At 36.8% G+C, this 72089-nt stretch overlaps 1 protein-coding gene across 1 annotated transcript; it reads right to left on the reverse strand.

Annotated features, from left to right (window-relative positions):
* Window positions 1–18767: 18767 nt before the first annotated feature.
* SLITRK1 (SLIT and NTRK like family member 1) lies at window positions 18768–56871 on the reverse strand. The gene has a single exon (XM_080374993.1). It carries the CDS (start codon window positions 23539–23541, stop codon window positions 21463–21465), a length of 2079 nt encoding a protein of 692 aa, XP_080231119.1. The 5' UTR covers window positions 23542–56871; the 3' UTR covers window positions 18768–21462.
* Window positions 56872–72089: the final 15218 nt, after the last annotated feature.

Here is a 72089-nt window from a genome sequence, read left to right on the forward strand (position 1 = left end):
AAGATCCTATAGATGGAATAAGAAAGGAAGTAGAATCTTAGCTGAAACTTGCATATATATTTAAAATCAGTTGGCCAAGACTTTCACTGAAGAGAATTTTGCCTAGGTCTCCAGCCAAGGAGAATCAATAGCTTGTTACTTATCTGCATATTAAAATTTTCAAGATTTTTTAAAATGAGAAGTAAGTCCCTTCATTTCTGAACCCTTTATAATGGTTAATATTATCAGTGTTTTCCTCAAAATTTGACTTTTCTGAGGAACACTGAAGTGATTGCCTCGAGGGCACTGTTTCAGCCTACTCCTTCTATTTTATCATACCTTCCCAGTTTTATATGTGCCTGCTCACCAAATTGAAATTGTGTTTATGTATCAGCTCCATTGTATTAATGAAAATCAATACACTAAGACTCAGTGGAAACCCGTACAAGGTTAGACTGAAAAGAGGCAGAGAAGTTATAAAAAAGTTAAATGCTATACAAATTATAACTATTTTATTGGACAAGTTGTGGTTTCTCTCCCCACTAAGCCTATCTTGCCTTCTACTGCGTATTTATTTCTCCATCTGAGTAAACAGAATATAAAAGATTTGCAGAAAAAATCCCCATGAAATTTCACAGCCCTTTCCTACTAACAGTCACATCTGACCATCTCTCACACTGGTTTATCTATTTTTCTATGTTAGAAATTAGGCTTACTGATAAGTGTTGTAAATACATTAAAAGTTGGAAATAGCAGAGTATTATCACTGTCCAGGAAGATCCATCAGCTTCTAAAAGCTAGAATTTTCATTTTGATGGTATATCCAAAATATGGATTAAAAAATTCATGGCAGAATGTGAAACCAAGCTCTAGAAAAAAACAGCTAAGCATAGCAAGGATTCATCAAATTATAAAATTACTCTGAAAATTAATACAATACAGGTTTCCTATAGAGGGAAAAATGTATTTTTAATAGGAAAAAAAAAAGTCCTTAGTCAATCCATTTCTATTTCTTGTATTTTGCATAATGTTGAATGGAAAAAAGGTACAAGCTTCAGCTAGCTGGAGAAATATTGTGTTATCAGCAGCTACCAATATTTATTCAAAACATTTCAAGTTTCTCCTGTGAACAAAGTTAATTACATTTACAAATATTATGGGCAGCAGCAGAAGAAATGATGGTATCTGAAAAGATTTAAAGCTTCAGATGACACATTTACTGCAAGTGTATAAACTATGCAAGTCAATTGTGTCAAATTACACCTATACTTGCTGAAATATTTGCAGATAGTAGTGGCAGAGTATTAAAAAAAGTTTCAGCTTAGACAAATGCATAAAAATTAGCTGTAATTCATCTGATAAATTAATAACTTATACCAGTTTTTCATGGTGTAAGTGTCCAGGCAACATCGATGTTAGGGCAAATGTTCTGAGGTAAGTGTTCCTGAGTAATACATTGAACGCAAAATGGAATCAAACTACAAATAGACTTGTTGATTTACCTACTAGGAAACAGTTAGTATGACAGTACTTAAACCTAACAGCACAACATCCTGACAATAGAAATACACCTGTACACTTTCTCATGCCATTGTTTTGATGATTTGAAGCTTTATGGCCAAATAATGAGAGCACAACATATTAACTATTGGCTACAGACCAACAAAGCAGCAAAAATATATATGGAGTGAAAAAAACCACCACAATTTTCTCACAATACTTGGTTCATCAAATGATCTCAAAATAGACCTGCCTGTTGAAGCATGTGCATCCAAATTTTCTCATTATTAAATAAATGAAAAACCCCCACAAACTTTTTTACCCAGAAAAAAATATTTTGGTCCTTGGTAAATAATTACTTGTATGGTATTCTTCTTGTGTGGTAGAAAAATAGTATGTAAAGCATTATTTAAGCATCCTCCCAGCAGAGACAGTTTTTAAGCAAAGAAAGATGTTAAGTTACTTATTAAGCGATTCAAATATAAATATAAACCAAAATATTAAAAATTATTTTAATGTGTTGCAGTTTTCAGATAGAAAAAGGTTTGATTAGTCTGAGAAAAGCTCTGCATGGGTTTTCCTGGAAATTAGCATGTTTATAGAAATACCATCCATACTCAACCTTAAGGTTTCCACGGCTTTACCATAGAGCTTTTCAAAGAGGTACGTCTAGTAGCTAGCAAAGCCAGCGCCTGCTCACTTCCACTCACAATCACAACAATCACAACAATACATGTCTATTTACTGTTTTAAAACAATAATTATATCAACATTTTGGTTTATATTATTATTTGGTTAACTTTAATTCAGCTAGCTAACTGTGAAAACATGTAGTGTACCAACACAGATGAACACAGGTAACTTATAAAAAAAACAATTATAAGCCAACTCAATAATAAATACTAGCCCAACACTTGCATTCATTCGTTTTGCTAAGTTTTCAGTTGTGCAGTTACCAGGGTCATGAAGAATGTGCCAGGACAGGACTACTTTTTGCCTACTTATATAACTTAACTCCTCGTTAAAATACTCAGAAAACTCACTTCCTTTTCTTGACAGGTTTTTCTGCCTAATGAAAAATTATGATTGCCTGTATCAGTCAAGATTTCATGGCTGTGGGGTTTGGGTTTGTTTGTTTGTTTTTTCTCATTTCCTCAATGGTAAAGGCAGTGAAATAAAGCACTTGCCTTTAAAATAAGCCCTCATAGATACAAGTTTTCAGTTGTACTGAGGGATTAAAAGCCATGTTCTGCCTGTCTGACATTTACTGCAAGATCAAGGTATTAACTTGTAGATAACCGTAGGAGAATGCACATGAGTATGCTGAGTCCCTGTGCTAAAAACTCCTGAAATGCTTTTTCACTGAGAATGTGAAACATATTTTATTTTTTATTAAGATAATAAAAAGGATTAGTCACATTACAGATTAATTGCCAGCACAATTTATAATCCGTATTATAAAATGAAGCTCTTTGCTTAGCTGAATTCAGAAATCCATCTGAAAATGTAATCATCCCTTATGTTTGCAGGTCTGTAAAATACAAATTAATGCTTTTCTGTGTTAAATATTTTGCTTAGTGGTGAGACGTATGCCATGCTTTGGCCTGAATAAAAAATTTATGGAACAAACATTTTGAATTAGAATGAAAAATCGGATTGTTTACTTGAGACAAAAAAAACTATCAATGTTTTGTGGAAATTTTGAAAAGAATGTTAGATGTTAAATATCTATATGGATTAACTTATCCAAGCTCTAATATTATCACTCTTTTTAAAAATACGTCACTGTTTCAAACATGCAAACTATGAAATAAAATAAAAGTGTGAAATAAAAGTGAAATCCTGAAAACCTGCATTTGATCTAACTTCCCTCTTTCATTTATTCATCACTAGACTGGTACCTTGAGCAAACTGGTTTAAATATTTACAAGTAACAATTCCTGATATACCACCATTCCACCCTTTGTATGCCCATAAGGAAGCGGTAACATCTCTCAAGAGCTGACATGGCATATCAGAACATACCAGCCCATTGCATTGAGTAATGTCTAGTGAACAGCGTTAAGGGAGTAGACTATCCCACTGCACCTACTAATGTCCAGCAGATAAGGGTAGGTAGACAGCCAGACAGACACTGTTTCTGTGAACAATCAGTTCTTGTAGAAACTTTATTCCACATATATCCCTGGTGAATTAATGAGAACTATTCTCTTCTTTCTGTACAAAAATCCCCTGGTTACTTGGGCTACAAATCTTACTTCTTTTGTAAAAGCTCTTCCAAAAATCTGTTACCTTGCTTACATTCTCATAGCCAAACATATAACCAAGCAAGAAATCACTAGATGAAATGTATTTTTTCTTTGTGAAAGCTAAACATTCCTTTGTGATTTTTAATATCATTATTATTAATAATAATTTTTTTTTTTTTTTTAGTCTGTAAAAATATACTGATTATCTGTAGCTGCCTGTCTTCTGGTCTTTGTTTTCAATGATTTAATAAAGCATGTTAGAGACATGATGCATACATAATATTTCTACTTTTCAACATTTTTATTTTTAGTGTTTTATAATAATTTCTCATTAATCATTGATGGTTAATTAATATCCTAATTGATAATAATTATTTCTAGTTTTTTCTATTTGGAATATTCATGATACAACAAAAATATTGTTATGATCTCTTTCCCATTATGCGAGATAGCAATTTATCTGATTAAATTTAGGAACTGAACCTAAACACATAGAATTAAACAATTTTTTTTCCCTGCTTTCAAAAGCAGAAAGAGAAGTAGTGTTGAAGTTTCAAGAGCAACACTCACAGGTGAGTTTACTTTGTTCAAATGCCGAGGAAGTAGAATGTTTAGGTAGTTACGCTTGTCTTTTCCCTCATCTCCCTGAACTCTTACATGGAAAATGTAACTTCTTTGGGATTGTTTCATAAGCCCCCACACAGCAGTGTATGCTATATTTTACCCATACTCCCCTTCACACTAGTGGATCTGTCATATTTCATGATGATCAGGAATGAATGAATGAATGAGAGAGATTTATGCCAGCTCATAGTTCAATAGTTTCTTGAAAGGAGAATTTTCATTCACCTCTTTAGGAAAAGTCTACACCACACAATCTGAAATACCTCACAGTGTACAACTGAAATGCCTGTGAAAGGATTCAGAATAAACACAGAACCTGGATTTCAGGATTTGGACATAAACTGTGTTAAGAACTTTCCTGAAATTTAGACAGATTTTTTTTTTTTCTGTCTGTGATAGTTTCTGAACACATTGAAAATAAATATTATGAGATTCTATATCTCTGCCTGTCTTATACATACCTTTAAATCTATCCCCAAACAGATAAACCAGATTATAAAAGTACTGCTATGTACATTACAAACACATAGAAAACTATGTAAGACATAAACTGTATTACTGTTTAATGTTATTATATATATACTGTATTAATATATAATATACTGTATTGATGTTATGTAAGACATAAACTGAAATATTTCAAATCCAGCTAATGAATAAAAGGGGTCTGGAAATAAAAGCATAGATGTACTTCAACTGAATACAGAAAATACATCAGCTTGAAAAATTATTTAGTGTAACCAATAATTCACTAAGACTATTAGGTAAGATATTAATAAAAGGCAAAACGGTTCCTACAGTCAAAGAAAAATGCAATACCTTACAAATGCTATACAGGTAACTCTTTCAAACCCAAGCACTTAATGCTTCACTTTCAGATGTGTATTTGTGAGTGGACCTTGATATTAAAAAAAATTTAAACCCTACACATATATGTTTCAGTGAGAGTAAAAGTAGCCAGCATTCCCAAAAGAAGAACAAAATATTATTTAAAAATTATATAATTTAAAAAATTCTAAGCTTTTAAATAGCAAATCATAGATTAATCCAGGCTAATTTTAGGCACTTCTGATTTCACCTCTAGTAAAATCAACCTTTGGCAATACCTCTCTTGTTCTTTGTTGACTAGAAATAGCTAGAAATCATTTGATTCTTTGCTTAGGTACCTTTGATAGGTGCAGTAACTTATCTGATATTAACCCAGCACAAGGGTTTAAAAAGATTAGCTAGTCTAAACTGTTTCATTTACACTAACCCTTCACCATGAATTTTAAAACCGCATACATTTCTAAAAGAGATATTTTCTCTAGCTAGCCTGAATGATTTTTTAGATCTCACTCCTTTATTTTGGTTGTTGAACCATAAGCAAGTTGTTCTAGTTAATGCTATTTGGGTTTACATTTTTGTTAAAAGATGTACCTTAAAAGGTTAATAGAAAGACGGATACTGTTACCTGTTTCAAGGCTTTCAAAGGAAAGTTCCTGTTCTATGACCAGTCATAAGACACTAAAGAAGGTACTTGAAATTCATATATAATTTACATTACATGGGGTAAAAATTCCTATGTGCAGTTTACCTGCAAATAAAAGCTGAATTCATGAGAAAGAAAAGACAAATAAGAAGCCATAAGAAGCCAGTAAGTTCTGAAAAAAATCGATTAAGAAACATCCTTGCTAGGAGTCTTAAAATCATAGAGTCATAGAATAGAACGGGTTGAGTCGGAAGGGGCCTTTAAAGGTCATTACTCCAACTGTCCTGACATTGTCAGGGATGTCTTTCATGGAGTTTGCATCAGCCCATTCCTCAGGGTCTCTCTGGATGGCATCCTTTCTTTCAAGAGTATGAACTGCACAACTGATCTTAATGTCATCTGCAAACTAACTGAGGGTGCATTTAATCCCACCGTCTATGTCATTGCTGAAGATAGCAAATAGTATTGTCCCCAGTAAAGACTTTTGAGGGACACAACTTGTTACTGGTTTCCACTTGGACATTGAGCCATTGACTGTAACTCTTAGGACATGGCTGTCCAGCCAATTCCTTATCCATCTAACAGCCTGTCTGTCAAACCTACACCTCTCCAATTTTGTGGCAAGGGTGCTACGAGGGACTGTATCAAAGCCTTTACACAAGTACAGGCAGATGGCAACAGTAGCTCTTCCCTTGGTCATTAAGGCAGTCACTCCATCATAGAAGGCCATTAGGTTGGTCAGGCATGATTTGCCCTTGATAAAGTCATGTTGGCTGTCTCTAACCACCTCCCTGTCTTCCATATGTTTCAACGTAGCTTCCAAAAGATATGCTTAATGATCCTCCCAGGCAAAGAGGTGAGGCTGACAGGTTATTACTTCCCAGGGTCCTCCCTTCCATCCTTTTTAAAAATGGGTGCAATTTTCCCCTTTTTCCAGTCACTGGGGACTTTGCCTGACTGCCATGACTTTTGGAATATGATGGACAGTGACTGGGCAATTAAATCAGCCAGTTTCCTCGGGACCTTGGGATACATCTCATCGGATCCCATGGGCTTGTGTATATTCATATTCTTCAAGTGGTCTTTAGCTGACCTTTTTCTATGATGGGAGGTAATTTTTTCCCCTCAGGTCCTGCCTTGAAGTTCAGGAACTTGAGACAGGAAACTTGAACAAATTGATATTAGTGTCAGCGTGTCCTTCTAATTCAAGTGCTTTAGCATAGGTGTTGGTGACATTTTAGGTGTCCTAGAACATGGTATCTGGTGTCCAGCTTTTGGTCCAGAAATATATGAGGTTCTCATAAGTCCCATGTCACATCTGCCATCACTATACAGATTTCTTAGCTACCTTGAAGTATCTTAAATGGTGCTAGGCACATACATTAGGGCCCTAATTTGCTTACTTTATTCCACACTTCTGACGTCAACATGAACAAGATTTCTTCTGTGTATATAGTTATTCAGTTCTCAAAATAGGCAGAAGTAACTGAGTTTCTGGTGAACGCACCACTTCATTAACCAGAAAACTCAACTATATCAGCTCTGATTCAAAACATAAGTTTTAGTTATTATGTTAATATAATTCAACACTGGGACTTAACAAAAAGCAAAATCTATTGGTCAAAGATTTGCTCATCATCACTGCATTACTTGCACTGAATACATGGAATACATGTGCAATGAATACAGGACTATAGTATTCACATGGCCAGGCAAACTGAGTATTAATTTTTATTAGGTCTCATTTATGTGAATTATTCCATTAATGTAAAATACCATAAATGGACATAAGTCAATTCTACTATTAGAGTCTCACACTCGTTGATTTGAATGTCAGTTTACAGAACTATACATCAAAGTGAAATCGGATGTGGCCAGGTGTGCAATATACTAAAGGCATGTTAACAACTTTCTTACGTAAAGATCAGTAGGAAGGAAACGGTTATGGAAGAAGTTAAATCCCATTCCATGTGTTTGGGAATTTATAGAGTTGTATTTTTTTTATATTTTAAATATGATATCATTTATTTACCTTCCTCTGTTCTATTAACATTATTACAGCTTATTAGTTGAAATTCTGTATTTATTTGAGTTGATTTTCTATTATAAAATATCAAAATATAGATGTGCAGAAGTTAGACTGCTTTTGAAGCAGCTTTGCATATTCAGTGTCTGAAAGCTCAGAAACTGCTCAAACTCTGAATACAAAGCAAAGATCTCCATTTTGTAAAGGAACTCTCAGGATTTACACTAATGCATTATTGTCATAATGTCTGTTGAACTGACAAGGCCAAAGTCTTACTTCACATGTTTGAAGACTTATCTACGTGTTGCAATTGATTTTCCATATGACTATTTCAAAATATTGGGAAACTGTTAAAAATAGAAAACTCAATTTAAAAAGCCTCACCAGGATCTATCCAGTCATTTACAAATAGCTTGTTACACAAATAATATGATAGAATATAAGCTTGACACTTTACTTTGATAAATGGACAAATTCAAGAAAAGTTAATGAACTGAAACTGTTCTACCATTCTGTAGGGAAATTCAATGAAAATTTTAAAAACGCATTGAACCTGATGAGCAAAATAGTGTGATGATGAACATAATAGTCATGTACAATATCTGGTTTGAAGTGTTACATTAACATGAAAAATAATTAAAACTTGCTTACAAAACTGTTTATATGCATAATTTGCAAGGAATCAGAGTCAATTAGGAATGAAAACTTGAGCTGGTTTTGTTTGTCACACACAGTCTGTCTAATGTAGTGAAAAATCCACCATGAAATACCTCATTCTGCTTCCCCCTCCTCAGACTTCTCTTCAAATGAAAATTTTATTTCATTGTAGACTTTGGGGGAGTTGATTTTTTTTTCGAAATAATTTTCTATGGATTATGTATGGTGGTTATGTTGTACAGCTTTGTTCATGGGAGACAAAAAGCAGATGACAACATTTACTTTTAAACCATCACTGATGTTTCTGAAGCTAAGTAACTTAGTCCAATTAGTTTCCATTTATAACTGTTTCATGTAATCTTTTAAATTTGACTGAAGATAACAGGTAATTACTGTAAATCCAAAGATGTTTCTAGTGACTTGAACATAGAAATTGAATTTACCACTTGTTTCTGAACCATGCAAGGGAACTTTGTTATTAGTTTTGACTCCTCTTAACAATTTGTGCTAAAGTCTGCCAAGTTCCCTGCTAATCCTTCTCATATCTTCAACATTACTTTCAGGAGAAATGTTCAAACTTTTCTTCGCTATGGACTTTTGTGTAATAGTATGCAATTTTGTGCAATAAATACCTCATGGATGCATGAAAGGAGGAAAAGAATACTTTCATTATCAGCCATCAGCCTGATTTCTTTGGAATTGATATGACATTTCTGCATATATGAGCTCTTCCTGAAACAGGAAAGTACTTCCATGTGGTTTTTTGGGTTTGTTTTTTTTATTTTATTTTATTTTTTTTTAACAACCCTGGAATATTCAGAGCTAAAAGGCCTATATTCCTCCCCCTTGCCCCCCTCCCCAAGACATAATCCAGAGCAAAGATATCTGTGCTCAATAGGGCCCTTTCCTCATGGAGTTAGGCTCCTTGAAGTGAAGGGGGGGTCCCTTTGGAGTCTGAGAGCTCAGATGTGTTGTGGGGCTGGTGTTTTCCAGATACACTGCCTGTTGAGGCAAGGGGGAAGAGGGAAGGGGGAGAGGCCAGACACCCAAATCCTTACGTCTCCCTTCAGGAAGATCAATGAACTATGCCATTTTACAGCAAAAGAATATATGGTCCAAGTGAAGACTCAAAGTGTGGAATTAATTTGAGGAAATGTAGATGTTTATGGATATAGATATATAGATATATAGGTGTCCTAAAGTCCTGCTAGAGTCAGGGAAAGAAATAAAACTTCTAAAACATGCTTTATCTCTTTCTCAGTATGGATAAGGCTTACTTAGAGATTAAGACTTCCAAACATAGATGTCCAAATGTGAACTAAATATCTAAGTTCCACATACAGTCAATGAAAAACTTGGTCTTGGCCAAGACATAAATGACTGGTAACATTTGAGATGCTGTAGGATATCTCAGGCATCCAGGACACTCACAAGTGTGACACAGGATCTATGAAAGAACTACAGCCTTCTAAAATGCAGCCAGAGGCCAGGTGGGACACCCCAGGAAACCCAAAATAACACTACATTTAAAAGTTGAGTTCCGTGTTAAGCATCTGTTTAAACTGAGCTGAGACACTTTCTGTTCTCTGTTGACTGTACTGACTAGACCTTTGATGACCATAATCAGAGTTTATACACCCAGTTCACACCCATATGACAGTGTTTAGTGTTAGTTTAAGTTTGGTGTCTTAGTCTACAGTTGAACTGTTCCTCACATCCCAAAATGTCACATGAACCTTAATAGTTCCCATTTCTCCCCACTGACTGTGCAGAAAGCCAAAGCTGACTTGCCTAGCAGGAGGCCTCTGCACTGCAGGTGTGAGGAATTCAGCAGAATAAGTATACTGAAATTCAGCTTCAGAACTTAATGATGAAAAAATCTCAGTAGCCATATCTATTAATCTGATGTACATAATCTGTGATCTATATTTTCAGGAACTTTATCCCTTTTGTCATTATCAGTGCATCATATAGAAAGAAGGGAAAAAAAAAAAAAAAAACCAAAAAATTTAGTATCTGGTTTCTTGGCCTTTGCCCTAATACTGTCAATTTGGCTTGTCGGTTAGTGTCAACTGTGGTTATACTGATCTGTGTGTTTTATGGATTCTACCTAGCTTTAGACTCATTCTACAAACTCAGATATTGCATCAAAGTCCACGGCTTTTAACTTTCAATCACTATTGAATTAAATATTAAAGGTACTTTTCTAAGAATGAGTTGGGCTTAGTTATTTTCATTTTTCTGATTTATTTACTTATTTTTTTTAATTGGACCAGTGTTAGTAAATTGGGCCAAATTTTACCCTGTTTATTGGGGGCATTATTACATAAATTATTCTTTGGTTATTTCATAATTAAGCATTCTATAATATGATGAAAGTAAGTTAGCTGATATTCTTTGCCTTATTCTGATCCTATCTGTGTTGCACTGAATTGAGGATGTTCTCCTGAAGCCAAGAGAGGGACACTCTTGGGGGGCAGGGGGGAGACAAGAAATAATCACAAAACTCCTAATTGTTGTTGTTGTTGTTGTTATTTTACTGGAATATTATTCTACTTCCTGATATAATGTAACATGAAATATTAATACACTGTAAAAACTTTACCAAGCAAATATATATCTGTCTGTGTCCTCATGTTACAACAAACATCACCAAAGATAATAATTTCTGTGTATAATCTGTAGTATTTTTTTTTCTTTTAATAGATTGTGATTTGACAAGGAAAAAACATTTAAATACTCTTTGGCTGCCTTCTTATGTGTGTGTATTCTTTTTTTTAATTGAAAGTTCCATCCTGAGGATGTTATTCATAAGTGTGAAACTCATCACTCTTAACTTTAGCAACATAAAAGTTAAATAGCTTAGTTGTGATTTAGCTCACCCAATCTTAGAAGCTGCAATTCAGTTACAGACTGAGATGTCTAAATTCATATTCTCACAATACAGCTGTTACATTTCAGCCAGGGAACACTTAAGATGCCTTAACATAATCATCCATAACACTTAAGGTATGCTAAAGTATCTTGCTGGGACTCCAGCTGCCAGTCTAGAAAAGAAAATGTGTTAAGCCTGTGCAGGTATCTCAGTACCTTAGGACACCTTAAAGACTGTCTAAGCATGCACAATTCAAATGATACTTAAACTCTTTTTAAAATCCAGTCCCGAATGTCTACTGTGAGTTCAAAAAGGATGGGATTATAGCTGAATGCCATTGGTAATAACTACAGAAATTTACATTAACTAATGTAAATGAACTAATTCAAATGAACTAAAATAAATTAACTAAATACTAACACATTCTAGTAGTTCTAATATAAATATTAGCCCACATGACAGACAAAAATAATTCCTGGGTTTTATTGTTTTAAGTAAACAAAAATTCTCATTGACATATTCCTGTCTGCTTGTCCAGTCGGGCAATGTTGGTCAAAGCCAAAGGCAAGGACATCAAAGGTGGTTACAGATATCTACAGGATATCTGAGAAGGAATTGCACAAGCAAGCCCAAGTGAGCAGGAAGTGAGGGGCAGAACACAGCAACAAAAAATCACAACTTTTAAGCCCATTAATAAATATCTGAGGCAAATGCTGAGCCTACAGCAGATATACTGTGCATACTAAGCAAGAAGAAAATTAAATCCCAGGCTCTAAGTCCAAGTACAAATTGTCTCATGTTCCCATTACTGAGGGCTAGTCCCCTCTGTAGCAATTTTGTCTTCAACAAACTAGTGGAGAACTCCAAAAAAGTGCTAGGTTATGATATAAGTTATTCAGTAGGGCTTCTCCATTATGGATTATCTATTATGGATTATAGCTCCAGTGCTTGAGTTCACTCAGGTTCTGTTTTCGTCAATTTAGCAGGATAGCGGATCCCATTCCAGCCGAAGAGGTATGGGCCACTCAATCCAATGCAAAAGATCTATGTCACACAGTCATGTTTTCTAAATTTTCTCTTTCTTCCACTACTGTTTGACAGTTTGGTCCTGTATGAGGGACTGATTCCTCATTAGTCCAGACAAAGCACAGATTTGCAACTGGCTTCCTTCTTTCTGCAGGAATAATTGTTTTTGAATTTAGTAAACCCCAACATTTGGGAAAAAGTTTTAATTCAGTGAAAACTACAGAAACCTATCTGTGCACGGGATTTAGTCTAAGAAAACATATATTCTGATGAAAGTCATGTGTTGAGAACTTCCATTTGCTTTCTGAATCATTCTAGATATTATTAAGGTTCAATTAATACCAGTACTATCAACTCTTCCATAGCAATTATCGTAAATTTAGTACTAAATGTCTTTATCACAAGCTTGTTGTTTCATAATCAGAAATTTATTGCTTTCAAATAACCAACTGCACTGATAAAATCCATGTAAATGAACCTTATTGCAACACTGTTGGACCAGTACTTTGCTAATGGTGTAACAGCAGTAAACAGAACTGATCCTTTAAATGTGCAACCTATTTTTAAACCTTATTAGCAAAATTTGTTCTTCACTTTTATTTCATTCCTAATTTCAGCCATACAATGTAATAGACATGCTCAGGTACAATACAGAATGAGGCTAAGAATCCTTACACTTATTATTCAGATGGAACTTATGAATACTACAAATTTATTCAGAGCACAAATGGGCCTAATTTAATATACAACTCTGCAACTGAGCTAATAAGTTTGGGCAGACAGCAATTTATGAATCTGTAGTAAGAACCCCTTCCTTCTCAGCTTAATTTCAATATTGCCTTATTATAAGGCCCAAGTCAATAATCTAGTCATTATCTTAAATATACCTTCTTATTTAGTTAGTTCCAGAGGACTGTTGTCTTATACTAAAATTTTACTTGGTTAAGATCATCTTTCACTAATAGCAGCATAGTCATAAAAAGACCTTTCAAAAACATGAGTGCTTCCTGTTCCCAATGACACCTTTAACCAATGCCAGTAACATCTTTCACTCTGCCATTCAGACCTGCAGTTCTTCTTCCTGAATAATTTCAGAAAATCTGCAGGGGCTAGCATCTGTATTTAGTGCATTCCTCTTGTTCGTTCTTACAATGATAATATTTTGTTTCTGCATCATGTTCTTACATACAAAAGTATGTATATCTAAAATAAAGCACAAAAAAAGACAAAATTTAAATTAAAAAAAAAAAAAAGCCAGAGAGAGGGAGAAAATATGTTTGCATGTTTCTCTCCTTATAAGATATATGCATCTTAATTTACTATAGGAATGAAGAAAATAGAAAACCTTCTAAACATGAAAGGTATTATCATTATTTTTACTGCTATTAATATTATTATTCTCTGCCACACATAATGTCATAGGGAAGAACACAATTTCTGATAGGTATCTAAGATTATTGCAAAAGTAAAAATGCACTCAAATATTTATAAATTTATTTCTATTTCAGTAGCTTAGAGGTATCCATCGACCTAGCTTTTTGAAGAATGTTTCCAGGAAAGGATCATCTTTTCATTCACACACTTACTTTTCAACTACTACAAACTTCACCACATACCAGAGAAATAGTACTATGCTTACATTTTGAGTAGATCCTCTTTATCAATATTTTTTTACCAACTAAAATAGAGAAAATACCACAACAAAGACACCTGATACAATAGCTTTGATAACCACATTGGCCAGTTTTGACATGTTTGCTTCCCAAACGGTAACAGTGAAAAAAATCTTATACTATTTTCATTCTCTCCATTTGTACCCAATCTAAGTGCTGACATTCTCTATAAAAGTCAGTATTGTTTGCAGAGTGCCCAGTACACAATACTGCCAACTTTGTTGTGCCATATTTATTATGGGCAACTTGATACATCCACTTACAATATGACTAATAGTCTCTGGGGCCTAGCCACATATTTTACATCCTGTGCTTAAATCTTTCCTACCATCTGTCTTTCTTTTAAGATATCTCATGTGAATAAGTTGTTACTGTGTGTCCATAATTAAATTACATTTTTCCCTTTTCAATCCTCCTGTGAAAGACCACTTACAGTTTGGCACTTTCTTTTCATAAAACAGATTTTTTCTGAAACATTCTCTACTGTATTTTCTCATCCATTGCAAGCATTTATCTCTCATTGTGATCATCTTAATGACTTCAATAATGACTACAACCCTGAAGTACTGTATTCCTCATTTATGTTTCAAGCTTGACCCAAGAACTAGCTATTTACTATTATGGTAGCAGCAGTAACTGTCAGGATTTTTTTGTTGTTACATTTTTGTTTCCTGACCCTTCTGTTACTTTATGTTGTTTCTATTACTGTTATTATGTACTATAGCAATTTCTAAAAGCATCAGCTGAAATAGGAGTCCCATACAAAAGCTACCGTTAGGATACAATCGCCCAGTTCAAGAGCTGGCAATTTGAAAAGACAAAAATAAAATCCAAGTTCGGGTGATGTTAGAACAGATGGGAAAAGTGTGTGGGATGCATGTGACCTAATTGATACCCTCTAAAAATTAACAGTCATCCTTTCAAAATTAATTGTCATGTCTCAGCTAACTATCTCTGATATAATTTATTTTGTATAATTTTAAGGGGTTGATTTAGTTCTCATGTGCATTTAATTGTCTGCAGTGCATGTGTATATAACTGAGCTACATTTAGGATTCAACTCCTTTGCCCGTTTATAGACATGCAGTGCCATTTGTGGTATTTTAAAGTATCTTGCCTGAGCACCAGGTGACCATATGTCCTACAAGCCTTGAGTCTTTTTTGTCAGCACCATGCAGATACCAAGGTAATTCAAATTACTTATGTAGAACAAGTGAACCAAGCCACCAGCCTCTCCGTGTAGATCCAGAGTTCAATGCAGTTGTTACCACATGGGTGTCTACTCCTATTTCAGATACCCTAATCTATCCCACCTAGGCTCAAGCTGCCACTTCAGAAATATATGATTGTACCCTAGTCCTTATCTACCAGCCTCATACACATCTCAGATACTCCAGGACACCTCCTAAGGAGCAGCTCATACAAGCCGGTGAAGCTAGGTGAAACAAATACCACCTACACTCTAGGTTACATAGTGATCCAGAAAATGAGTCACATTCCCTAATTTTCTTCCACCAGACTACACTGCTCCTTATTTTCTTCATAGCTGCTCTGCATTATATTTTTCACTGCTCTCCAAAGTTTTCATTGCTGTTCTCCAGCCCATCTTTATTATTTCAATTCTCATTTAAAGGAAAAAAGAACCCTTAACTTCCCGATCTTTTGTTTTCCTCAAGTCACATTTTAATGCACCTCGTTGGCTAAACTTCCCACTTGCAAGAGATTTGCAGATGATTCAGGAATGATAAAGTAACACAAACCAGGCATGAGAACCCATGCTTTAGACATGCTTTAAGATCAAAGCTTGAGGGGTCTGTCTGAACAATCATGACATCAATAAAGGTCATGAATAGCTAAGGGAATTTGTTCCACTGGCTTAGAAGCTATCTAAGATGCATCAATCTTGCTATCTAACAGAGAGAGAGAATGAAGGAAAAGGAGTTCTGATGTCACCAATATTTCTATGGGGCAAATGCTGGAGCACTTTGTGCCATCGATACCGCTAAAACAAAGGCACTTAAAGCAGTCATTCACTTAAAGTCAGCTCAGTGTCTTCTACAATGGGTTGTTTCTGTGCATTCTTTCCTCTGTTATGAATTCTCAGTCTTAGCCTTCAAGTGCTTGATGCAGGAGACTGCTGTTTCCATCAGGGGAATTTCTGCTGACTTTGTTCCTCTCTCGCATAACTGAAGAATGCATTTAAGAAGTATACATAGAAATTGATTGAGAAAATGTAGCTGGTAAATGGAACCATTCAGCATGACAATATGTTAATTGACCTAGTAATTAGTCTTGGAGAACCAATACTGATGGATCTTATTTATGTTTATCCACCTATAAGATATTGTTGGAAAAGTTTCTGAAACACTCAGACTATTATGTGAATATCAGCTTCTGTTACAAGTTAACCTATTGGAGTACTGGTGCTAAACATAATCATAACGAATGCAATGTAATTTAACACAGTACTTGCAATACTTTTTGGTCCACATTTTTCCAGTGCTAATAGTCCTCTGTCTGGGAAAAGCTGACAACATTGAAAAATATTCTTGAGATTTTGATTGGCAGTGTCCATACCCCTAATACATTACACACTTTAAACAGATTATATAAATATCTGGGTGATCTTAGGGCAACTATAGCTTACCAACACAAACCATTAATTCTTCACTTTCTGACTTGTTCCCAAATACCAAAAAAATGTAATAATGTAGCAGCCAGCTTAGAAGTCCTGCTCATTGCCTGGAAATTTCTGTACTATAAATCACAAAGAATTCACACAAATTTGAACTGCACAAACATATGGAATAAGATTCAGCCACAGAAATTGTCCTACTTCATGTATACACCTACAAAAACTTTTCTAAATACAAAAGGATCTACCTGCTGAAGTCCATAATAATCTAAGAATGCTCACTTTCGATCACACATAAATAAAAATGTAGCCAAACCTGCTCTGACTGATCCAAATAGTATAAACAACGATACTAAACTCTTGAACAAAATCCTGCCCTGTTTTGCAACTGAACAAGCCACAGACAAAAATACAAAGAGGTTACCCCTTTACTAAGAGTCACTTGTCTTTGGAAGACTTTCATATTTGGGAGACCTACAAAAGTTCTCATGGGTAATGAGAGTTAGAGATTACTCTGTGGGGCAGGAGGAGCATTTTGCAACTTCTTGCTGCCCTAACTTTCACCTTTATGAGTTTTGCCACCCGGTTAAGGATGTGTGAAATGTTCACCTTTTGTTGTTAATGGCTGTTCTACCCGAATGAAGACCAGTACACAAAGCCTTTTTTCCTCTATCAGATAAGATCTGACCCTGCTTTTGCATTAAAAAAAAAAAAAAAAAAAAAAAAAAAAAAGTTTACATCCTCTTACTCTGCTTGCAGATCTGAAACACTGTATTTTCAATTCAACTGCACTAAAGTCATAAAATAACCTGGCACAACCAATAAATTTAGTAAAGCAATACAGTAACACATTCCTGTGCAGTTTCAACAGCACACTTCTGCTCAAAATGATACATACCACCTGTGGGTGTAAATTTAAAGTTTTATCAGGTTGCTTCTAAAGTTCCATTCAGTCTTCTGCAATGGCATGCAAGAGGCTACCATGCATACAGGCATATATTTCTATGGCAACAGTTTATATTCTAGGCTATTCTTATTTGAAGTTTTTGCAGGAAAAAAAATACAACTTTTTTTTTTTTTTTTTAAAGCAACTAAACAAGTTATCTGTTCCTTTCCTGTCTGTCCTTTCTGAAAAACAGAAATCTCTTTACTATGATGATCAATACAGGATAAGAAATAACTTAATGTGATGTATATGTCTGATGTTACAATATTCTTCTTAAGTTAGCAGGAAAAAATGCACGTTTTGACACAACATTGATATTATATAAGCTTTCAATGTTAGAACTATTATCACAATAGTTAAGCTCTATCAAAATGAATAACATTTAATATTTTTTGTTATTGTTGTTAACACTGCACAGCTAAACATATTTAAGATATTTGCACTACACTTTCCTTCACTACATCCTCAATCATCCCTTTTCTTTCTCTTATCAATCTCTTTGGTTGAATGTATTGTTTTGATAAAAATAACCTTGGAAGTGCTAAACATGCAAATAAGATAAACATTGTAATTAAAAGCCTGGTAATTATTATATCATCTTGGAGAGTTCGGTGATCTATGTGTCTTAAGGGTGAGTGTCTGCAAGATGGAAGAAAGAATCATGTGAATGTTAGAAAATGACATAGAAAGAGAAAGGGTCATTTTTTTATTTTTCCCCAACCTCAGCTTAGAAACAGGTGATAAATGCTTGAACTGACTTGAATTGGATATTTGAACTGACATTTTTATTTAAGTGTGCCAATGAACTAGCACTTTGAGGGAAGGAAATGACCAAAGTTACAAGTTTATGCTACTTCTTAATGATGACATCAAAATGATATATTTAGCATTATATTCTCTGGAATGCATGCATGTCTGATCTGTCAGTGATTTGACATCTGTAATTCACTATATATTTTATCTTTACTTCTCTAACAGTGCTTGTAACATAACTATGATTTTTTAGCATGGGATGTATCCTTAATGCTCTCAGTTCTTCAGTTTCATCTCCACAATACCGTGGAGAAGGCAGCACGACTTAGGTAGTCATCTAGGGGTGCACTGGCTTATTCTTAAATGTTTTGGGGTTGTTTTTTTTTTTTTTTTTTTTTTACTATTCCTAACCTAAAGTTGATGGCCTCCTGAGGACAGAAGTACTGGCTCACATGTAAATGCATTTTTTTTCTTCTGAATCCGGCAGATTGCACAACGCACAATGGCAAACTAGTGCCTCTACTGCCATCACTTTGTTTTACACAGAATGTCCTGGTAGAACAATCAGTCTAACAAAGAAGTGAGGGAGAATAAAGAAGGGCCCTCAAGATAGGACCGGTTGGTATAGTTAATCAGGACATCCCGTTTTCAGAGCTACACAGCCAAACCTCAAGCTATTTTCTAGGAGACTGCAGACCTTTCCACAGTGATAAGGGATTCTGGAGGAATGAGCTATTCCGCATGTTTAATACTTCATGAACACTCAGGATCAGGCTTCTGCCTCGTTTTTGAGAGTGTATCCGTTGCAATGTGTGTGTCAGTATGTCTGTTTTCTCCTCGCATATCCCAAAGGTGGGAACTTTCTATAAAGCAAACGGAATCAGTATTTGAAGTTTAGCAAGTCCCTTACGGTGTTTTATTCTTTAAAAGGATTCTCTGCCTGGAGAAAGCCAGAAGCAACGTGACTGAAATTCTCTATATCTCCACTGGGACTCGAGCTGTGAGCTACAAGTGATTTGCAGGGGCGTTCGCCTTTACAGGTTTTACTGGGTTTAGGGGCACTTTTCTTTACAGGAAGGGGATCCAGTGCGAGCTGCCCTGAAGTCCAACTGCAGCGCTGCGCCGTGTGTTTCTTCAGTGTTTAATATCAAAGGGTGCAGCTACCCAGAGCAGGGATGGGAAAGTCCCCTCGCTAATTAGTTTTCCCACTCGCAGCAGCAGCTGCTGGAGCCCCGCAGCCGGCAGCGGCCCCGCCTCGCCGCCAGCCCGGCAAGCTGCCTGCCGGCCGGGGGTGCTGACCGGTGAAATCCGGCTCCGGCTTAATGAGAGCCAGCGAGGCAGAGTCAATTAAATCAAATTCCCTCTAACATCCCTAATATATCTGCAGTGTGCAGCAGAGGCGGCGGCGGCAGCGAGAGTCACAGTATTAATAAAGGGATTCACTGTCTTAGTATAAAAAATACAATAAAAGAAAAGGAGGCGAGGCAGAGAGAAGGAGGCAGGAAAGTTCTGTGTATTATTTATATTGGGGAAGGGGTGAGACAAGGGTGTTTGTGGCTCTGCGTGTGAATGAATGAGAAAAGGGAGGGAGGAAGGGAGGGAAAGAGAGAGAGAGAGGGAGAGAAACACACACAGAAAGCACTGAAAGGAGGCTCTGTCCCCTAAACCCAAATCACCCACTTGCAAGAACTGATGCTGGAAAAATTGTAAGGACCCGGAGTTGAAAACATTTTCACTTTAATACTGAAAAAATATGCCATTATAAAATCCTCAAATAGAATTAGTAAGTTTCACTTGCTTCCTCAGTTCTGGTTTCCTCAAGTTATAGTAAGATTTACAACAGCACAGAATTTTCTACCATTAAACTTTGCAGCCTAAGCACTAGAGTGACATTAATTGGTCATGCTTAACTGCCTTGGATTTTTTTTTTTTTTTTAATGTTTACACTGTTACCATAATAGAAATCAAGGGTACTAATTTTTACATTCAGATGGAAAGGCAATACTGAATATGTATATTGAAAAAGAGAGAAAAAACAAAAGCCCTCCCCCCAACCCCGAGAAACGAAACACAATCCACCATCAACAAAGCAAAATCTCTCCCAGCAAAGTAATTCCCGCCTCAAAAGCAAAAGAGAAAGGGAAAAAAAAGAAAGAAAGAAAAAAAAAATCCAATGAGAATATTCATGCAACTATGCCTTAAATAAAACCTTTACAATTTTTTTCCACGGTAAAAGTACGATGTCTACTGCCTATTGATCACACAAAAATGGCGAAATGGCACTTTTTATTATTATACTGTATTTCGTATATAGAAGGTTTGATACGAAGGGACTTATCAGGTAAGAGGGATGATGGTGTGAACTAGACGCTGCTTCCAGTCGGGGGCTGGAGCGTCCCTGGGGTGCGTTGTATCCATGCGAGCCATGCAGCACTTTTTTTTTTTTTTTTTTTTTTTTTTTTTTTTTTTTTTTTTTCCCCTGTCCATTTCTCTGTTTCGGAGTCGGAGTCATTTATTTACATTACATTCATGCCTTCGTGCAACTTTCCACTCCTGCTTTGCTGTCAGGAGGAGACCGACACCAGCCTTTCCTCCGCTCTTCCCTCAGCCTTTCCGGCCCTCTGCCCGGCCTCTCGGAGACGGGTCGGTCCACAAGTGAAGAGGGCAAAAAAGCAAAATAAACCCCAACACAACAGAACAAAAGCCCAACACAACCGGGAGCCGTGCTTCGTCCTGCTGCAGCCGCAGCAAGCGGGTCCTCGCTTGTCCGCTGCTGCCCCGGCAGTGCGCGGGGGATGCGCCCACCGCGCTGGCTGCGCGGAGCTGTGGGGAGGCGCCCCCGCTCCGGGCTCCCCCCGCTGCGCCCTGGGCCTCGGTGCTTGCTCTGGGGGTCGTGAGGAGGGGCGTGCGTGCGTGCGTGCGTGTGTTCTGCTTCTCACACAAGGTAGCCGAGGTGCAGAGCGGTCCCCAGGCGCCGTTCGCCGCCCCACCGGCCGCAGCGCGCAGGGCCGGCCCCGGGCGGTGGCCGCCCCCGCCCCACCCGCCGCCTCAGTCCGACAGGGAGTGGGAGCCGCAGTCGTAAACCCTGTGGGCCCCGTCGGCGCTGTAGGGCCCGTTGTGCCAGTAGGACGAGTCGCAGACCGTCTGCAAGGAGTTGATTTCGGATGCAGAGGAGTTGGCATCCCTCCTCTTGGACCGCTTTCTGTTCCTCAGGATGAACACCAGCATGCCAACAACCGTGAATGCAGAGGTCACAAAAACCAGCAGGAGCCCTGGCACCAGCACCGAAATAGAGACCCTGCTGGTCTCCAAGTAGGAGTTGGAGTGAGTACCTGTCTCTGTCAACCCGGTGCTGTTTTTGTTAGTAGAAGTTAATGTGGGCGAGATTTTTAACTGAGGGCAAATCACATCGTTGGAGAGAGACTCGAAATCCTCCTTGAAGAAATCTTCAGGGGACTCGCACCTCAGGTCACTCATAATCACCTTGGGGCGCAGCATCTCTGCCCACTGTTTGAAAGGCACGATAGGGCAAGTACAGTCCCATGGGTTCCCATGCAGGTCAATCTGGGTGATGGAGGTGAGCTGGTCCAACACCCCCGCCACTGGGAGGTACATGAAATAGTTGTTGTGTATGCTCAGCTTGGAGAGTGAGACCCCAGCGAACACGTCTACGGGGAGAGACCTCAGCAGGTTGTTGTTGAGGATGAGGACTCTCAGTTTGGGCATTGCATTGAAGGTGCCAGGCATGATCAACTGGATCCCATTAAACTCCACGTTCAGATACTCCAGGTTTTGCAGCCCAGTGAATTTCTCCCGGGACAGGGTGTCTAAATAGTTGCTATCCATGTAGAGCCATCGGAGTTCAAAGAGGTTCTTGAAGGTGTTGTTCTCAACAGTGGCAATGTTGTTGTTGCCCAGATCAAGTAAATTAAGTTTCCGGTAATCCAGAAAGTGGGATTTCCTGATGGTGTGTATTTTGTTGTCTCTTAGAAACAGCTCCTGTACGTTGGAAGGCTTGGGCTTCAAATCCACCAAGCTGCTCACATTCCTGTCATTGCAATTAACCTTTAAACCCGAGCCAGGGATCTGATCACAGCTGCAGATCTGTGGGCAGGACATGGTAGCAGGGAGCTTGCTCTTCGCACTAACTGTTGACACAGCAGCAGTGGGTCTGGTCTTGATTTGCCAGTTGACAGGAATCTTTGTACCTCCATTTGGAGCAGATCCTGGTGTGGCAGGGTCTTCTTTGCCATGTATTTTAAAGGGGGTTGGAATGGGACCAGGATCGCAGGTTTCTTCTTCGGCAGGGGGAGCAGCTAGGCTAGAATCCACTCTGTTCTTTTTGCACAGCTCTTGCTCTGTGGTCTCATTTAAATCTTTGCCCTGCAACCTAGTGGGAGCCTCACAAATCACTCTGCCGATCAAAGCATTTTTGGGTATGTTTTCCAGCCATTCCTTCAACGACAGCAGATCGCAAGTGCAGTCCCAGGGGTTATCCTCTAGCAGGATTTCAGCAATGCCTGGGATCTGCTCCAGGACCTCCTCATAAGGCAAGGTTTTAAGACGGTTTCCCCGGAGGTCGAGGTGGGTGATCGGCACATACTGAAACACGTTGGGGGGCAAGGTGCTGATGAGATTGTCGTTTAAAATCAGAACCTCTAGCTTGTTTAAGTCCCTAAATGCTCCCGGGTCAATATCCCGCAATAGATTAAAATCTGCCTGAAGGTATTCCAGATCGTCCAGCCCCAGGAAAGTCTGCTTCCTGAAGGATTTGATCTTGTTGTTGTTTATGTGCAAGCGTTTCACCAGCTGCAGCCCAAGGAAAGCCCCAGGAACAATCTCATGCAAACCGTTGTTTTCCATGTGCAAACTGACTGCATTGTAAAAGTTAGCAAACTCATTAGGGAACAGTCGAGTCAGGGAATTGCCATGCAGGAATAAATGGTAAAACTGGGAAGTTGGGGCGGTGAAATGTTGCAGGCTGGTAAATCCCTTTTTCTCACAGTCTACGTGCAAATCCCCTTCTATCTCGTTGCAGGCACAGATCTTCTCTTTGCAAACGTCCCCTGTAACGTTTCCAGCAGCGAAACAAAGAGACGTCTCCAGCAACAGAATCCAAAGCAGCATTTTTAAACCGAGCAATTCATTCCCGATCTCATCACAAAGTAACAGCAACCATCCTTCTCACACGGAAAGCAATTCCAGTTCATTCAATACATTAAATGTCCGAACCGCCACCAAAGGGGGAGAGAAAAAAATATGTGGGGAGGGGGAGCAGGGAGGGTCGGCGGAGCGGGGGGGACACGCTTTCTTTTCTCTTCTCTCCCTCTCTCTCTCCCCCCCCGCCCCCCCCGTACAACTGCAACAGCTCAGATTCCAGTCAATATCCACAAACTATCGAGGCACGTACTGCAAGGCACGCAAAAAAAAAAAAAAAAAAAAAAAAAAAAAAAAAAAAAAAGTAGAAGGAAAAAAAATCCCCCTCCTTGGTCGCCCTCCCTAACGCCTCCCGGGCAGCTAAGTGGAGGTCTGCCGGCCAGGCTGGCTCACCGGCACGGGAACGGTGCTGCTAGCCACCGGCCGCCGCTGCATGTCAGAAAGGCGCGGGCGGGCGGCGCTGCGCTGGCCGCGGAGGCTGCCGCTGTGCGCGGCTCCGCGCCGGACTGACCTTGCCGCGCGGCCGCGGAGCCGCGCTCCTCGCCCGCCGCCCGCCGGGCGCTGTCCAGCGCCTCGGTGCTGAAAGCGCGCCCAGCCTAGGCGCTGCCGGCCGAGCCGCCGGCGCTGCGCGGCGCCTGCCCCCGCTGCGGTGCGCGGCTGCCCATGCCCGCCGCCGGCCCGAGCCTGCCGCGGGGCCGGGGCCGCCCGCCCGCCCGCCCGCGCCGCGCCCTGCCGCCCGCGCTGCCTCCCCTGCTCGCTCGCTCGCTCTTCTTTTTCCTTCCGCTGCTGCCGAGCCGCACGCTCGCACACACTCACATGCACGCAGAGGGAGAGTTGCTAAGAGGCTCAGCTCGTTTCAACCTGGTGCACTCTGAAAGATCTGACACCCTCTGCTGAGCTGCAGTGGCAAAAATCCATCTGCTGAGGGAATGCTGGAGAAAAAAAAAATCAATCCACGTACAGGGCAAGCGTTAAAAACGTTGGCATTAAAAGCTGTCGATCTATTTAGATGCTTTCTCCTAAATGGATTGTTTAATTTATTTCTTTTATTTTAAGATGGAAAGTTTAGCATTCTCCTCCTCCCGACCAGTTCCTTATTGCCCTCGTTCACACACACTCACATCTGTACAAGCAGGCGAGGAAGGTGTGCTTGCCTTATTGAATTTCCCAATGGCTTGAACAGAATTACTGTCAGGGTGTCAAGCGAGTAGCAATTTGAGGTAATTATTCTGCACGCCATTTTTATCGTTGCTTTAAAATGCGTTTCTTCCTCCCCTGCAGTCTATAGTGTTTCATGCCAGATTTGGTCTCTTGCTGGCGTTCTCTATGCAGTGTTGAACTGTGGATTATTGCATTATAAATATATATTTTCTTATAACTTACATGATCACAGAGAAGAAGGGGGGGTAGGGAGGAGGGGATTGCTGCACTGTTAGCGATTCATGCTACCTGTTCCCACAGAGTATAGTGTCTCCCTTAAGGAGGGGAGGGCTGAAACTGACAGTTGTGCATCTTGACGTTCTTATCTGTACATAAAAATCTAGAGATGCACGTATGTACATCCACAGATATTTCTCTAGAGATGCTCCTAATGTCCCCGCTCTGGAAATACAATGTCTGCTTCCCTCGAACTCCCACCCCACCCCCGCCGCCCTTTCCAGCTCTCACCCTTCTGACAAAAGAGATTACACAGCGGAAAAATCGGTGCCTGGCCTTAAAGAAAGGAGCCAAGCATACAAAAGTTTCTGCATCATTTGGACGGGTTTCAGACGCCTACGGGGGAAGAACCAGTTGCACCTCTGGTGGTGCAAGTGGAAACCCGCGTTTCCCCCTGCCTTGTCAAATTGCGCTGAGGGGGAGGTGGAGGAGGAAGAGGAGGAGGAGGTGGAGGAGGAGAAGGAGGAGGTGGAGGAGGCGGTGGGGGAGGAGGAGGAGAAGGAGGAGGAGGAGGGGGGGGAGGAGGCGGGGGAGGGAGAGACAGCCCGGTCGCCGGGTGCCTCCTGCAGCCCAGGGCTGTACCTCTCCCGTTCGGCGCCGCTGGTGAACTTTGCGGCACGATGGCAGGGGGGGGTGTAACGGCAGGAGTGGGCTGGAGGAGGGTTATTTACAGGAAAAGCCAGGGAGCCATATGGAGCCTGCACCCCCTGGTCCCGGCGGCATGCTAATTTGGTCAAAGCTTTTCCGTGGCCGCCTCTTGCAAGTAAATTAGACATCCTGCCGACAATGACCTTATCAAATTAATGTAATTATAACACAGACAAGTTAGAATAGTTACCATAGCCATTTTGGGTCCCCAGGATGAAGACTTGGCCTTTCGGTTCGTTATGGTGTGCAGGGACTACAGAAGGAAGGGGAAGAGAAGGGAGGAAATGGGACAGGAGGAGGAAATGAAACAGACAAAAAGAGAAAAATCCTGGCCCTGAAAATCTGCCCAATAAATACAAATGGGCCAAAAGAGATAAAATACCACTGAGACAGAAAGTACCACAAGACATATATTAGTGGTTTCATTAGGAAAAAAAAAAAAAAAAAAAAAAAAAAAAAGGTAAGGAAACTTGGCGCCACATTGAGGTGCGTTAATTAATTTTTCCCTACAGTTTCTTTGACTTTGTCTTTTGGTGATGTTGGGGGTGGAAGGTGCTAAGCTGGCTGGAAATTTCTGTGGATAAAAAATTCCAGTCTTGAAGTGCAAGGGGAGCCAGAGGCAGGGAAGTCCCCAGGAAACTGAGTGGAGGGAAGAGGGAGAGGCAGGGGAAAGGGCAAGAGTCAGGGTAGGGGCTGCAGTAGAGGATGCACTCATGGGATATCAGCAACAGTGACAAGATCACCATGAGCAAAGTCCTGGGGGATGAAAGGCTGAAAATCTGGAGCCTGGTGAACACTCACCAAGATGTGGGGCAGGAGGACTAAAGAACTTGTTCTCCTCTCACCTTAGAATAAAGCTTCTGAGCATCTTTAACTTCATGTTATTAGAATTGCTCAGGCACCGTAAAAACAATCAGAATGCAACCAGAGGACCTGAACATTATCAAGATATTAAATAAATAAGTACAAATCAAACAACAGGAAGGAGACAATGACCTGTTGTCAGAGCATGAAGGACAAATTTCCTGCTTTTTCCAAGGGATCTTCGGAGAGGTGGGAACTAGTGGAAGCCATCCGGCACCCTAGAATTTCAAAGTGGAAAAATCTTCCAGAAGACGTAAGGATGTTTATGGGTGCTATGTAACTTATGAAAGAGTATTTAGATAAGGAACTCATTGTGTTCAGCTGTATACTTTGGAGCTATATATAGAGATTCATGTCTCATATATATGATATATGTTTTAAAAACAAGCATAATCTATTTTGGTATCTGAAGTTTTGGTTCTGTAAATTGAGTAATACAGGAAAGCTGCATCAGGGTCAGGAAATTATCTATCATTACTCAGCACCATAATCCTAAATTTCTAGATTTCCTCATCTTCTTGAATGAAGTTTGGAAACACGTATCTTAGGAGAAAAGGTCTGCTTCTAAGTGTTTTAAGGAAACACTCCTGGATCAGGTTGGTCAGGATCTTTCTGTCTGAAATGTTTTGCTCTTTTACTTAGAGAGTGGTAAAGTGAGAGATCATGCAGCACTGAAGTGCCAATGAATCTGAGTCTTTAAAGTTCAGAATATGCATCCCAGTTTACAATCCATACACAGGCAGACTAACCAGAGCTCGCATTATCCCCTCAACATTATCCAGAAGATCAGATAGGAGAAAGAGCACCCAAGTCTATTTCCCTTGACTCCTTTCCTTATCTGATGTTTTTTTTACCTTGCCTTTGCTTCTGCAGCTTCTAGAAGCCTAAGACAGTGAGCTTCCTACTTGTATCTTCTGGGTGTAAAGTCTCACAGTTAACCTAACATGAGTATAATGACTTGGGTATCAGAGTTGCCTTTTGAATAGGCATGGTTTTACTCCTAATATGGAAAATGCCTTGAAATAGGAAAAGGTACTTTTACATTTTCCCACCTGTTAATCACCCATCTCCCTGTTGCTATGGCTATGTAAGTAACACCAGTTAAGGGTGTGTTTGTGCTATATCAAAACATGTGAAAAAGCTAGTTACCTTGCCTAACACTGTAGAACTTGCAGAGCAGAACTTAGAGAATCTGCAAAGTTTCTACAGAACAAAAATTTATTACTGTAGATACCCTGCTTTCAATGCTTGTGCTATGTAGTGTAAAAATTGGCTTCATTATTTCTGTGGGAGGTATAATCACAATAAAGACGTCCTACACTGTAGACATGATGCTGTGTGTGGATATACACACACACTCATGTGCATACATATGTGTATAAACATCTTTGTGTGTATGTGCACTAGAAATTATGGTGGAGTCAGCAAATAGAAAAGTTATAAAATCATTATTTTATTTGAAGTTATGGTTTTATTCAGGCTTTGACTGTGCTAGCAGTGGAAGTTACCACAGGTGCCTCTATATGTTGATGCAGCTCCTGCAGACACTATGTTTCCCGAAGTATACAATGACTTTAAACCAGTTCAGATTATCAGGTTTTAAGAAAAGGTAGGAGGGGTTAAATTATTACAAGGATCTCCTCCCAGAATTTTCTGTCTCAGTGTGTTTCACAGGCTGGTCTTAGAACTACTGGACTTCTACCTAAATTGCATTTAGGCCTAACAAGGTTTCCAAAACTAGATACGATATTTTCTTCTTCATTTTCATGAGGGCAGTGACGTGTGAGCATGTTCCAAGTCTCCCTGTGATATGTTCACCAGATGGAGTTCTGCAAAATGAAGCAGTGGCGCATGATGATGATTAAAAAAAAAAAAAAGAAAGAAAGAAAAAAAAAAGAAAGAAAAGAAAGTTAGAGAAGTGGTTTGCATACTTCTATCTAGTGAGTAGGAGACTGACTTGGGATGAGAAAATAAAAATTCTCTATCTTTTGCGGTGTAAGAGCCAGCCCACATGTTCCTCTTTCTTGGCTCATACCCTCAACCACCAGGCTACCAGCCCTCTTGCTGCAGCTGTTCCACTTTACAAGAAAAATAATTCTGAGATCCCTTGAACCAGAGAAAGCCAGTAAGGGAGCATGAGTTACAGCATCCACCAGGGTGTGCAGAGCCCTGGGAGGACTTGTTTGCATTGTGCTTTTGTATGAGACTGAGTTTGACCTAACAGACTTTACACACCAGATGTTTAGACTGTGGAGCCAGTAGCAAATCCCATAGATATTCTTCGCCAGTGTACATATTCATCAGACCTTACAATAATTTTGTGTTGGAAACATTGGTCCAAATAGGTCACAGGGTTAGCCTTAAAAGCTTCAAACACTGTCAGAAAAGTGAATAGGAGTCACAGACGTGGACAGATTTTGCATCCAGCCTGGGTGTAGTCTGCTCTAAAAGGCATGCAGTCATTTCATTTTGAAATTCTGATGATGTGGAAGCAAGAGGTGTATTTAGTGAGTAGGCCAGGCCAAGGTCCTGAACAGAATTTCTTATTTAAACTATACATATCAATCTGAGTTTCTGACCCAGTTTCCACTGTGATTGCTTGCATTGAAATCATTGAAATACCTGAGCAGTTCTTAAGACAGGACTGAGCCCCAGAACTACCATCCTTACTGGTGACAGTATCCAGAATAGCTGTTTGGTGAAGGACTGAAGTCACAAAGACATTTATATTGTATCTTTCTCTCTCTGTTCCTTTCATTTTTTTTTATTTTTTTTTTTTTCATTTCTGCCCCCACCTCTCCCACCCACACCCCACAGCTTATAGTCTCCATCATAGTCTTCTGGAGTGGCCTGCTTTAAAATGAAAAGAGTACTGCAGGAACAGACTTAAGCCCCTTCCAACTTAGCAGTGAATTGACTTTATGTCTCCACTGGGAAAGTATATTCTGCCCACTATGCTGTTGCTTAAAAGGAAAGAAATAAGGAGCTGAGTCACCCATCTCCTTTTATTCTTCTCATCCCAAAACTCATATACACTCATACAGACTCTCCCTCTCCCTCTCCCTCTCCTTCTCCCTCCCTCTCCCTCCCTCCCTCCCTGTTTGCTACAACAGAAGTGGGCTATCTGTTTTCAGGGGAGAATTTAAAGTTGTGGAGCGCAGATGGAGGAAGATGGTTTTGCTGCAGGCCTGACCCCAGAACGTGAACTGAGATTCCACTGCAGCATTTCACTGAAACAGTCTCTGAGCTGCATCTTTGATGCTCTCAGTCCTGATGTAGAGGCCTGATTTCTGCCTTTCCAGGTGCAGTATGTGAGATGGTTAGTTGCCTGACTCAGGGACTGGGCTTTCCTTCCAGGCTTCTCTTCCTAAGTTTGCATTGCAGTGTTCAGCACTGCAGCAATGAAGGACACAGATTTTTTCCTTCTTTTTCTTTCCTTTTTTTTTTTTTTTTTTTTTTTTTTTTTTTTTCATTTGTACTAAAAGACATAAATTTAGGCCAGGGAAAATATTACTGCCACTGTGAAAAATATTTGTTCATTTGGTCAGCTATAGCAAGGAAAATACCAGGAAAATGCTATATCCCTTAATAAGAAGTGACAGCATTTGCACCATATTCTAACCTCAGCACAATTATTTTTTTTAACAGATTCTAGTGTTACCGTTTTAAGTACATGTTACAAAAATTGTGAACATCCTGCAAGACTTGACTTCCATGTACTGTGATTAATATGCAATATAGTACTGCAGTTTTACTAATATGACCTTTTTATAGTTTGATTGCTTGCTAATTTTATTCTTTCCTGAAACATGTCACTTTTCTGACTGGAAACAAAGCAAAAGGTTGAAGTAGCTGGTCACTCTGCAACATATTTAATTGGCTGAGATAGTTTACTAAAGTGTATTCATGCAATTTAACGTTAGTTAAAAATTACTTTCATCCTATTATGAAGACTCGTATGTCATGACAGGAAGAGCATAACTTAAGTAATTCAAAGCACTGTGTCATTTAGACCTACACAAGGCATTAAAAAGTATCTTTCTCAAAAAAAAAAAAAAAAAAGAAAAAAAAGTGTCCAAACTTCAATCTATTGTTTACACAAGTAATCCCACTGAATCACATCAGCTTGAATAATAGATCTATAATGTGTTTTCAATAATTAATTCTTTTCTTAACCATTTTCATGGGACAGTCTCAGAGCAACATAAGGATCATTTACATGGACAAAAGTAGATAAGGGTTTATGTATCTGCTCTAACTATAATGTATTTCTGTTTAATAATGGAGAGGGAAACACTTCTTAGAGCACAGAACACACCACCGAGGCAAAGACCTGCTTCCACCAACAGTTTTCTGAGGTGACTCTGGACAATTTTCTCTTTCCCGTGCCTCAGTTTCCTAGTCTGAGAAAGTGGAAGGAATTATACAGCCCAAAGGTGCTTTGAAATCTGTGATGAACAAACATTGTGACTGAGGTAATCATCACCATTATTCAGAGGTACAATACAAAAAGTCAAATCTTATCTAAGAATAGTAACCAGTTCTTCCTTTTTTAATCAGCCCACCTCAGAGGCTTTTACAATGGAATACGGTATAATTTTATTTGCTCAACAGATTGGAAAACAGAAGCATCGACCTTGGGAAGGTCACATGTCAAGCCGTTGATAGTGCTAGAAATAGACCAAAGTCTCAGAAGGCTCAGCCCTGCCTCCTACCCCAGTATTTTAGAGATGCAGAACTACAGATTTATAGAAATAAGCCTGTTCCAAAAGAAAAGCTAAAGACTTTCTGCCTCCTTTTCCTCCTCTCTCAGACTTGATTTTATGCATCAAAGGTTTCATATGCCAGTCATTTTCTTCCTGGAGGCCTAATGTAGTTATGTGTGTGGCAGCAATACCAAGCCTTGGTTTGCTTATTAATTCACATCTTAATTCACTGTAATTGAATTATTTTAACTGGGAAAAAAGAATGCTTTCTTCCCTCAGTCTTTTCCTGATTCAGACTTCAGACTTCAAAAACAAAGGGATTTCAGAGACAAATACTAAACCATTTGAAACACGAAGTACCTTTCACTTAATAAACATTTCAGAAAAAAAAAAAAAAAAAAAACCTAAAGTCCCTGTTTAACCATGAGAACTGTGAAGAAGTGGTTTTGTTTTCAGGAAGTCTATCAGTTCCTTTTTTCTGTTACAAAACAAAATGAAACCAAAACCAACTAACCTGGTAAAGATGTAAACCAAATTAATAAACTTCAGTACAGTTTAAAATAGAAAACCCAAACAAACCATTTGGGCTGATTAAAATGTGAAATGTTTCATTCTGGTTTTGTTAATTTTGTTTTTTAATGGACACCTAAGCACATTTTGAGATAGAAAATCAGAATGGAATACCGGGAAATCAGAATTTGATATCTTTCACAATTATTTGCTTTAGCTTCTTTTTTTTCCCAAATTGTACATTGTCAAAATTATTTTTCCTTTCTTTTGATTAAATTTAATTGAAATTTTCTGATGGAAAATTTCTGAAAAGCTTTTTGAAGCTATTCATTAAAAAAAGCATCCAGTGGTGTTTGCACATTAAAAGGAGAATTTCTGGGCATCAGCAAACAGTGGGAAGACTGAATAGATGAAACATTATTAACAATAGAATGATACCTTCTTCCTATTTATGCAGTGCCTAGAAAACATACTCTGTGACCAATCCCACATGACTTTTCATTTTTAATTAAATAACATTTTAGAGACATAAGGGAGAAGAGGTTGGTGACCTGATTAATCATTGTGCTACTCGATTTTACATCACAGCATCCCAAATGATTTCAAATATATTTTTCTGATGTAAAGCTAGAGTATTGCAGTGGTGACTCAGGATGTAGTTTGCTGGTTTTTTCTCCGTTGCCAAAGCTGATCTGAGAAATTCCTTATTGCCTTCCCTAGTCTCCAGCCACTAATTTTAACTTCTTGAGGCTTTTTATTTAACCAAGTTCATTTTATCGATCCAGTTCATATTGCAGTCTACAAACAATTTTGTCCTTCCTGAGTTGATGAGAGGATCAAATCAGCATTGCTGTTGAGGTGGCTAAGGAATGATTCCTATACCTAGGGGGGATGGATACATAACTGAAGTCCAGGACTCAGCCCTCACAAAACTCTAGCTTGGATGAATCCAGACCTTATTATCTTTAAATTATTATGTAAAATATACAGAATCTAAAATGTAATTTCACATGAGACTGGCAAATAAGTATGTGTGTGTGTGCAGATATAGCTGTATGTATCTATCGGGGAGTTGGATGTGACTGCGGTGGCAGTATTTAAAAGACAGAAATCAGGCCAGCATCAAAGTACTGTTTTACTAGACTGGCATTCATTAACAGCACACATTTCCAGTGGTAAGTTTTTACACATTATTAATTATAATTACTGCATATTCAAATGGTTGTTAAGAACCATCTCATACATTAGCTGGGTGTATTCAATACCACAGAACCGATGCTGTGTAGTCAGCAGGGATGTCTGCAGTCAGGTTTGAGGATCAATTTTGAGATCTCTTTGATGAGGTAAGCTGTGGCCAAAAAGTCATCTTTATTCCTTTTTTTCTTATGTAGCCATGGCATTTTTAAGATACTTAAAACCTCCCCAAAGAAAGGGTGAATCTCATCTGCTTCCAATACTTATCATCTTATTTCCAGGAGCAGGACTTGTTCATTTTCCCAGGCATGTTTCCTGCCTGTTCTCCATCCACTGTTTGTATCTTGCAGAGTTTATGCCTTGTATGTGGTTTTTATTGTACCTTGTTTGTGCAATTGTATCACAAAAGTCTCCTTTTGCCTCTTCCATTTACATAGTAACTTTACATGTACAGGTAGCTGTGTTCAAGTGCTCAGACATTGTTGCTGGTTATGTCATTAGTAGCATCACAAAATGTACCATCTCACAAAGAGCTATAGTGTTGCTGATTAGTCATTTTAGTGTACATATGTTTAGATTCCAGGCAAACTAATATCAAATATGCCCTCCTCATTCTGTTTTGACTTTATGGGTGCAATAGGCCTCTGCTTTGTCAGCAAGACTTCTATTTAAGCAACAAAAATATTTACTTCATAGGCTACTCCATAAGCTACATAGATATTTAAAATTCATGTGTCATAACTTCTACAGAAGTTACTTGGAAATAGTTGACTTCAGATGTGCTTTTAATAGTTGGCATAAGAGTCAGACCATTGTTTATTAAGATGGCTTGTGTTCTTTATCTCCTTTGGATTTAAGTTCCTTGTTTACTCTCACATACAAGGGCTTCTCTGGCATGTTCCCAGTTGGAGAGGTTGATGAAAATCAGGACAGTTTACCATGGGATTGAAATAATGTTGACTTTTACTGTTTTACCTTCTTTGACATGAATATTTATTTGCATTCTAGAGTTTTAGTATTGATAACTAGAAACAAAATATAATTTCATAAGCTGTAGACCAAGTCTGTATTATATGGTCCTGCATGTGATCTGGGATTTGTGTGCTTGTCTCTCAGACAGATTTGTTTGGTGCACAGAGCTCAGCATTTGCACTACAGAACCACACAACCAACCCTCAGTCGAATTGACAGACATCATAAACACACTATGGTGCACACAGGCAAAGCAGTTTATGTTACCAGAGATTTGATGATTCTGTACGAAAGTACTTCTTCCATTCTTGGACCAAGAGAAATTAAATGGTCTAACCCTCCCGTGAAGGCAGTACAGAATTGCCATAGTCCAAATATACCCCTCCAGCAGTGGGAATGCTACAATTCTTATTTTTATTGTGTCTGCTTGTGAGTAGCACCACTAAACTATAGTAGCACTGCCTTGTCTATGGGTAGAGTAACAGATCGTTAAAGGACTCCAGCGCCACAAGTGGGAAACACCTGGAGAAGGTCACACAAAGTCAGTGCTGAAGAACGCACTTCACTTCTCTCTGACACTCTTACTCATTTTTCTTCCCTGTAACACTCATCATGAAAGTTCAAGTCATTCAGGACTTATGCAATAACTTCTGTACTTTTACTCTAACCATGGAAGGTGAACTACAGGTAAAGTGAAAAAAAACCCCAAAGCAAAAAAGACATCAGCTGAAGATGTAAGGCTTTTTGTTGGAGGACTCAGAGTAACAGTCCCCTTTTTTGGTGGATTTCTCAAAACCTAAAATGATTAAAGAGTAGGTAAAATTTCTCTGCAAAATTGATATTTATTTTTTTTAGGTCACTGCTGGAATATAAAAAAATACTGATTTTTTGATTAAATCATTTTCATTTTTTTCTTAATTAATATGGTTTCTCACCTTTTTGTGTGTGTGAGGAAAGTGGGAAGAGATTAAAAAACATTTTGGGTTTAATTTTGAATGATTTAAAATACCTTGCTGCTTTTAAACGCAGTTTTTGAAAGTGAAACTGAAGCAAGTCTATGATGGAATACTTCAGTAGCCTGGTGACAGCTTTAGCTTTTAGCATCTGGTCTGAGATACCCACCTAGGCATCCTTACAGTCAATGGAGATAAATTAGCCATTCAGCTTGTACTAAAACACACACAAAAAAGCAGAATAGATTGTGTTGGGAAAGCATTACTTATGACACTTCATAATAAAGACCCTTACTGTTTACATTAATTTACACTAAAACTAACTTTTAGATGATTAATTCTAGATGTGGCTAATCCCATTCAAGGGGTTGACTCTGACAACAAGGGGACATTTATAAGAAATAATATTTCATTGAAAAAATATAAACATTTTTTTAAAAATTAAAGTTTGTTTTACTCATTTTTTGAACAGAATGAACTGTTGAAATGATTTAGTTCATTAGCGTATTTCAAGAATATCTAAACAGAATGTTGTCATCTAGATGTAGTCAGATATTCAGTATAAAAACAGAAAATTAATTTTCAAAACAGAATAAGCAGCAGAAAAGTAATCAAGTTATGTCTTCAAAGAATGTTACATTGTTATTTCTTACCTTTCAATATTACAATGAGCTGTTCATTTATTTTCCCTTTTACATCTCTACTAACATATCACAGAGAAATGAGGAGTGAAAGTGCTATGTCGATGGCTGTCATAAAAGCTGAATTTTATTCATTATATATATATCAGTACCTTTATTGTTCTGAATCTTGACTCATTAAAAAAAGCTAGGCTTGGGAAGAAATTGTTCCAATTGTTATAAAAACTCCATGAATTTATGATTTTATGTGAATACTTAGGAATATTTTCTTCCACACACTATTTATTACAAATATCTTGAATATTATCTACTTTGTAAGTTAGCATCATCTTGTTGCTGTCAAGGAAATCAACCTCTTTGAAGATCTCAATGTTATGACAAAGCAACATTTAAATTCAGGCACTCTTCAGAGTCAATAGTAAAATAGTAATGGTTAAACAAAACAAACAAAAAAAAGAAGAAATTATATCTTAATGGCATTGCTGTTGCTAGGAGATTCCAGATACTGTTTATGAGATGAAAGTGCCCCTTTTTTTTTTTCATTAAAAAATTGATTAAGGAATAAATAAACAACTAAAATGTCAACCTTTTAGTAAATATCTGTAGAAGCTTCAAACATATAATCTGATTAAGCAGCAACAACAACAAAAAATCTTGAAAGAAAATTGATCACACAAAGGACAGGGGACAAAAAGTAGGCTGTGCTTGCAGTTGTTCCTTTAACCTGCCAGGCTGCACCTTCCCAGTGCTGCAAACAACCGCCTTAATTAATATTGGTCACTGTGAGAAATGGGACATAGGGTTAGACGGACAATTTGTCCAATATAGTACAATGTTTATTACGGTCTTCTGTTTAGCCTGTGTGTAATTCAGAACTATAATTAATTTAGCTATCACCACCTAGCTCAGTGGATATAATGGGATTTTGTTATAACTTAGAAGCTGTCAAGGTTTCACAAAGAAGCTAAAAGGCAAAACATTGCTCAAGAAGACCTCCATGGCAAGCTTCAAGTTTTTCCACAAAAAGGCTAGAAATTCTCAACTTTTTAAAATGTGTTCTTAAATGTAATATAATAAGATATCACAATGAGATTAATAGTGAAACTATTTTAATGTAAACTTTTATTTTCCAAATGTCCAGTCCAACTTAGTGTTAAAAAATATCAGCCTAATAATTTCAGTTTGGTAAAGGTGTAAAAAACTGAAACCAAAGATCTGTTACAAAACCATGTTAGGTCATCATAGTTACAGACACCTCCACCGCTTACTTACATGAATGTTCCAGAACTTGGAGAATCTTAAAAATAGCCCATAAAAATTAAAAAAAGTTAAAAATTAAATTTTGTTAAAAAATAAAAATTATTATTGTCAGGTGCCTTTGCTCCAAACTTTGGCACTTGCATCTGTTAGAATGAAAAGCAGAGAACAAACAAGCAAGCTTGACTGCTCCTGCAGGTTACAGATAGTTGAGGAAGAGCTGAGAATTTTTATGATTCACTCATACATGCTCATAGCCGTACCATTAAATCAGGGGAAGATATGTGATGTTTATTTTACTGACATTTGTAAAGTGTTTTGTGATCTTTGTATCTAGTTTAGGGCAATAATATGTATTTTAATGATACAGCACATAGGCAGTCTTAGGACTCTCTGAACAAGCTGTCTTGATATCAAAAACATCACAAGTGCACTGCTGCTAAAAGTTTAAACCTGGTAACCTTGCCAAGCCATTGTGCTTCTGGAAACATACACACCCACAGATTTTATATGCCATATGTCCTTTTACAGATGCAGATTCTGTAAGTGGAAAGAACAACTCCAGTTTAAGCAGCATTGTTGTTTCTTGTAACTGTTTACAAGTCTTCAAAATTTGGTGGGTTTTTTTTAGGGTGTGTGTGTGGTGTGCGTTGGGTTGGGGTCAGGGGGCGGTACTTTTGTAACATATTAATATAAATGCTGATCCTAAAAGACCCAAAAGACTGTCTACAAATTCCAGTGAATTCTTTGTAAAATGGAGGAACTTAGTACTTTGCAGGATCAAACCAACACAGAACTATATGTGGTTGTTTGCATTTTTTTAGAATTTCTGCACAATGTGAAGAGGCTTGCAGGACTTTTTTGAATTGGTGATACCATGTACAGTTCAGTCAGGAGTTTGAAAATTAAATCGAGAATAATTGCTAAACCTGTACTTTTCTGAGAAATGCACAATATATTTTGATCTTTATGTGTTTGGTTCATAAATTTTTAGTTCAATATCTGTTTTCTGAACATCTGGTACTGTATTTGAGAAACTGGTGTTGGCCTACACTGTTTTATTTTTGGATTTCAGATATAAAAGTAATATATTCTAATATTGTTTAGACATGTGCCTTGTCCTATAATCCAAAGATAAACAAGTTGAAACAAAGATGGAAAATACTGCAAAATGTCTTCTTCACTTTCTCTCTTTATTCATTTAGCATAACTGAAAGCTAAACTGATACTGATAGTATGAAAAATGAACTAAAAATTAAATTACAGGGGTGAGTCTTTGGCTGGGTGGGCAGGAATTATTTTGAATGACATTCTTCTGCTTGTTGTGTCCTGTCTGTTAAGAAGACAAAGTGAGAAGGTATGTGATAGAAACAAAGTGAGAAAGAAGAGAAGACAGAGAGAAGGAGGAAGGGAGGGAAGGAAGGAAGGGAGGAAGGGAAACCAAAACAACAGCGATATCAAAAATAACTGTCTTTTAGGACAGGTATACTAATCTAATGAAATTTTAAATAAATGAATTGTGTTGCTCACCCATATGTAAAGCAACTGAGGAATAGTTTAGGCAGTAGAGTCTTTAGGTGAAAAATTGGATTGACAAATGGAATAATACTAGAAAAAACTAGTCTTCTGCCTATATTAATCTGTTGATTTCTTTGGTTGTTTGCTTTTCTCTTTTTGAGTTTGTTTTGGTTTTTTTTCCACATATATAAATACACTGTATTCTATATTCACTGCCTTGGATAATATGTGTGTGTGTGTATATATATATAAAAATAAATAAATGTGTAGAAGTAATGTATTTTCAAATGACTTCTTAGTACCAATGTTGTCTGGGAATAATGTAAGTAATGACATGTAAGTCATGACAATACGTATTTGCTAGCAATATAAGAATCCTGTCTGTTTATCTATGTAGAAAGCCTGTCTTCCTCTCAGTTTTATAACAGATGTATAAAAACTTTGATGCTTGTGGTTAAAATAAATATACAAATCACAAAGCTGAACATTATTTTACCAGATATAATCAGAACAACTTTGCAATTATCTATAAACAAGTTAACAAAGGTTTATCACTTGCAAGAAACAAGTGGTATACCACATCTTAACATTATCAAGCTAGAATTTAAAATTACTTTGAATTTTGTTTAACATTTTGCAGCCCAGTGACATCCTGCAGACTTGGTCTTTATGATGAAGATGACTTTGGTGTAAGGAGATCCCATTCCCTTTCATGGTAGTGGATATCCCTGTACAAGTAAGAGGCATCTTACCGCTTACTTTGGTCCAGATCAGGAAGACAGCAAATGGCTTTAAGACTCAGGGGTTGGATGTGCATTGAAAGCCATGACCTAACCTAAAAAGCCTAAAAAGGGAAAATTACTGAACTAGAACAGAACAGCAGAGAAATGTATTCAGCCTGAAAGAACATGGCAAAGATTTTTTCCTTTTTAAAAATCTTTCTTTTTTTTTTTTTTGTTAAACTTGTCTGAACCAGATGACTTGTTTAATAATGTTCAATTTAGAAAAGGACCTTGCTTTAAACTGTAATAAAATCAATCCTAAGAAATTAGAGGTGCTTTAGAATCTTTTATGTACATTGTACAAGGAAAACCCGGTTGTGTTTTTAGGTTTTGAAAAATTAAAGGTCCCATCACAAAAATATTAACTAATTTTGATACACTAAATATAGGATTTGCACTAAAGACATTTAGGAGTCACTCAAGTGGGAAAGTTAAAAAACCCCAAACATTCATCTGTGAAAGTTGGTTTTAATCAAGAGGGCTGGGTTTTATTTTTGTGGTGGTCTAAATATCTAGTCTGCATTATTTTCAGTACAATATTCTGTATATCTTGTTGGATTCAAGATATAAATGAAGGTGGATTAATGAATGAGGGAAGGATCTTGTCACAGTGAAACAAATAAAGTTTTCCTATCTGAGGAAGAAAGCAACCCCGCACAGCAAGTCACCTCATTCTCTTTTGTATCAAATCATACATATAGCTATGCTTATGTTTGTATGTATGTATTTGTATACATATATATATACATTCAAGCAGCTTATACATGTAAACTCATAGGAGTTAAAAATGTCATGCAAATATATATAGGCTAATAAAATACAATAGCAAAAATAATAGTCCCTCAACTCCTCCTTAGGCTAAACCCTAATCGTCCAAAAGACTGTAATTTCTATAGGGAGATAAAATGGACATCAGTTCTATCACCATTGAATTTTAATGGAGGCAGGTCTTCCTTGCTTTGCTTAGAAGTAAATACATGAGGTTAATTCCTGGCATGTGAGGGACTTAAGGCTATCTCGTTTTTTTTTTCCTGGCAGTTTGATTCAGTTGCAAAAATATAAAAGACAATATAGACAATCATAAGAGCTAAGCCAGTCCAAAGTAAGCTTATTTTTCAATGATTCCTTAACAGTCACTACCCTTACTATTGGTAAGTCCAACAAATGGCAGCAACATTTAATCTGCAGTAATGAACAGATAGATAAGACATATGGTGGTCATGCTTGATGTTCGATCTTCATGGCAACACATAATCATTGGATGCTTACACACTGGATGTTTTAGATCTTCATCTTCAAAATACTCTGTCTGGGTATGAGCCATCTTAACTAAAATAGCACACCTCTGCCAAGCAAGTTGCACCAAAACCAGAAATAGTCAGGGCTGATTCAGGTTAATGATGATACTTCTGCAGTTAAATCTGTTCATATGCAGACTGTACATTCCCACACTCTCTGCCCTCTAAGGTATAAAGGAAACTACATAGAGGAAAGGAGTTTTCTGCTTTCAGACCCTAATATTTTCAGCACAGACCCCATCAGATTGTTTTGTGCTGGCTTCTGAGTCATGAGAGGGGGAATGCCCCTATTTGTCTCTGTGTTGTATTAACATTCAAGTGTTACCTGTGTGTTGTGTTAACGTTCCAGTGCAAATAAAGCTATTTCAAGTCAATGGACTTGATTCAACAATGGAGTGCTCTAGTTTTAGGTGACTCTAAGGAATGTAGCTGGATTGATTTCAGTGTACTGCAGTGGTTAGCTGAGATCGATATTGGCAACAGTAGTTGTAAGAAGGCAATATCCACAAATGATTTTCTTCACTGGCTAGTGCTGAACACAGACACATCTACTCCCAACTTCTACCAACTACCCACACAGACAGTATTGAATTTTTTTGTAGGACTGTGGCAAATGTTGCTCAGTAAAATTGTACAAGTACAAAAAGAGTTTTCCAGGTGATCTTTACCTGAAACATTGAAACGATAATTTACTATTATATTGTAAGAATTGACTGCATTACTGTAACTGAGGGTAACGCTTGGCTCTTCAGTTTCCAAAATAACCAGAGCCTACTTTGTCTTTTCATTTAATAATTGCTGAGAATTAAATAAAATTTTCAATTATTTTTAATTAACAGTCCACTCCACATAATAGTCTCTTCAAAATAATTGAAAGAAATGGCCTTTAAAAGGTCCTACTCTTCTAATGTAGTGAAAATTAAAAAAGGTGTTTAGCTGAAAAAATTAAAAATATAGCAGAATAGATGATGAAAATTTAGGCCTGCAACAGCGATACAGATACTCATCATTGTTGCCTCTTAATGCTATCTTCTCTAATTACCTCTGTGGATTCTTAAATGTATTTGTTTTGGGTTCCTTTCCCTTCTGCTTCCTGGATTAGAGGAATTTTGATTGTTTTTGCTAAGCTGATTCTTACAGTTCCTCATGGGCTGCTGATTAGTAGCACTCTGCAGAAGGCATTTTTGCAGCTGTAATCCAGAATGCTTGAGAAAAAGGAAACAGAATTAATAAAATATTGTTATTAATTTTAAAAAGTAATTAAAGGATCAAAGGTAGCAAATAAAAACTTTGTAATACTAGAAAATAATGTGTCATATCATATAATGCAGAGATATATTTTTTATTATTAATAATAAATAAAATGCTGGGGCGCTTGGTCCTTGGGGCTGCTAAACTCCACTGCAGGAAAGATGAACCAAAGCACTGGCACTTGGCCTCATTTTTTCAGTTATAAATTGCCCTGATTGCAGGCATTGGTGGAGCTGAAGAGATGTAGTGAAGCAAGATCTTATTGCCACTGTTTCCCAGGCCTGCCTGAACAGAAAATTTGCCTGTCAGAAAACGAGCTGCACAACTGCAGCTACATCAATGCATGACTTTTCAAAGTATACAGGACCTCAGTGTCACTTCAGCAGCTGTTCAGATTTGCTGTGTGATCTCATTCTCTGCAGTTTCATACTAATCAAAGGCATTCAGTACCTGGCAGGATTAGCTCCCATGTTTTTTGTGCCAATGAGGAAGGTAAGATATTACAACAGGAAAAGAAGGAAAAGAATAGGAAGGACATTACTGTTAAAAGGGAAGGCAGGGAAGGCTTATGATGTGTATGATAGCCATTTTTAGTAGTTTCATTTGGTTTTGCTTACTTTGGGTGCTTGGGGCTTGCACTCACAAGAAAGCATCCATGATGAAAGTCAGATAACATTGCTTCCAGAAGTCCCCTGGAAATGTCACAGCCAGAAGCTCAGTGTGTTATGACTAGATCTGTTTAGGAAAGAAAATGTCAAAGAGGCTTCCGTGAGAAAATGCCAATTTAACAACAAAATTAATTAACTCATAATTTTGATTCAGGTGGTATTTAATTCAGAGAAAATAGAAAGGTGTTTGAGGAGGAGACTTCTGAAACTTAAAATCCTAGTTTGATATTTCACAATGAAAATTTAAATATTCATTCCAAAATTATTTTACTTCCAGTTGTGGATAGAAACACACACACAAATGAAAAGAATACAAAAGATTACAAATGCAAAAAAACTTTCTGACTTGTTTCGGAAATGAAATATTAAAAATGTTGGGTTTTTTTATCCTGAGCTGAGATTATTTAAATAAATATATACTTTGTTTTCATGAGATAGGCAACCAGTTTTGGCTATTACTTAGGCTGGTTCAATGCTTTTGCTTGTACCAAGAATATCCCCTTTTCTCTTAGTGTTCAGCATCATCTACTGAAGTGTCAAATCTGCTCTGATCTGCTATTTAAGTTTCAGCAAACCTTTTGATGCTGAATTGTTGTCCTTTCTCAGGGTTGATAGTGAATTATTCGTCAAGTAGTCTTTATGTTCAGTAGGCCCAGTGTTTGCTGAAGCACGTGGACCTAATCACGTATCTTGAGCTTCAGATCTGTTTTGCTGCACTTGTACACAAGGCCAAATAATACACCACTGATTACTGTAGTGCTTTTTGGAGGATTAAAAGACCCTCTGATAGCCCAGCGCAGCCATTAAATTTTAACCCTCGTTCTGATTAAACATACCTGAAACCAGGAACCAGAAGAGAGACACAAGTCAGTATGCTGTGCTACATGGTATTTGATGAACAACCAGATGACCCTCTAGACTATTCTGTTCAGCAGTAGAAATAAAAAGAGAAGTCCTAAAGGGAAGACTTGCATGGATGGCAGTTCAGGTCCTAAACACACATACAGAGCAGTATAACACACAGTTACTGTGATTGCTCTGTTAATGGCAGATGCCACAGTTAGTCATAAGTCTTTGCCAGTGGAGAGTTTTCCAGTTTATGAAAGGTTAGAGTTTCCAAGATTCTCTGAAAGCCGGCAAAACCACTTTAGTATCCTTGGGAGACCCAATATAAGCGGGGGATTGATCCTCTTTTTCAGCACAAAAAATAATCCGATATCCAGAAGATACCCATAGACACAGGCACATGGGCACGTATAAATCAGGAATTTCCTGAAAGTGTACAACAAACCTGCCCTAGTCAACTAACAAAAAATATTTTATTTTAGAAAGTTTTGGATCATAACCTTTCTGTACTCCCTTAGTGTTTAGTGTTTGATCTTCAATTAGAAAGAAAACTGTATGGTGTCAGAGCTATGGATAAAAAAAATAGATATCTGTACCTATGAATGAAAAAGCGTAGGCACATTTGCCATTTTTGCCTATTCATAACTGTTATGACTCTTCTCCAAGTTTTCTAACCTTTTTATGTTAAAGAAAAAAACACCTCTGGTAAACATGTAAGCATGTTAACAGCTTTTCTTACAAGTGTATTCTGTATGATGCTCATTGTATGTAGGACTGAATAAAAGACACTATTGTTCCATGCTGTCACTTCAGTAGAACCTGAAGTACATTACTTGCTTTAATTACAAGAGTTGAGGTTGCAAGATTGAAAATTATTTTTGTTTTGGTTTTTGTTTTCTTCTTGTAATCTGTAAAGACTTTAACACATCTGACTTTTGTGAAATACTAGCTAATAATAGGGACTTGTTCTTGCCATATGCAGGGAGATAAGCCTTTCATAATATTTATCCAGAATGGCATACACAAATACACATTTTCCATTTCTTTCTGGACCTGCTGAACCAGAGATTAAGGACTCAGTACACCTAATGTGTGTCATTTTCCTCCCCATGTACTATAGTAAGATTTGCAAAATGGAGTAAATAACAGACTGGGACCATGTTGCTAGGTAACATAGCATCTATGCATATATCTGTTTCCTGTAGGATTGTGATCTAGCCCTCTTCTCCCTTCTTGGAAAGGGTGATGAGTGCCAAAATAGTCATCCAATATAATTCAACATTTTGTAGGTGTTTTTCAGGGGGGATATTTGTATTGTAAATCCAAAGGTATTCTGTATAGAACTCACCTCTAAGTGTTTAATTATACTTTCTTCTGTATACTTTTTTACATGCTAGTGTGTGGATGCATTTGCTTTATCTCATATGCATTGCAATGTATAGTTGTACAGCAAAATAAGTTTAAAAAAGTTAAGAAAATGCAAAGAAAATATTATTCACAAATTTAAAGTTAAAAAGCCTTAGCTTTCTGTGCAAACTCTAACAAGCAGACCTATAAAACATCCACTCATCAATGCAAGCATTGGAGGAGGGTTGAGGGAATAAAGATATTCCTTCTTATTAGCAAGTTACTGATGTGTAAAGTATGCAATCCGATCAAAATTAAGCTGGGGATTTTTTATTAAAAAGTAGAGTGAGAAGGTAGGTAGAAAACAAGCAGAGATTAATCAAATGAGTCGGAGGAGTATTTACTTCCCCTAGGATGCTAATGAAAACCTAAATATAGATATCATACTACCTGGTGAGGCTGAAGTAAAGAAATGTGCAGATCATTTTAATAAAACTATTTATCTATCTAGTGCATCCTTATGTTTTCATTTTCCTGTGGTGACAACTACTATGTCAGGTAGATTTCAAGAAGGACATTTGACATTGTCATTAGCAAGGCTACTTCGCATAATATAGGCCACAGAACAGTAACTGTGATGCTCCAGCTTATAGCTCCAATTCTGTCTAGCAAAGCATACTCAGCTTAACCTTGGCAAGAGGAAAACAGAGAAAAAGTAAAGTCCCAAGATGAATTATATGGTTAAGACTTCTGACTGCTATCACTGTACATATCATCCACAAATCTCAGCCTAAGGCAGTGCCAGGAGCCTTGGAAAAAAGTTTGCATTCTGTAAGAAGAAATAGGATAGCAATACACATAATTCTCCTGGCTGTAAATACATTTCTTATACTTATCAATTAAGATATGTGTATCAACATAATATCAGCTTGGCCTACCTAAGCTCAGTCCAGAATTCTTAATAAGAGATAGATGATGTTAGCAAGGAAGGAAGGAAGAAAGGAATTTTGTTTTCTTTCAGGATTTGAGAGCCCTTTTTTTTGGCTATTTATACTTTTCACTCCCTCCTTTAGGTTGGACAGGAATAATCAAGTTCTTTTTCCTCTCAGGTTCCATAATGGATAATTTTCTTCTTCCTTTCTCCTTTTTGTTTAACCTCCCTCAAAAATCAGAAATCTGGCTTGCAGTCTTGACCATTGACCTTCGTGGGAAAAAAAAGAAAAGAAAGCACTGGAAGGTGAAAGGAGATTTATTACTTCTCACAAATAGAACATTTGCTAATGAAAACAAAGAAATGCTTTCATTAGCAGGATTTACCTTTCTTTCCATTTCTCCTTTTCTTTCCCTATTTCCTCACACTGTTCTCTTTGGCCTGAAGACTACAACTGCAAAAAATGAAACAGCAAATAAACCCTCTCCAACAAAGATTCTGTCCTCTCTTAAAACACCTTAATCCCATTGGTACCATCACTGCTCTGAAACCTTCCACTGAAGACTGTGTAACAACACCACCTCAAAAAATCCTCTGCTAAGTGTTCATCTTTTCCACAGAGAAATTCTAATGCACAGGTTAACCTGAAGTCCGTTCTATTCATTTGCTTTTCACTTTATGAGAGTGAAAGGGTATCCAATAGGGGTCATAGTCTGAACAGGAGGAAGAATCTGAGAACTTCACACTTATGTGTGGTTATGCTTATGGCATCTCTTAATGTTTTTGTTCATGTATTTAATAAAAACCACTGCACATATTTTAGGCTAGTCAGATTTCATAATATCTTTTTTTTTCTCCTGAAAACCACACAATTTGAAATTTCAGACAAAGCATTAAGCAAACAGAAAAGCAGTCAGAAAGATATAACTTTTTTTAATATGATGAGAAGCAACTAATCTGTTATCAGTTTACCTGACAATTATTTTGAAAGCCAGCAAATTGTTCCATATGAATAACAAAGTCAAAACTTTATCTTTTTTACACCAGGCAATTTATTTATTGATTTATATATGCATAACATTAATGTCTTACTTCTTCAAATAATATGAAAGTCTTTTAAGAAATATGTTGTGTAGCCCTTCAAAAGTAAATTCAAAAGAACACAGCATATACCAAGATTTATCTCACACCTGTACACCTTTAAAAATATGTTTTGGTTATTATTCTCCATGCTTACATAAAACAGCATCAGGAGAGTTATGTAATAACACTTAATTTTTCAAGTGTTAGGTAAACAAAAAAAAAAAAAAAAGAAGAGGAGAGAGAACTAACCTTGCAATAGATATTCAAATAATCCCCTACACAGTTAAATTTTAAGAACTGAATAACCATGTATCATTTTAAATTACTTACTAGTTTGTGTAATGCCTGAAAACAAAGCTTCACAAGTGTCTTTAAAAACAATCCTTTTAAAACCGAAACTGCTTTCCTTTCCTTCTAAACAGAACACACATCTTTCATAGAAAATTAAAACATTTACATCATACAGAGCAACAGGCAGATTTGAAATACAAAGTACAATTCATATTCAAGGTTAGTTTGTGACTGAATGTTGGAAATTATTCCACAGATAAACCTAAAATGTATGACTAATAACATTGCAGTCCATGTTTCCTCTGAAAATGGTCTGTGCTTATTGCTCAGCATGAAACATAGCATTATTTTTTCCTCATATGCATTTGACAAAAGCATATAATGTAAACAATTTTTCCATCGTATCTATTTCAGATTCTGACATAAACTCAGGCAAAAAGGAAGCCAAAGTCAGCTGCATATGGGCAAAATGAATATATATGTACAGAACAGTTTTGTTTGTTTGCTTGTTTGGTTTTTTTTGTCTTAATAAAAAGAACAATGAATCATTTTAGTCTTGCATAAGACTAAATACTTGTCAATTTGGCAACTGTCTTCCATTTTGGGTAGTTGTTTCTAAGGTGAGAGTTGAGGTTATTGAAAGAATCACTAAAAAGGAGAATCTTCATCCTGGAGGGATGATGTGTAAATTTCTCTTTGCTTATTTCCAGATACCTAACTATTGAGATTTACTGTTTCTACTCTTCCTAATTTTATATTTTCCAGCAATATCAGGCAATTGGAATTATTTTTTAAATTACTTTAGGTGTTAATCTAAATCATCAAAAATATAATGTAGTTTTTGTAGAGATACCCGAACCTAGTTCCAGTATTTTTTGTATGGTATATATCAAGTCATGTAAAGGAAAAAAAATCAGGTTATTCTCACCTTTTCCACTGTGCTTAGAGATTAATACTGTAACTGGTTTCCGGTTTAAACATCTGTTTTCATCTGCAGACCCATTCTAATGTGGGATGTAAGTTTGAAGAAAAATTTGTAAGAGGTTTTATTAATATTAGAAAACTCTATCAGACAGTGATTGATATGACGGGAAAAATGCAGCTTCCTAGCATCTATTCCTAAACCAAAAGTATACTTTCCTGACATTTGCAATTTCAGAATTAGTTTGCATAGAATAGCAATTGGCTTATTAAAAGCATGTATGTTGAATGTTCTGCTGCCCTCAGCAGGACACCATATAATTTTGCATTTTATTTGCCAAATGCCTAGTTAAATGGACTCACAGCCATATTCCCTGCAATACATCAGCTATAATGAACAGTTCAGTGATTGATGTCACATGATATATGTACAACTGCTATCAGCTCAAATTGTTTTAACAGAAATTAGGAGAGGTTCAGTGATCAAAGACCTACAAAAATATGGAGTAAAACCAAGCTTCCTGAGAATGTGTAAGGCAAATATTTTAAAATCTATTGACGCAGACTCAGAGAAAAAGTGATAATTCATTCATAGATTAAAACAATAAACATATTATCAAGGTTTCTTTGTGCAGACACGTCTTTTTGCAGTGGAACTGGGATGTAAAGCTCACTGTTTTATCATCAATGTTTACAACTCTGATCATTCTGTAAACAGAAGAGAAAAACATCAGCTTGTTAGCAAAAAAATGTTCAGCTGGTGGCAGAAGCATCTCTCTAATCAAAGCAGAGGGAAAAGTTCATTGACATTAAGACAATACTTTAGAGAATATATAGCTACAGTACTATAACATTCCCTGTGGCAATGAATTATATAGACATTGGCACATAAAAATCTTTGTGGTTGATTGTTACCTGTGGTCTTTTCTTCAGGTTTATGTATTTTACAAGTTTCAGTGATTGGGAATCCATTGCTTCTATTTTAATATGGCCAGTGAATCCAGTGGTATTCCTTAATCCCTGAATTACCTCATATTTAACAAGGCAAACAGAAATTGTTATTGGTTATAGACTTATTTTTAAAAAATCTTCACTGATATCCAGATTTTTTCTATAACAAATGTCCTGTTATTTAACAAAGTTTATAAAGCAATAATCTTAATAAATTTTTGCAGGAATAATTTTTTTAACTTCAGTTTGAAATATAAAAGAGATAAAAGCAAATACATATCTCTAGGCACATCATTGATCATTAATGGACAACATGAAATTCAACAGTAAATGATGGACACTCTTTCTCCTTGCCTTTTTTTCAACTGAAATAAAACCTTTGCATGGGAATTGACAGATTATCTAACGAATTCTCTAGTCTGAGAAACTGGGAACAAGCCTTCAAGGTACACCAGGTATCATATTTGCCCCACAGTAGACAGAACCTAAAATAAATGTTCTAGTATTAGATGAATCAGCCTCCAAAAATTTTCATCATATATAGTCCCTATGATATTACTAAAATTAGAATAAAAAGTAAGACTTCATAATAATTTTGCTGTAACTGCACAGTATGCAAAAGAAAAAAAACCCTTAAGATTAAATCCTCAGATATCTCCAAACAGCTAATTTTTAAAAGATATAACATCTTTTCCATCCAAATCTATCTCCAAGAAGCTTATATATCTAAATTGCTAACTTTGGTAGCATTTCCAGACTTGCATACTTCACACTACACTAATACTTCACCATCTAAGAAATATATTTCTAATCTAGGACAACAAAAAGAGTCATGATCTTCAGAAGTGCTACAAAGAGACTCTAGAATGGAGGGGCCCAGGTTTTGTCAGTCTCTGGGTCTAGTTCTGACTTTTAAAATATCACAAGGGTTGTATACAGTAACTTTGGATACGCTACCTGAACAGAATAAGGGCAGTATAAGTCATCACACAGGAGCTCTAAATCATCTTAAATGGTTCCTTTGCATTCATCTTTCCACCTAGTGTAGAGAGGCATCTAGAAGAAAGAGGAACAGCCAATGTGTGGAGAACACTGTTAAATCCCTGGAAAGAGAGGTCAGAAACCTTGCCAACAAAACCCAATACTTTCCAACTGTTGCATCTGTGAATCACATATTTAAGAATTATCCTTGAAATCCACATTCATCACAGAAACTTCACAAACTTCACTCACATCAACAAAAGGAATTTGGCACACCAAAATCAAAATAACAAAATCACAACACTGAACAAGAGTGGAAAATTTACACATAATCCACCCCCCATCTCTTCACCACATTTGCAACAAAATTTCCCCACGATCATTTTGCTCTTCACTGTCCAGCTATATTTTGTCCATGTTTTACCCATTACCTTCCCAGTTACTATCTTTATCCTAAATTTCTCATGTCCCCTTTGGGATGCCAAAAAACACCATGGTGATTTGGCCTTGGCTGGACACCAGTTGCCCACCAAAGCTGCCCTATCACACCCCTCCTCAGCAGGACAGGGGAGAGAAAATAGGATATAAAGCTTGTGGGTTGAGATAAGGACAGGGAGGTCACTCAGCAATTACTGTCATGGGCAAAACAGACCTGACTTGGGGAAATCAGTTTAATTTATTACTATTCAACTCAGTGTAGGATAATAAAAAATAAACCCAAAATTTAAAAACATCTTCCCCCAACCCCTCCTTCCTCCTCTGGGCTCAACTTCCCTCCCAAATTCTCTACCTGGCACAGGGGAATGGGGGTTATGGTCATGTCATCACACGTTGTCTCTGCTGTTCCTCCCTCCTCACAGGGAGGGCTCTTCACTCTCTTCCCCTGCTCCATCATGGGGTCCCTCCCATGGAAGACAGCTCTCCACAAACTTCTCCAATGTGAGTTCTTCCCACGGGCTGCAGTTCTTCACACACTGCTCCAGTGGGGGTCCAGTTCTTTTATTCAAAGTTTTAAGATGAATACAGTGACAAGTGTACTTTCTAGCCAAATTCACTTTATAAATTGTTTTATAACACTTTTTGTTTGTTTTGGCATTTTAGCTTGGCTTTGATAGCTTTTTTGTTTGTTTGTTTAATTTGGTTTTTTGTTTGTTTGGTTTTTGTTTGGTTTTCCACCATGCCTTAATATTTGCAATATTGTGTCACTGTATCATTTCCAAAAGGTGCCAGAATGGATCAACATAACATTTAACAACATGCACTTCCTCCCACTGTGCCTTTTGTTCAGCTTCAAGGAATTACTTTAAAAAGTGACTAGAAATACAGTAATACTAATTCAAACACTTATATGGTCCACAACTTTCTTGCTGGCAGTGAAAAACAGTGACAGTTAGCATTAGTGCACAGTAAACTTGAAAGCTCTGCAGCAAAAATTGACACCTGACATTTCAGACTAGGTAGAAAGACGTCGATGATCCAATAATCATCAGAAGAAAAATGTGCTTGTTACCACTGGCCTGGACTTTCCTCTTATTGATCATGTAGGCAAAAAAAAAAAAAAAAAAAAAAAAAAAAAAAAGTATGTTATCTTTTAGTTACCTTTGATAAACATCCCTGAAACATTTCTTATGGTTCATGGTTAACTATTGACTTCTCATGCTCCTGTTAAGCAACGTAATGAAGGATTTCTGAGCACATTAACAGCATAGCAAGTGTATCTGACTATAAGAGTAAAAGATAAATATGCATCCCAAGACAATTTCCCCCCATATAATTATCATAACATTATGTAGGAGTAGTAATTTGGTAATTTCTCTGTAAAATGTTTGTGTTTCTTTCTGCTTTGTAACTTACCACTTAAAAAAAAAATCATGGAATAAATCTGACCACAATTTGTCAACTGAGTTTAAAAAACATCTTGCCCATTAATAAATTATATTAACTATACAATGTAGATTTTTACTGCACTACTATTGTACTTGGATAGGTAATAACACATCTGGAGCGTCTACCAGCAATTGCAAAGACAAGTTAGGCTTCTGAATGGGATCCATTTCTTATCCGTTGGATAAAAAGATCCAAATAAGATTTATGTATAAAAATGCAGGTGCTGCAACGCCTAATTTTTAGATACCTGGCCAACAAAGTTGAAAATAGAGCCATCAATAACATATCCACATTTTATAATGCATAGAGACTTACTCAGAGTGATGCCTTTCACAAAGAGGTTTTAGACAGTGTAGTATTGTGGGTGCTTTGAATAAAACAATTATTTGCATGTAAATATTCCTGAAATAAGGACACAGTGTAAAGTTGTAGAACTCAGTAGGAAAGGATGCTGGATGATTTCCTTCACTCACCTTTCAAAGATTAGTTTATCCCTTTAAGGTTGATTTATTCTATTTATTTATTTATTTGAATGGATGGATGGGATCTTTTCGTAGAGAGTAGAAAAAGAACAATATGAGCTTGGTCTTTTTAGATATATCTTGGGACACCAATGCAGGCAGCTGAGAACCCAGTGGTGTGTTCTTAAAGTCTGCAGAAAAGAATATAAACCAGCACCCATCTGTCACATTGAAAAGTTCACAGGCCTGTAACGAGCACATATTATATATTGCACAATGCCAAGTGTGAGTTCTTTTCTCTACTTCCAAAATGGTTTGGATATTCTGTTTTGAAATGGAGATGGGATTAAAAACATGAAAGGTTCTTTGACACACTGACTGAGTGCCAGGACTTCTGCTTCCAGACTACTGAAATGTGCTCAAATGTCTGTGTTCTGCTCATATACTATGAGCATATACTACTTCTACCATATACACCTCCTATATACAGAAGTTAGGAAAACATAAATTTATATGGCATATGAGTATGGGTTCTTTTCAGATTACAGTTTTTGATTTAACACCTTGTTGTTTCTGAAATTCGTGTTCCTGTTTAAGATATTTTCTGTGTAGTCATTTAAGTTTTATCTTTTTCTATTTTTGGTCTTCTTAATAATAAAGTACTGCCTCCAAACCAAATCTTGTCAAACAATTCAACATTTTATTAGTTTTATAGGAAACTTTTTCTCTTTTCTCTGAAGGATAACTATTGTTTAGGAATGAATATGGGGATAAGAAGAAAGATAGAAAGTAGAGAATAAGGTAAAATGATATAAAATACAGTAGAAGACAATGCAATACAGTGTAATAAAATATAAATTAAGGCTTTTGCTTGTGTAGGAACCTGCACCAATGATCAAAGAAACATCACAACTTCTCATCAGCATGTTTCCAGCTTTCTAGACACGAGCATTGTTCTAACAATCTTCCTTCTCAAGCATATTAGCCAGTGTTCCTAGTATCTACTGCTAGTATTTTGTGCCTAAAAAAGTGTCTGGATTTAATCGTGTGATTGTGTGCCATTTCAGATGCCCTACTTCTGAGGGAGGTTGGCATTTTTGATACAGTCTCCATGGAGGCCTGAAAACATCAGGCAATGGAAAGCAGGAAGCAATGCAAGAGCTTGTTTCACGTGCATATGGGCCACACTTGGCACTGGCCCACTTACACTGAGCATTGAAGATATCACATACTGGAAAAGGTTATGTTGGGATCTTTAGCTATTTTCAGGTACCTTTAGCTCTTGGTTAATTTAAATAGAGATATTTTTGTGGTTAAGGGAGTTCTTCGCCAAGACTACTTTTTGTGTTGCTACTTTATTATCCCATGAGAAATTAAATCAGAATGCTGTGATGCCCAAAGCCTAGATGGTGACGGGAGGTGCATGTGTAAATAGGTAATAAATAGGAAGTGCAGATGGTGAATTCGGGCCCTTATCCCAAACTGTGACTCAGACAAAAGGGATTAAATTGCATTCTATGTCCCTAGACATGGAAAAAGCAACTGAAATTTTGATAATGAATTGGACTGAGTTACTTGATTCAGCTGATTTTGGACAATATGAATAGGGCTTTTAAAAATAGTGATACATGGACCTGTAAAGACTTATGAAGTATATAAAAGGAGCCTGTAAAAGGCAAGTTTTAAAAAAATAATAAAATCTACCTGTCAGTTGGCTTAAATTCTTTATAAAAGATCCAGTCAGAATTCTATAGGAATCTGTAGACTGAAGGAGACTGAAGCCACTGTTGCAGAGGAACATAGATGTAATCATTAACATCAGTTATAAGAAATGGACAATAAAGTAAAGTAAGAAACAGAAATATTTTTAATTAATATGGAAATTATGAAAGTTTTTTGGAGTCAAACATAATTACCACCAATTAGGATTCTTTATTATAACTTTTGTATGCTAGACGAACTAAGGACCATTTTTTGACTTTCCATGCGCCTGATGTGATGACACTGCTTTTACACCAAGAAAAGCAGCAGTTATTAATAGCTTAATCAAGCAGTATAATCCAAGACTAACAGATATTCACATTTTAAAGTTCTTTTGCCCCTTTAGAACTTCTTAAAGCATCTTGAAGAGTAACATTGAATCTTTTTTTATCATAGCTAATGATGTCCATTAAAATCAAGTTATAACAACCTGCACTTAAAGTATTGAAATGACAACAACCTGCACCTAAAGTAATGAAATCAGAAATAACATTGGTACATATTTCCTCCATCAAAATAAAAGCTCAATCCTTCAAAAGAAAGACATCAGTGACTTTTACCAAGTGCTTTAGCAAAACATAGAATATCAACCTGAGAAATCTGCATCCTGTTAAAAACAATGGAAATTAGATGACCAAAAGCATTGTGAATCTGTGCAGTAGTTTTGAAGCTTCACAGAAATGTTTTAATGAGGTAAAAATCAACAGAAAAGCACTTAATGGAAGTTATCCTAGAACAACAGAATATTAAGGTAACAAAGAACAACAGTATATTTAGCGCTGGCTCCAAAGATCAATTCTTATCAAAGCTCAACCTGAATGGAAACATGTAGTAATAGGTTCTCTAACAACTTCTTCTAAAGACCACTAAAGATAATTTTTCCAATCTGTTTCAGAACTGAGGTTTTCTTACTGAGTACACTCTACTGGCAGCTTACTGCCTTTTAAATTAAGGCTCTACTGAGCCACATGTGAGAAAATTTGCTGTGACTCAGAATGCATAGGAGGATATATTCTGAGTACCTCTGCCAGCCAAAGCTGTAAGAGTATCCCAGAAGGAAAAATGTAACCACTCTGGTAGCAGTTGATGTTCATATTGAGGATTTTAAATATTCTCTGCAAAAGGGATCAAAAATGCACAGCCAATGAGTAATTAAAAACTAAAATAGAAATATTCTCCACAGAATGAAAAAAAAAAATAATCAAAGATATACATTTAAACTACATTCTGAAAACAACACAGATCCTGGAGCAGTAGTGACAACGGCTGCCACTGCGATGTACCAGTTAATACACTATTCATTCTGAGCTGAAGTGAGTTTTCTCAGAAATGGCTCCATGATGTCAGGAAGCAAAATGGCATATGCTGGTATACCAAAGAAATGTATCAGAAAAACAGCTACAAATCTTTAGGAAGGAATAGCATCATTTAAATGCATAATAAGTATTGTTTCTTCAGTCAGTAGACACTAATCCTGTTAATTCCTTGGAAAGAAATCCTTGTGGATGTAAAAATGTACATAGGCTCAAAAATACCATCTTGGACCAAAAAAATTCCAACACTGAGGGAGACAAAATGTGCAAAACAAAATCCAGCTCAAGAAATCCTCTTAATTGAAAATGACAGAGAATGGAAGATTAGGGAGAATATCACATACACTTTTGCTGTTCCTGCCTTTCCTTAAGGGCCTGTCTATTGCTCCTGCTGTGTGACCTGTATTGTGGTCACCTTGGTAGCATTCTCTACCCTGTTCTTACAGCTTGTGTGGCAATGCAATCCACAAGTAAAAGAAAATCAGCCCCCTCAAAAAGAAGCAACTTACAAATATTACATCTATATCCTCTCTAAAAAATGTTCCCTTCATCATTTTTCCAAATCTATCTTTTGATGTAAAATGCAAAAGAATCATCAGACTCCTACATGAAGTGAATTGTAGACAAGACAGTAATACCTTGGCTGCACCCTACTGTCACAAAGTAGCAGAATATCTTTGTAGCCTTAATATGCAGAGATTAATTTTTTAAATAGAAACATACCTTTTACAGCACAAGATGACAAAAAGAAAGCAGACACTCTGTTGCTGCAAGTGGAGGCAAAGATTTGTGTTTCATTCCTACTTCAGTATCTCTGGTTTGTTCGTGATGAGTTAATGTTTGTTGTCAATATGTCTAAGAAGAAAAAATAAATAGCAAACCCATGGACCTTGGGAAAATAATCTGTGACTTCAAAGTAAAAGAGGTAAGTCAATACATTTTACCAAGGTCTTTGTGTTATTTTCAAAGGATGTAATAGTTATTTAGGATGTTTTGATCAATATATTTGACACACTGAGAATATCAAATCATATCAGCAATCTATGAGTCTCCAAAAAGATTTCTGATCTTTTTCTTTTACTTAAGATTAGCCCCTAACATCCCTCCTAAATGTGACAAAGATTTTCAGTATTTTTGTAGTGATAGCTGTTTTGTATTTTCATTCCTTTGAGAATTTCATACTCAGCAGTATGACTGTTTTCTGCTCAAGTCCATGAGGGATGTTAGTTTTTAGTTATATATTACCCACGGGTATGATTAGTCCTTTCCAGAAACATAAATACTCTACTAAAGAAATTATTTGCTAAAGTTCAAATGTAACAGAAAAAAGGAGGAGGAAATAAGTGCAAGAATAATCCCACATGTAAATTTGAGTGACAATTGGGGTTCATTTTGTTCTTTTCTTCATATATACTTTTTTACTTTTTCCTCATTTTTCTGCACACATACAGGAACATATACACACATGGACATTCTTTTACATTAATTTTTCCTGTCTTTTTTAACTTAGATGTTTCTGTTTATCTACACAACATTGTTAGGATATTCTGAAAGCTTGTCCACATATGTGAGTGTATATCCAGAGATATATACATGCACATATACATTAACAGCTTAATCAAATTACATACAATTTCAGCACCATTTCAGATATCCTAGATCATCTTGCCACTCTAAAGGATATAACTTTCACTTAAAGCCTATGTCAGCAAGATGTAACACAAATCAACAGGTATATTTCCTATGCTAACACATCTAAAGGGTGCTGTAACAAGGCTTTACAAGTCAGATTCTACTGTCTGTGCTATAGCTCCTTCTTCCACAGGCCAGGCCAGGCCAGGCCACGCCATGCCACACCACCCCACCCCACCCCACACTACAGCTGCACATCATCCATGTCAATCAACCCACTGCCTCTGAGGCAAGGCCACAGCTGCATGTTATCAATGGTTATCAACCCACTGCCTGCCTTCCTCTACAAAAGGGTACTAAGTGCTTATAGGTGATTTCTTCCCTTGATCTCTGTGGACTGTAATGGGAGATCAAGTAAGTAGTTCACATAAAGATATCCTCACTGTAGACACACAAAGTCAGGGCAAGCTGAGTCCCACCTAGATGACTAATCATAGGTGTCTAACGCTATTTTACATGCTCAAAGTTGTTCCACCTTTGTTTAGTTATCATTTCAGAAGAGTATGGATCTCCTTTGTTTCCTGTGTCATACCTATCAATCCTAAACAGGTACCTTAGAAGCTTAATAATATCTCAAGCAGTTTAGGATGTAGGTAATTTTAAAAATGAATCACATCCCTAAAGTCTTTCTTCATTTACTAGAGATTATGTCAATCAAAAAGAAAAAGAATGAGATGTACAGATATCCATTCTTTCTCTAAAGTTTGCTTGTTTCTTTCATGCTTTTAAAATTCTGTGATCCTTCAGGCAGCAGAACAGTGTGAGTACATAAAAGAAAAACAAAAAAAGTCCTATTCTTGATTTTATATTTCCAACTTAAGCATCTAAGAATTAGATGTCTGATTCTTTGGTAGGCACTACATGATTCCTTATAGGCAATGAGGAAAGCAGGCATCTCTTGGGAGAGGCTTTTAATCTTTCATAAGTAGATAGAATGAGATGAGCTGTGTTCTGAAGATGTCTATTTCTATTCACTATACAGAGAGCTTACGATAAATAGCTCAGGCTTAAACAGGTAATTTTATACTTCTAAATTTATGACAGATTAAATTTTTTCTTTGCTTACGTTCTTCTTTTCCCAGGTTTCCACTGTATGGATGCAGAACTATCAAGGCTACCTAAGCTTTCTTCGCTGGTGAATAGGACTTGTCAGTTCCAAAGGAGTAAAAGACATTGAGGTATGGTTTAGATTATCCAGAATGTGCAAGATTTCTTTCACATATTATTTCTGCAGGGAAAAAAATCAGGCTGAAATAAAATTTATAAAAAATGAAAAAGCTGTGAATTTAATAAATATACCAAGACTGGATTACCTTTCAATTGCTTCTTCAGTCACACACCAATCTCCATAATATTGAAACATCAGGCTTGCTTGTAGAGCAACACTACAGAATTTTCCATTTTCTTATTTTTATGTTGTCTTCCTTTGTTTTTAGTAAAGTAGAAAGTACATACCTCTTCTACCCAGAAATCAGTAAAACTACAAAGTTAATTTAAAAAATCCTACTATAACTTTCATTGTTTTTCTTCATAGATAACTACAGTGGTAATCTGTTCATCTCTTATACTTGTCTGATACATTGGAAATATTGCTGCAGTAATAATGAAAAAAAGATAAATTCTTCTGCAGCAGGCAGAAGAAAATTATTACCACAGAAGTCTCCTTTAAAATCCTATGAACAAAAATTCAGCAAAAGACAGCTGCTTGTTCATGTGCAAAGAAAATAAGTCCTGTTGGAGCAAATTTAGAAGAATTTATGTAAATGAAGTACTGCTAGTAGGATATTAGGTAATAAAAAATCAAAAAGATTGGAAAAAGGACAGTGATGGACACAAAAAGAATCATATCAGATAATTCTGAGAGTTTACCTGACTCCATACACAGATCAGCTATGAAGAACAGGAATGATTACTTCAGAACTCAATGAAAAATCATCTAAGGTCTCTTCTACAAATGCATTTTCCTGGACTCTCCCTCATCAAGGCTAGAAAATCAAATAAGTATACAGTAGTTTTTGAAATACTTTTTTTTCTTTTATTTCCCTTGGACCCCACAATGGACAGAAAATTTTCCAATATGAGCAATAGCAACAGCTCACGTAACAGTAAAACAAGTGTTGTCTCATTGGGGTTTATCTGCAAAACAGTAATTGGCTCAGAAAACTACTTTACAGGATTATTTTTTTTTCTGACTTTTTCTCTTTTAAAGAAAAGGTTGTCAGATATCAATAGGAATAAAACAAAAATGTCACTCTTCAGGACAGATAGAAAGAATGAACAGAACCATCAAACTATGAAAGTAAAATGCTGTCTGTTAAATGGAATAGACCAAAAGAGCCACAATCTATTATTCCTTGTAGCAATGAGACTTCCACATCATAATACAGCAATCATACACCTTTCAAAGTAATAATATTAGGAAAATGAAAATTGTAGGATGATTCTTGTGGGAATAGTAGTGGGAAACTACTCTTTAATGTGCTTGAAGATATTACAATGACTTCTTCATTAAAAGATTGTAGGAATACCTGTAAGAAGTGCATTGGATTAAAAAAAAAAAAAACCAACCACATTAAAAATCAAAAGGCTAAACCAAAATACACTTTGTGTGTATACACACACACATATGTATTGGGTCTGGCTGATATGGAGTTACTTTTCCGCATAGCAGCCCCCACAGTGCTGTGCTTGTATTGGTAGCTGGAAAGGTGGTGATAACGCACCAGTGTTTGACTACTGCTGAGCCGCTCTCACACAGCATCTGGCCTGTCTGTCCAACATTCCCCCCTCACCAGTAGGCTGGGGGTGGGCAAGATCTTGGAAGGGGACAGAGCCAGGACAGCTGACCCAAAGTGACCAAAGGGACTATATACACTATATGGTATCTGCTCAGAAATATAAACTAAAAGAAAGGAGGAGGAATAAGGGGGGTGGGGGGGGTGGGGGGTGCATTCATTATTTACAACATTTGTCTTCCAGAGCAACCACTATGTGTACTGAAGCTCTGCTTCCTGGGAAGTGGCTGAACATTACCTGCTGATGAGAAGTAGAGAATAACATCTTTTTTTTTTCTTTGCTTCCATGTGCAGCCTTTGATTACTTTTTTTTTTTTTATTAAACTGCTTTTATCTTGACCCAGGATTTTTTTCCATCTTACTTTCTCCCACCCTGTCCTGCTGAGGAGGGGAGTGATAGAGTGGCTTGGTAAGTGGTCATCTGTTGTCCAGTCAAGGTCAAACAGCCGAAATATATAATAACCTCTTTTAACTACAAGCATAAAAAACCCTAATAACCTCTTTTTTCGCTATTCCCAAGATTATTTGCACATAAAATCTGGAGATTTTTCAAACAAAAGAAAGGTAAATAAACTGTGCAATCTAATAGAAGCAGCCTAAAGGTAGAAGCCATGCAATACAACATAAGATCGATCTTTCATTTTCTGTAACTATGTGTTTTATTTGTCAGTGAATATTGACAAATATGACATATTAGTTTAAAATAGAGTCAAGATAGTAAGGAAGGAGATATTTTCTTTTTGGTGAAAGTTAATTATAAACAATATTAATAGCTGCAATGAAAGCTGCCTGCTATTTCATGTCTATAAATCTGCAATGAAACAAGCCTTTAAACTTATCAGTCTAAATAAAATATATATTTAATGCATAAACAACTGTATTTGTTGTTTGTAAGAAAACTAAAATCTCTTCATGCTAGAATAAAGCCAAAGTAAAGCATTTTATCTGTTGAAACTCCATTTTACTTAAATGAGAAAATCACATACTGGATTCCTTCTCTTTCTTCACATTCTCTTTTAATGAACAACCACAATAATCTTGAAACAAAAAGACGCAGATTTGATCAGGACCTTGATTACTGTTATGAATTCTGTAAAGAGTTGTACGACAACGTAAAATGAGAATGACTGATACAGTAATATGAGACAAGACACCACAGATTCAGAATTTAGCCAGTAAAGTAGCAACTAAGCAAACAGAAGGCAGTTCTACCTGAATTCATCCATGAGAAATTGACTATATTGAATATATTTAAATATAGTCAATAGGATGCTAGTAATTTTGCAATTTAGAAGCCAGAACTAACAACAAAAATCTGAGCACAGGCAAATGGGTACTGAACATTCTGAAAACTGCAGGAACTCTAAAGACCAGAGGTTTGTGCCTTACGATTCTTACCAGATTGGCCTGAGGTTATGAACAAGAAACTGCTTAAATAATCTCTTCTACATTGCTTTGTTACTCTGTTTCATTTAAGATGGAAATAAATCAGTGTATCTCATATAACTGAAATATTACTGGATCTTGTTTATGGCCCCCTTATTGTTTTTTTGTTCAATTTTTGAGATAGATTATGTTTTTTTTATGCTTTGAGTCAAGAAATTGATCATTTAAGTTAGATGTTGTAATTCCTAAAAAAACCCAAACCACCAACCACCAAAACCAAATAATTCATATCAGTTACTTTTAGATAGCTAAAAAGAGAAAGAGTTTTTACAAAGACCAATTTCTCTGAGTTATTTTGGATAACGATGTTAGGATGGAATTATTTCTTCATTGAAAACACTGATTTTATCTTTTCCTTAGAAGGATAACTAGCCTTCACTTAGCACTTAAGCATGTGAGATGCATGACCCTTTGTAATCTGCAGGCACCTGGGTTGCCTTGATAGTCCATGAAGTTTGACTAATTCAAAGCATAAGCCAAGAAGTCTGACTGCTCAATGAAGCACTACCTAGAGCTAGGCAAAAGAAATGTTCAATATTGACGAGTGTCCTTCAGTAGGCACTGAAGTGAATGTGTGAATTTATCAAGGGTAGCCAGCACTGGTATCCATCAGTTATACAACAGAAAGCTGCTAGGGGACTGTGCTCTGAAGTGTGAAACCTGGGTTCTGTTTTTCTCCAAAACCTGAGGAAAATTCAGCTTCCCTTTACTCTGGAAAACATCTTAACCATTTGACTATAAGGCATTCTGGGGAAAGGTGTTATCATTTCCTCTACGTGAAACAGGGTGACTATACAGTCAGGAATGTAGGAGTCATAAGCAATATATGGATTGCATCACTGAAAAATGATTAGGTGATTTGCTTGGGAGCAGAGAGCTGTAGGGTCAACACAATATTCCTCCGTATGCTTTGAATCAGTCAATCACTAAAAGAAGAAACAGGCAAAGGGAGATTTAGTGTGTTACCTTTAATTAGTCCACCCAACTAGAATGTTTTATAGAATAAAATATAGAAGTTTGTTTAAGGGTGGAGGCCAAATAAAAGGCCTTGAAAAAGTAACAGGGGTTTGGAAGATAATATAAACAGCCTTACATAATAAGCACTGCATGAATCATAAAGTGAGTCATAACACTGGGTAGTTCACATTAAGAACAAGTCGATGTTTTTCATGTCTGTATTCTTAGAAAGATACTATAGTGCATTTGCTCCCATTCGTATTTCTACACACTTTAATTAGGATAATTATCTAACAATAGGAAATCATTCTTTTTCACATCCATAGAAACTAATAGAAGCCAAATAATATAAACGTAGACTTTTTTTCTTATAGGAATATTTGTTTTCTGGAACAAACTATTTGTTACTTCTTCTGGTGCAAGATTCCTTAGCAGTATCCTTCATAAGGTAGAAGATTTCAAGACCTTTATTCATTCTTCAGAAAAATTAACTTCTTTTTTTTTTTTTTTTTTTTTAACTCTTTGGTTGCATCTTAACTGTAGATCATGCATACCTCCAGATGAGGAGAGCTGTTAGTATACAGCACAGTTCCCACATGCTTGTACTTTGATTTCCCTTTTAGTTAAATCTAAGGAGGGTGTAAAATGATGTACGCTTGGATCTCACACTAAAAGGAGATCAAGAGGTCTCTAGCCTCAGCAGCTGAAGATCAGTCCCAGATCCCTCAGTTTAGCCTCTGTCACTCACTTATTTTTGGTTTTGCTTGTCTAGAACCACTGCTGTGGGAAATGGATTGGCACTGGGCATCCTGAACACATTCTGGTGAGGAAATATATCTGTGGGAAGACACAGGGACATTATGGAGAAGTTATTTCTTTCCTTATGACTTATTTCCATTTCCTGAAGTGATTTCTGAAAAGAGATGAAATCTTTTGAGGTTATGGAAAAAGTGTTGATATACTGCTTGATTATGTTTTCATTTTTTTTATTTCTGGGTGTCACAACAAAGACATGTGTAGGACAAATATATAGTTGTTTAGACTGGATTTTGTTGAGTGGAAGAATTTATACCATAGTAAGTAGCTTTCCATACTCCACTAGGCAAAGATAATACATGGCTGGTAAAAGTGAAAGTGTTTTAGCAGTCTCACATGAGTTTCCAGGTATTTTGTTCCATCTTGCTAGTGTTCTGATAGAAGTGGGAAAATATATTTCATTTCCCTCTCCCCCCCCTTTATCACAGGAGTAATTTATGATGCTTTGCAGCTTGTTGTCACTTTTACTCTGCATTCTTATTCTCTTCATGTTTTCTCCTTTGCCTTTCTATCTGGGAGTACTTCTTACACACCACAGTGTCACAGGCTGCATGTGAATTAAGCCTACTAACTTTATTTATCTTCTTAATTTTATATTTATTAACCAAGAATCCAAAGATGGAAATTATTTAAATGACCAGAAAATGCTTAATTCTCTATTGATGCCTTGATGGGCTTTCCTGTTTCTTCTTTTTTTTTTTTTTTTTTTTTTTTTTTCTTTCTTTAAAATTCAAAACCTCTAGTAATTCAGCGTTCTAACTATCACTAACTTTTCTTCACATTATACATTTTGGAGAGAAGTGTAATTCAACTTCATGGGAGCAACATTTTTTTCTATAGGTTTTAAACAGAACCAGAATTTGTATCTTCTGAAATAGCTGGACAGGATGATGACTAGTGCTGTATGAAGTGCTAACATGCAAGTGTATGAACAGCAAACATAAAAAGGAAATTTGCAGTCAGTGGAAATGGCAAAAAAACTATTTATGAAATGTAGCAGTGATGTTCTAAGATTTTTTGTAATCTGCCTAAATTCCTCAACTCTATCTACATTATTATTCCCATTTCTTTATCTCCATTCACATTTTGCCTGTAAATTGGAATGTAACAGGCCCATGCAGTCTTCTCTTTCCACCTGTCACAGGAAATAAATGGTGCCTGAATGAGATGTATACTTTGCTCAGATCACAGACAAATATACCAGGCCATTGGAGTTTATGTCTCAGAATATCACAGCAGGGTAGGACAGCAGATAGACCCATCAAACCTGCTCCATGAGTTTCAGAATGGATATTTGAGCACAAATATAGAAAAAACCCTAAAATTTAACATTCTAAATAGATAGTAGATAAAAAAATAAATATTTTATAGAGTAATTTAAGGGCCAGACTGTGCGTAATATATAGCCACACATGAGAAAATACAACAAAATATAGTGTAAGACAAAGAACATGTGGAAATGTGAATCTGCTAGTGATAGAAGAACTCAGCTGCAGCAGCAAGTTTAAAATTGTCATGTATTCCGCAAGATGTAGTGTAGCACTCTGACTTGACACATGCAAGCCAAGACAATTGACCCAGAAAATAAAAGCAGGATTGGTACAGCACTTTACATTATTTTGTTTTATTTTTATATTACTTTATATTCTTTTATTCTTTTACATTATTTTCTTATTATTATTTTATTCTAAGTTTTATATTGTATCGTTCTTACCTTGGTTTAGGAAAACTCAGGTCAATTTTGAGTAACTCCTCTATATAAATCCAGTTACCTTACAAAAATTATTGGACTGATCAGAGAAGTATTACCTTGTAAAGATGATTACAAAAACTGACCGTAATGAATCTATCCAAGCGAGTTATGCTTCAATGGTAAAAAGATAATGGTGAAAGTATAATCATAAACAAAAACCATGGACATTTGTTTAAAGCACAGCCTGGGAAAATAAAGAACCAATGGATTCTTAAGTTCTTACATAGCCCACTTTAACAGGATTTGTATTCAGTAATGAATCAATATGGATTATAGGAAGCCTCCCATACATTGACAAAGTTGTTCATCACCTTTTTAGGATACACAGTAAAACTAATAATAAAAACAATCACGCAAACAAACCCTTTATTAAAGGTATTCAAGGGAGACACTCTGCATTCATTGAAAAAGAATCAAAATTGCAGTTCCGTAGGAGGAAAGAAACTTGTGAAAAACCTCTTTCAATCATTAAAAAGAGGGACACTATTCTATAATAATAATAATAATAAAAACTTTAAAGAAATATCAGTTTAAGAATGTATTAGAATAAGAATGTAATTCCCTATATGCAGCATACAGTAAAATTTCACATGCAGTCTTAAAAAAGACTGTATTATTTTGTACAAGGAATCAACTTTCGGCAAAGTTTACTACATCTTGCTACAGAAAACAAGTCAAGATAATTTTCAATATCATCAGCGTGTTCTGTACACCAAGAATATGCACTTACTTATTTCTGTATACAAAGAATTACAAAGTTCATGGTTTAGCAAGTGTTCAGTACCCAAAATGGTGTTCAATGTGCATAATGAGTTAAACCGTTATTCTGAAAAAAGGAACTTTTCAAAAAGTATTAGAACTATTTTTGCCACTGAAATATTTCAACTTTATAAAAACTATTTCAGTAGCAGATCGAGGATCAAAATCAAGCTTTATTTCTTTCACTTTTATTTATACTATAGAATGAGAGAAGAGCTAGGGGAAACTATTTCTCTTTACAGATTTCATGATTAAAAATACTTGGCCTTGCAAGGCAAATTGGCTTGTATCTTACTAGTCAAAGCTGTCTTTTAGCTCAAAAGTAATGCTTTAAAAAATGGTAAAGTTTCCAACTGTGGTTTTGATTTGCTGTCTTCTAAAAAAATCTGTTATCACTTCAATTTAGAATGTTGCCTTGTAATTTTACCACAAAATATTCACACAGAGCAGTCCTCTATATTATTTAATATATGCACACACAAGCAAGTGAATGCACACACACACACACACAGAGGCACACATTTTATATGCTTTATCACATCTACAAGAGAGAAGCAGGAATTATTTATCCTGAAGTGTTGTCCCAGAAGTTGGCACATATGTGATTTTGCAAGTCTTCTTCACTGCTGTGTTTTATGACCAAGGCATTACCTTCACATTCAATATTCAGCAATCACCAGGTAAGGGGGAGATTACAGATAATATTTTGTAAGGTGACTTTTTCTTCGTGTTTTGAAGCTGAACTACTTTTATTGAAACTTCCAATGATGATAAAACCAAAATTTCTCAAGCACATAACATGTAAAACTTCCTCCAGATCGTATTTTCTAGTTAAAAATACAGAATATTTACATCATAGAATGCTGTAGCAAATTTGAAATGTGAACAATTATAATTGACAAAATGATTTCTACTATTCTTAATATCAGGTTTTATTTTCCATTTTTTTCCTCAGTAAATTATGTTCTCCATAACATAGGATGAACTCATAACAGAAGACATCATTACGGAAGATACTGTCTTGTAACGTAAGCTAAAATAGAAGAACTGGTAAATATCAAATTAAAATGGCTATTTAAAAGCAGACAAAGCAATGCATTTCACAGAACACAGCAAAGTAGTGGAACTGAGTGCCAGGTATTTGTAATACCAAATATTTACACTTGTTCAAAGTACAACTGTAGAAATTGAAGAAGTCATCTAAATCTGAGATAGTCACCTCAATCTCTGTGGTTTCTTTCAGTTACTGCCTGAGTTTCTGTTCCTCTCTATGGACTGTTGAATAAGGACACTAGCTCAGATGTAGAGGTGCATGTAAAGATTGCAGCCACCTAAAACCAGAGAATAGGTACTGTAATAAGATACTAGTTCTTTACTAAGAAGTCTAAGTCACTAATCTCTGGCAGTAGTTGGTGGACAGCAAGGAGGTAAACATTTATGCATTTACTCTTGTTTAGGCTTCCATATTGGCTAGTTTCAGAAAAGAGATGATGTTCTAGGTCAGGGGTCCTCAAACTTTTTAAACAGGGGGCCGGCACATAGATGAGGTGGCAGGCAGTCATCTGCGGCTGCTTGGTTTCCCCCCCAGCCCCCAACAGGTGTGTGTGTGGGGGGGTGTGTGCGTGTGCTGTAAATACCGAGGGCTGGATTGAGGACCCTGGGGTCCGTATCTGGCCCGCGGGCCGTAGTTTGAGGACCCCTGTTCTAGGTGAATCTTCACTCCAGCTGAGCATGTCTCTTATTTTTGGAAGAGGTGTTGACCTTCCTATCCCATAATGGAAACTGATCTGGTGCTGAGGAGCAATAGGTTTCAGGGATATTAGGAAACTTGAAACTTGTGTATTTGTATACTTCAATCTGAGTGTCCAAACATGCTAATGCACTCAGGATCTTTTTTCAGATATCTTACGCATGTATTGTATTTGGACCTATCTTTTCTGGCTATGCCTCTATTTTAACGTTGGATGGCATGGCTGAGCGTAATACACTATCTTGCCATAGCTATTTATGTCTGCCTTACCTGTAACAGGAAGGCAGAACCTTGAAAGTGTCTCTGTATAGATTCAAAGTATTGTGGAAGGAGACAATGTGTTTGGAGAATAAATCCTGAAGACTGTATGAGGCCTTCAAGTATGATGACACTATGCACATACCTTTGGTAGATACATCAGTAGGAACAGATGTACCCACTTCCGTATTGTAGGTTAGCCAGGCTCCAAAAATAAAATAAACTATTCATTTGCACTAAAGCTCCCACACTGTTATGGAAGTTGGTTTATACCTTATAACATATTCTAAGCCAGCAAAAAATTAAGGCAATTACCTTAACTTTCATGTAATATTCTATTTCTGTACTCCTTGTTTAGAACATCCTTAATTCAGTTTTTCAATTTATTTTCACATTCCCCTGATTTCTTCTTTTGTACTTATTCAAGGGAGGTTCGGTTGTTGTTTTTTTTCTTTTACTCAAGTGTCATTTTGAAAGAAGCAATCAGTGTGGCTTTGGTATCCTAACTATAAAACTTGTGGCTGGGATTCCTGGGTGTAACATGTAGTATTCTACAAAGAAATAATGTTTGTTCTGACTGGGCTGTACAGCTGACAGCTGGAATCCTCAAAAAAAAAAAGAAGGTTGCTTGTATATGCAGTTTAATAGCATAGCACAAATTCAATGATTTCTATGTGCTGATGCATTGGGGATGTATTTAGTCCACTATAAATTCCCAGTGAATTTGGTTTGCTCAGGTATAGTAACTGTCATGCCTTTTTGATATATTGCATGACCTGCAGAACTGACTTGCAGTCCTCCAGAATGTTTTACAATTACAGCATATCCTCTATTTCAGGCTCACTATTCAAGAAGTTGTACAGCACATGCATGAATGACATGGACATGCATTTTACATGGAGTTTTCTAGACAGAAATATCAAAGCTTCATGTATGCATTCATGAGACTCAGGTGCAATGACCCATAATTCTTTCCCACCTTGTGCTTTGTGGTTGTTTCTACCCTTAACTTCACCTCTTATGAGATTAGATTCCAGTCTAATCTCTTCAATTCATTCTTCATACACTAGATGTTCACTTCTTTTAATTACTATTATGGCAGCACATCCATTCCTCTTTTCAGCAGTAATTGGTCTCTATTACATTATAATTTTTCACTGCCTAAATCCACCTGTTTTATTAGAATACAGTGAACCAGTTAAACATCTTTAGAGTGGAACAGATTTAATACCAAGAAAAAACATCTTCAGTGCTGGAAGCCCAATTTTAAGATTTAGACATAAAAATGCTACAGCTGGGCACCTCCCTCACCCACTAAAATGATAAAGCTGCATTTAAACTTAAGAAGCTATACACACAACAGATTGTTACTATGGTAGTAATGCTGTTCTTTCTCATCAAACCTTTCCCTTGTGTGCTAAGCTGCATTTTGTTTGCACTTTCTTCTATTTCTTTGTCAGTTCTTGGCATTATGTCATAGTAAAAAAAAAAATAATATCAAGATTTCTAACTGAATGAAATATGGATGTATCAATATTATGTTGTAATTGTATTAGCAATTCTATTGACAATGAAAATTTCTACTTACTTGTTTCTATAATTGGTTTCTGTATACAGAATAATGCCATCATATATTAAAGCATTTCTCAGTTCTCCCATTATATTCTTTTTCTCCTGAAGATCAACAACAAACAATAATTTTTCCTAGTTCACAAATCAATCACAAATCAATCACAAAGCATGCCACAAATACATATCAGGACAGCTACTGCAGAAAGATGTCATCACAGACATCGTCTTCCCATATTTTTCCCTTTTTCTTCTATTGTTTAAGACTACAGAAGCTTCTTCCTAAAGCAAAGCCCACACACTGTTTGAGTGTTTTTAAATGTGCGTATGTTGTTTTAGTGTCTTCCTAAGATGAATGTAAATCTTCATGATGGGTAATCACAGAGGTGCAATGGACCACAACTGCCCTGCACAGGTGTGTGCCTTTGAGGCAAAAGACAGAATTACAGCCCACCAACAAGAGGACATGTTTTCTGGCTTTCTAAGAGCTGATCATCATGATGGTTAATGATCAAAGTAAAAGAATTTGAAAGAAGTATTTTTTATTAAGTGTTTTCATTTTAGTTCATCAGCATGGGATAAAATGAGTATTCACATTAGATAACAACTACCTCTAAATGACTCTGAAGACTATTTTAAAGATACATTCCCTCAAACTACCTTTTCTATTATAAATAGATTATTAACTTAAATTTAATTATTTTTTTTATTTTTTATATTTTTTTTAGAATAAATGCATTGGAGAAATACAATGACATTTTTGACAGGTTGACTTACAAGAGTGTCTCATAGGCTATGTGCATGACCATCTACAGGTCTTTTTCAAACTGAATAGTCATAAGCCATCACCTAAAAAGTCTGACATTGTCAAAGGTGTATATGAATGTCTCTTTCTTTCCAGTTCCATTGTAAGTATGTTCAGTATCCTTATATCATCAAAGACTGTAACAGGATCTTCATGGAGCATCATGGTGATATTCTCAGTTAACTGAAAACCTCTAAAACATCTAAATTGTCACATTTTGCTAGAATTACTGTTTCTGATTTTTATTTATGTAGACTCTTCTGAATTTGGGGTGAGCTGTTTTTTTAAATCTTCTTTATCCAGATTTCATCCAGCATGAAGCTGCTTCTTTCTTTCATACTTGACATTTTCTTGGTGTCCAGTAGTTGCTCAAAGCAAAGGAAATCTGATAAGAACCAAGGAAATCTGGCAAGAGTTAAGGAAATCTGACAAGAGTCTATTTCCTTCAACTTTCAGAATTTAGGCTCAGATCCAGTCACCTGGGAATACTAACTTTTTGTTTTCCAGTTAGGGCAAAGATTAATATGAGTTAATAAATTATTAACTTAAATAAATCATTGGTTGCCTGCAAGTCTGGCCAAGCAACAATATGTAGTTTGAGCACTGCATGCTTGTAACTGACTTTTTCTCAAAAATTATTTCTTAGCCTACTGAAATAGCATGATGATTAAATTATTTACATATATTTTCAACTAGACCAGGGGTCCTCAAACTACGGCCCATGGGATGGTATTTAGACAGACACACACACACAGACACACACACACACAGACACAGACACACACACACCCCCACACACACACACACCCCCCCACACACACCCCCACACCCCCACCCCCCCACACACCCCCACACCCCCACCCCCCCACACACCCCCACCCCCCCACCCCCCCACCCCCCCCCACACACACCCCACCCCCCACACACACACACCCACCCCCCCACCCACACCCCCCCACACACACACACACCCACCCACACCCCCACACACCCCCCCACACACCCCGCCACACACACCCCCATACACCCACACACCCACACACACCCCCACACACACCACACCCCCACACACACCCACCCACCCCCACCCCACCCCCCACACACCCACAGACACACACCCACACCCACACCCACACACCCCGCCGGGGGTTGGGGGGGAAACCAAGCAGCCGCAGATGTCTGCCTGCCACTGCATCCGTGCACCGGCCCCCTGTTTAAAAAGTTTGAGGACCCCTGAACTACACTAATAGACTTTTTGTAGTGATATTAGTTTTTTTATGGCTTTCATGTGGCCCCAACTTTTTTTTACTTAGGCCATTTGTTGTAACTTTCCTGCAAGCAACCAAGCAAGCAACCAACTAAGTCCTATGACTATAGCTGAGGACAATTCTCCTCATAATTTCCAGATACAAAATATAGAACACATAGAAAAATCTCCATTCATAATTTATACTTGTAGTTTGTTTCCGTTCATTTTTCATACCAACACAGTTATTTTATTTAAAGCCTAAGATAGCTGTCTGCTACTGCTAACTTAGGACAAGAAAATGTCAAAAATTCTTTCAGTTCATCATTCTATAACAATGGTAGCACATTTTTTAATTAATTAATTATTACCCTAAGGACACTTGAAGTGGGCACGCTTATACCATTCTAGTCCTCTTTATACAGTCTTCTTGCATTTTTGAGTCATATATGTATATATTATTCACTATTATAAAGATATTTTTTGCCATTTTTCCCTTCTACATTATTGCTTTTCTGTATAAGTATTTTAAAACATATAGAGAATGCTAAGCCTCTTGGGTGCATTCTAACTGATTTTTGCATGGGAAATGCAGGATTTTTTGTACCTCTGTCATTGCCATGAAACCGTTAGTGCGACCAAGGCAGCCTGTTGAATTGCCGATTTATAGCTCAATGAATATCACCAATTATAAAACCAAGTTTATGTTTCAACTGTCAGTGAAGAGATACTATTTTTAAAATAGCATTACTTTCAGCTTATTACATTTTAGACAAACTGCTACAATTTTCCCTAGGATGAAAATGCAAAACACTGAAATATCTTGCTAACTTTTTGTTGATTTCAGTAACCATACAAATTGGTAACAATCGTAACTTGCATGTGCATGGGTTTGTTGTTTTGGTTTTTTTTATGTTGTTTTCTGCTCTCTAGCGTTTTGAAACAAACTTTTAAAAGAAAATAAGTAATTTTTCAAGTTTGTTGGTTTTGCCATTTTTAATTCTATTCAAACTATTTATGGAAAATGCTTAATGCGTCAAGATTGTGACAGAATGCGTACACATTTACAGAGCCTTTATTAATTCCCCTGGGCAATGACTCACTCTTTCTTGTAGTTCATCTGCAAGGATATTTAGGAATGCTATTGTAGACTTCTACTGTGCTTTGATGAGCATTAAATACATTTACAAATAACTTATT

The sequence above is a fragment of the Falco punctatus genome (assembly GCF_963210335.1).
Source record: "Falco punctatus genome assembly, chromosome: 2".
NCBI classification, from domain to species: domain Eukaryota; kingdom Metazoa; phylum Chordata; class Aves; order Falconiformes; family Falconidae; genus Falco; species Falco punctatus.

What these genes read in the sequence shown, in the direction of transcription:
- SLITRK1 (XM_080374993.1), bottom strand. Translation starts at nt 23,541, where the DNA reads ATGCTGCTTTGGATTCTGTTGCTGGAGACGTCTCTTTGTTTCGCTGCT.